This window comes from Schistocerca cancellata, chromosome 8 (assembly GCF_023864275.1).
Source record: "Schistocerca cancellata isolate TAMUIC-IGC-003103 chromosome 8, iqSchCanc2.1, whole genome shotgun sequence".
In the NCBI taxonomy this organism is placed as follows: domain Eukaryota; kingdom Metazoa; phylum Arthropoda; class Insecta; order Orthoptera; family Acrididae; genus Schistocerca; species Schistocerca cancellata.
In genome coordinates this window covers 163,667,526-163,739,614 of record NC_064633.1, presented here as the reverse complement: position 1 = coordinate 163,739,614, position 72,089 = coordinate 163,667,526, and the positions used below count along the sequence as shown (strand labels likewise).

General features: G+C 42.9%; 1 pseudogene; it reads left to right on the top strand.

The window, feature by feature from the left end:
• Positions 1–36,582: 36,582 nt before the first annotated feature.
• Positions 36,583–36,700, top strand: LOC126095851 (5S ribosomal RNA; annotated as a pseudogene).
• Positions 36,701–72,089: the final 35,389 nt, after the last annotated feature.

The following is a 72,089-nucleotide window of genomic DNA, read 5'->3' as shown; positions in this document are numbered from 1 at the left end:
CAGACCTTTTTTAAAAAACGTGAGAAGAAAAGAAACAAGAAAAACAGGCGATAAAACGGTGACTTAAAGTGTAAAATGGCGGAAAAATGCGGGAAGTTAAAACAGAAAGCAAAAGGGGTTGGTAATGTTAATAAAATACACAGGAATCAGACAAGTAACATAGTAGACACACAATTAAAAAACATGGCGACAGTCTGGTTTCTGTTCGCAAGAGATAAAAAAATCACACCCAGCGACAGTATGATGGCCGTTTGCAACACTTCCCAAAAGACATACACGGAACACTCACTGTAAAAACACTCACTGTAAAACACTCCTCGGACCATTTTGACCGTCTTCTTCTCCCTCCTGCCTTGAAATCCATCCATTTTTAACACTTTCCTCTTGAAACTCTCTCTTTCTGTTGCATCTTTTTCGCTTATGTTGTTTCTTTACAAATCTTTCCTAACTTCTTGAATCCAGGCTATTTTTGACTTCTTGTCCCAGAGATATTTAAAAATCTGTTTGGTTAACCTGTTGCTGTTCATTCTGTATAAGTGTCCAAAAAGTAGTAGTCTCCTCTTTCGTAGTGTTTCATTTATGTTTTCTATGTTACGATGAACTTCTTCATTGCTTCTTAATTTTCATACCTCTGTATTTTCTGGTGGTCCAAGTATTTGTCAAATGATTTTTCTTTCTAGGACTTAAAATTTGTGTAATTGGTAGTTCAGTACTAAACATTCACTTGCATAAAGACGTTCTGGTTTTACTACTGTGTTGCAGTGCTATATCTTCAAATTTTTAGACAGACGCCTTTTGTAATAGACATTCCTAGTTATTCCATAAGCTCTCTCCATTTTATTTAGTCTTTCGGTTTTTATTGTTTTTTATATTCTCTTTCTGTTTTTTTAACTCTTCTGTCGGCTGTGGAGCGGCCTATTAAGCTGCTGCCAGCCCCCCCCCCCCCCCCCCCCCGAACTGGTCAGCTAGAGATGAGGCGGTATCTGGAGTGAAACGCAGTAACAGTAGCCGCAACTCCAGAGAAGATAGGAGCTCGACCAGAATCTATGTCCGGCCTGGTGATGTAACGGTAAAGTGCGTGACTAGAACTCTAAAGTTTGCGGTATAGATCCCGGTCGAATATGAAGTTTTCAGGCTGCCTTTTAGCGTAGCATTTAGTTCTCAATGAAGAGGAGGTTCGTCAGATACGACACGTGCTTCTGAGTCCAAGTTCAATTGTATGTCTCTGGACACACGAGTCACAGAGGTGGCGTCCAATTGAAAGATTTGGCAGCGGGCCACTGAGTCACACGAAGTTATTACCATGCACAAATTGAAGGTTGAGAGGGGAAGAAAGAAAGGGAAAGGGGAGGGATCACTGCTGTCAGCTGCATTGGGGTATTACGCAGAATGGGCGACGACTAGTGAAAATGTGTACCCGACGGTGATACGAAGCCTGGACCTCCTGCTTACTGGGCATATGCGGTAACCACTGCGCCATACGGGGAACAGTATTATCGGAACTGCACGGACACTCTGAGCTCGCCTCACGGCCGATTCACACTCCCACCGAGCGCTATCTATCCACAACCTCTGTTCGTCCTCCATATTCGCTCTTCCAAGATTCCCCAGGAGGTCTACATCTACATCTACATCTACATCCATACTCCGCAAGCCACCTGACGGTGTGTGGCGGAGGGTACCTTCAGTACCTCTATCGGTTCTCCCTTCTATTCCAGTCTCGTATTGTTCGTGGAAAGAAGGATTGTCGGTATGCGTCTGTGTGGGCTCTAATCTCTCTGATTTTATCCTCATGGTCTCTTCGCGAGATATACGTAGGAGGGAGCAATATACCGATTGACTCTTCGGTGAAGGTATGTTCTCGAAACTTTGACAAAAGCCCGTACCGAGCTACTGAGCGTCTCTCCTATAGAGTCTTCCACTGGAGTTTATCTATCATCTCCGTAACGCTTTCGCGATTACTAAATAATCCTGTAACGAAGCGCGCTGCTCTCCGTTGGATCTTCTCTATATCTTCTATCAATCCTATCTGGTACGGATCCCACACTGCTGAGCAGTATTCAAGCAGTGGGCGAACAAGCGTACTGTAACCTACTTCCTTTGTTTTCGGATTGCATTTCCTTAGGATTCTTCCAATGATCCTCAGTCTGGCATCTGCTTTACCGACGATCAACATTATATGATCATTCCATTTTAAATCACTCCTAATGCGTACTCCCAGATAATTTATGGTATTAACTCCTTCCAGTTGCTGACCTGCTATTTTGTAGCTAAATGATAAAGGATCTATATTTCTGTGTATTCGCAGCACATTAAACTTGTCGACATTGAGATTGAATTGCCATTCCCTGCACCATGCGTCAATTCGCTGCAGATCCTCCTGCATTTCAGTACAATTTTCCATTGTTACAACCTCTCGATACACCACAGCATCATCTGCAAAAAGCCTCACTGAACTTCCGATGTCATCCACCAGGTCATATATGTATTTTGTGAATAGCAACGGTCCTATGACACTCCCCTGCGGCACAGCTGAAATCACTCTTACTTCGGAAGACTTCTCTCCATTGAGAATGACATGCTGCGTCCTGTTATCTAGGAACTCCTCAATCCAATCACACAATTGGTCTGATAGTCCATATGCTCTTACTTTGTTCATTAAACGACTGTGGGGAACTGTATCGAACGCCTTGCGGAAGTCAAGAAACACGGCATCTACCTGGGAACCCGTGTCTATGGCCCTCTGAGTCTCGTGGACGAATAGCGCGAGCTGGGTTTCACATGACCGTCTTTTTCGAAACCCATGCTGATTCCTACAGACTAGATTTCTAGTCTACAGAAAAGTCATTATACTCGAACACAATACGTGTTCCAAAATTCTACAACTGATCGACGTTAGAGATATAGGTCTATAGTTCTGCACATCTGTTCGACGTCCCTTCTTGAAAACGGGGATGACCTGTGCCCTTTTCCAATCCTTTGGAACGCTACGCTCTTCTAGAGACCTACGGTACACCGCTGCAAGAATGGGGGCAAGTTCATTCGCGTACTCTGTGTAAAATTGAACTGGTATCCCATCAGGTCCAGAGGCCTTTCCTCTTTTGAGCGATTTTAATTGTTTCTCTATCCCTCTGTCGTCTATTTCGACATCTACCATTTTGTCATCTGTGCGACAATCTAGAGAAGGAACTACAGTGCAATCTTCCTCTGTGAAACAACTTTGAAAAAAGACATTTAGTATTTCGGCCTTTAGTCTGTCATCCTCTGTTTCAGTACCATTTTGGTCACAGAGTGTCTGGACATTTTGTTTTGATCCACCTACCGCTTTGACATAAGACCAAAATTTCTTAGGATTTTCTGCCAAGTCAGTACATAGAACTTTACTTTCGAATTCATTGAAAGTTTCTCGCATAGCCCTCCTCACACTACATTTCGCTTCGCGTAATTTTTGTTTGTCAGCAAGGCTTTGGCTATGTTTATGTTTGCTGTGAAGTTCCCTTTGCTTCCGCAGCAGTTTTCTAACTCGGTTGTTGTACCACGGTGGCTCTTTTCCATCTCTTACGATCTTGCTTGGCACATACTCATCTAACGCATAATGTACGACGGTTTTGAACTTTGTCTACTGATCGTCAACACTATCTGTACTTGAGACAAAACTTTTGTGTTGAGCCAACAGGTACTCTGAAATCTGCTTTTTGTCACTTTTTCTAAACAGAAAAATCTTCCTACCCTTTTTAATATTCCTATTTACGGCTGAAATCATCGATGCCGTAACCGCTTTATGATCGCTGATTCCCTGTTCTGCGTTAACTTTTTCAAATAATTCGGGTCTGTTTGTCACCAGAAGGTCTAATATGTTATCGCCACGGTTCTCTGTTTAACTGCTCAAGGTAGTTTTCAGATAAAGCACTTAAAAAAATTTCACTGGATTCTTTGTCCCTGCCACCCGTTATGAACGTCTGAGTCTCCCAGTCTATATCCGGCAAATTAAAATCTCCACCCAGAACTATAACATGGTGGGGAAATCTACTCGAAATATTTTCCAAATTATCCTTCAGGTGCTCAGCCACAACAGCTGCTGAGCCAGGGGGCCTATAGAGACATCCAATTACCATGTCTGAGCCTGCTTTAACCGCGACCTTCACCCAAATCATTTCACATTTCGGATCTCCGTCAGTTTCCTTCGATACTATTGCACTTCTTATCGTTATAATCACGCCTCCCCCTTCACTGTCCAGCCTGTCTCTGCGGTATACATGCCAATCTGAGTTTAGGATTTCATTACTGTTTACATCTGGTTTCAGCCAACTTTCTGTCCCTAGTACTATATGGGCGTTGTGACCGTTTATTAATGAGAGCAGTTCTGGGACCTTTCTATAGACGCTCCTGCAGTTTACTATTAGCACATTAATATTGTTATTCCCTGTTGCATTTTGCCTACTCCTACCTTGCCGCGTCTCAGGAGACGTCTTGTCGGGCCTAGGGAGGGGATTCTCTAACCTAAAAAACCCCCATGTGCCCTCCACTCGTACTCCGCTACCCTTGTAGCCGCTTCCGGCGTGTAGTGCAGGCCTGACCTATTCAGGGGGACCCCACATTTCTCCACCCGATAGCGGAGGTCGAGAAATTTGCACCCCAGATCTCCGCAGAATCGTCTGAGCCTCTGGTTTAAGCCTTCCACTCGGCTCCAAACCAGAGGACCGCGATCGGTTCTGGGAACGATACTACGAATAGTTAGCTCTGATTCTACCCCGCGAGCGAGGCTTTCCGCCTTCACCAATTCCGCCAACCGCCTGTACGAACTGAGGATGACCTCTGTACCCAGACGGCAGGAGTCATTGGTGCCGACATGAGCAACAATTTGCAGTCGGGTGCACCCAGTGCTCTCTATCGCCGCCGGTAGGGCCTCCTCCACATCTCGGATGAGACCCCCCGGCAAGCAGACAGAGTTAACACTGGCCTTCTTCCCCGACCTTCCCGCTATTTCCCTAAGGGGCTCCATCACCCGCCTAACGTTGGAGCTCCCAATAACCAATAAACCCCTCCCCCCGTGTGCCTGCTCGGACCTTGCTGAAGGAGCAGCCACATGTCCACTCAACAGGCAGAGCGGGCGATGCCACACGGCCAGCCTCCACATTGACCCTCTGCCTCGTGCGTCGCAAACGCCGCTGAACCCGCCACTCCCCTTGGGGAGAGGGTGACCCAACCGCGCCCGGTACCCGCGAAGATGTCTCGACAGCAGGGACAGTGGGTGAAGCATGTAACACCTGGGGTGTACCTTGCGACGCACCAGACTCCCCACTGCCGCTACACTCCGAGGCAGCAGCCTGAAGACGGCTGACCGCGGCCATCAACACGCTCAGCTGTTCGCGAACAGTGGCCAGCTCCTCCTGCGTCCGTACACAGCAGTCACACATCCTATCCATCCTAAGGAATCAGTTTACTGAAGAGAGTTAATCAACCTTTAACTAGACTGCTAATTCACTAAAGGCGGCTGTTTATTCACTAAACTGTGGTTGCTAGCCACTTCTTGTAGAAAACAATGAAAATAGCACTACCTGTCTCTGGACAGTATTGAAAACAAACACTAGCACTACTGGCACTATGGTTGACTAAAGGATTCTGTATTCAAAACAAACACGAAATCTATGGAACACTATTAATAGCACCCGACAATTAAAGCTTCCTAAAAGCAAATACACACGGAAGAAGAAGTGACAAGTAAGAAAAATACAGTTAATACTTAAATTAAGGTAGCTCGCTGCACAGCAGACGTGGTCGGACGTGTTTGTCTGTTCTTTCGGACATGTCCGAAAGAAAAGACGCGACACGCTCATATAATGAAGTTATTATTGCATCTAAGACAGACAGATGATGAGGCCGTAAATAGTGAGTGCTACGTGTGCCAAACGCGAATGGTTCTCCATTTGGATGTAAACGTGCAAGTTTTTTTCCGGAAGATATAAGAGTACATAAAAGATCATTGGGTTGTAGGAGGAGGACAAACAAAATAAACATTTTGAGACGCCATTTTCAATATGGTCAGTTATAAAATCTACAAATTTTCGGAGCCACCATCTGGTAGTGTTCCTGGAGGAGCTTAGCAGGCATCAAATAGACGAGCTACGACTGCCACTTGAAAAGTCTCTCGCAGAGCCACGTCTAAAATGTTCAAATGGCTCTGAGCATCATGGGTCTTAACATCTGAGGTTATCAGTCCTCTAGACTTAGAACTAATTAAACCTAACTAACCTAAGGACATCACACACATCCATGCCCGAGGCAGGATTCCAACCTGCTACCGTAGCAGCAGCGCGGTCCCGGACTCAAGCGCCTAGAACCGCTCGGCCATAATGACCGGCGCCACGTCTAAAACATTTCGTTAAACATCCATGCAGCACCCATATACTTAGGCTCACATTTATTTGTTAAGCCTGCATACATCAAGTTCTTCACTGTTGAGTCTCGTGTGTATACCGGTTAGTATTCCTTGTGCGCACGTTTTCACTGTAACTGGGAAGTTGTTAAAACTGCAGATAGTATGTTTGTCTCTAAGAACATTGGGTGAAACTTCCTGGCAGTTTGAACTATGTGCCGGACCGAGACTCGAACTCGAGACGTGTGCCCGTCGCCGGCAAGTGCTCTCGCGATTGAGTTACCCAAGCACAACTCACGATCCGTGCTCAAAGGTTTACCTCACCTCCTCCCTTCCAAACTTCAAAGACTTTCAGGACTAGACTGGACGAAAAGATATTGCGGAGACATTACATAGCCACAGCATGGCGGATGTTTCCAGAATGTAATTTTTACTCTGTAGGCGAGAGTATATTGGTATGAAACTTCTTGGCAGATTAAAACTGTGCATATTAAAGCTATGCGTCGTGCTTCGGTTGCTTAGTCGGTAGAGTATTTGCCTACGCACGGCAAAGATCCCTAGTTGGAGTCTCGGTCCGGCACACAATTTTAATCTTCCAGAAAGTATAATATCAGCGCGCAATCCGCTGCATAGTGAAGATTTCATTCTTAGAGCATTTGGTGGTGGAATTTCCACATTAACCATTGCGGTAACTTTAATCTATTTCACGCATAGATGACACCATTTACAGTTTTTGATGTTGTGTCGAAGGTTTGCAGAAAGTACCACTGATGCTAACTGATACTCCAAAGACATATCTAGCGCAACGCAGTAACTCTGTATGGCACTCAGTTTGGCAATTGCAGTATGTCCATCATCTTCAGCGCTGATAAAATGATTAATAGAAAGTGTCAATGCATGTACAGCAATGCTGTTTCTGAGATATGAGGACCAGTCGGCTTCCACTGGGGCGGGTAAGTACCAACTCCGGAGCTCGAACTCATGGTCTGTGATCTAACATCTCTCACAAATAAAACGTAAAAAGCAGCACTACTGAAGCACTTTTGTAAGTGAAAATTTTGCAGGGAATTTCTGTATGTACAAAAAATGAATGAAAACTGAAAACAAGTGCCAAATATCCTACTTGTAACTAGAACCACTCAACTGGAAATTCCAATGTGAATGTTTAGAGAAGTGGTCTATTTTGATTTCTCGCCCGGGATAAGAGGGGAAGTTTTGCGTGTTGCGGGACCAGGGGGGGGGGGGGGGGGGAGTGTATGAGGGCTAGAGGCTATGATGATCTTGAAATTTCTGTAATATGTCCAAGGCTTATGAATTCCAAGAGGTGGCTTTTCGGCCAGCATACATACCATCAGCCTCATGAGAACCGAAACAGTGTGTTGCGAAATGCACGCTGTAGTCTCACTACGAGACAATTGGGGAATACGAATTTAGACGCCGTGAACCGAATCCTGAAAATGAGCTTCGGCTGAAACACAGCATGCCCTTAATCTATGCGCTATTGTCTGCATTCCGTTCACACACAGCAGCAGGAGCGACGGCTGTGCAGGCGCAATTTAAGCTGCACAAAGGCGGAACAGACAGATAAGACACCTTCAAATGACGGCGTCTGGTGCGCTAGCAGTCAGCTAACCTCAACTGGAGCAATGTTTCTGCTCTCGTAACACAGCACCTAAACTATTTCCTCGCTCCAGTAGCAGTGTTATTTCGAGATCTTATTGTTATGCGCATAAATTCAAGTCGTCTGCTGACAAGCGTCTCGCAATAACGCACTGAAAGCTCGTTCAGCGCACTTGGAGGAAACATTAAGATAAATCCTCGCATTCAAGAGAGTCACTGCACAATGATAAAACGTAATTTATTCACAGCAACCAATACAGAACCTGCTCACAGCAACACAACATATCGCACCCCGTTGAAACGTTTCTTTTTATGTGTAAATAAATTTAAGCCCCGAAACTAAAATAATTTCTGTAAATCTATGTAAGAAACGCTGTATTTTTGTATTAATTCAGTGTATTGTCTTTAAATTGTCCTATAATGTAAAACTGTAATTAACTGTTAAATCTGAGGGAGCAACTATATTTTTAATGGCAAATAATCCAACAAACGCACCGCAAGCGGCGTCAACAAACAAATTTTATGCGATCAGCTGCGCCGGAAGGAGCGCAGCGAAGCCTCTCGAACATTTTTCCACGCTAGAGGTTTCCGTAACAGGAAGAGACTGAGGAGAAATTACAGTAAAGTTCCCTTCAGTTGTCTACTTGTATATAAACACCAGTGGCGTCTGGCTCTCTCTCTCTCGATTTCTCTCTTTTTAACGATCGCTCTCTCGAATGATTTTGTAAAAGGCAGCAGTACTTGAAAGATATTTTCAAGGTGTGTAAAGCATTTATCTATGTAAAAGTATCGTCAGGATGGGAATAATTGTTATTGTGTACCAATGTTTCATTTCAACAGCATAAACATTGCCCGCCAACTTTTCTATGTTTCAGCTGGGAAAACTACAAGGCTGCCGACATTTCGTTTACTGGCAGCTGCCGAACGTCATTGACACTCGAATTTGTAGCAGCCACTCGTTATTCCCTGAAATCTGCAAAGCCGATCTGTAAAAGCAGTTTCCGGGCAGCACTTCTGTGCGTTACGCGTAATATTAATGATCGGCATTGTAATTCTTGAAGTTTTCCCGGCGGACATAATGTTCCATCATCTTTCGGGCGTGCACTCGGGACAACGACAACTCTTCTTGCGATATTTCGGCTAGAAACCTCCCAGCCATCTTCAAGGCGAGTAAGATGTATATAGCAAAGATAAACATATAAGCGCAGAGTGCAAACAAAATAGTGCTGCTGCGAATCCACCGTGCTTGTAAATAAGTAATTAATCTTTAAAAGTGGTAAAATCTGTCGGAAGTGAAGATGCAGAAATTCTTTCCGAACGAATGTGTGAAATAGGCGGTTTTCAAGCATTGTCGAGATGAAATCCTTCGTCACGGTTTAGCAGGTTGTCGGCTAGTTGTATTTCTACAGCTTCCTTAACAACTGAGTCCCAGAAAGATGAAGCAGTAGTTAAAATCTTAACATCTTTATAATCCATGGCATGGCCAGTAGAAATGCAATGTTCGGCAACTGCTGATTTGTTGGACTGAAAAAGACGTGTGTACCGCTGGTGTTCGACGCGTCGTTCATGTACAGTGCGCGTAGTTTGCCACACTCACAAGGGATTTCATAAACTCCCGCCTTTCGCAAGAGCAGATCATCCTTAACGGATCCCAACAAGGCTGCAGTCTTAGTTGTTTGGGCGGAATATCACATACACTTTATGTTTCTTCAAGATTCTAGCGATTTTAGAAGAAACACTACCCTCGTATGTGAGAAAGGCCGTAGATTTCACTTCCCTTTCCACTTCCTCATCCTTTTCCTGTGATTTTTCTGCAGTTTTTATTTACAGGGATTTCTTAATCTGCTGTTGCGAATAGCCATTTCTCCTAAAAACGACAACCTTCTGAACCGTGACGAAGGATTTCATCTTGACAATGCTTGGAAACCTCTTATTTCACACCTTCGTTCGGAAAGAATTTCTGCATCTTCACTTCCGACAGATGTTACCACTTTTAAAGATTAATTACTTATTTACAAGCACGGTGGATTCGCAGCAGCACTATTTTGTTTACACTCTGCGCTTATATATTTATCTTTGCTATATACATCTTATCTATGACTAGCGCAGTAGTGGCGACTTTGATATCTTTGACGCATGCGCTTTCAATCCTCAGCAGCTTTGTATCACGTAACTCTCCGTATAAATAGGCACGCGCAAACGCTATGAACTCAGTCTCCGACTCGCCTTGAAGATGGCTGGGAGGTTTCTAGCCGAAATATAGCAAGAAGAATTGTCGCTGTCCCGAGTGCACGCCCGAAAGATGATGGAACAAAACTCCATTGTAGTCTATACGATAGTAATATGGATATATAGTTCTATACTTATGGGATGTGAACGGTTTTCAGGTAATTATTAAATAATTCTTTGAGCTGTGTCACTTTTTTTATGTTCTAAAAACTTCTTTGTTTTGTGACGTTCCATGTAACGCTCTTCGCACGGTTCCATAGCAAATAGTATTTTTTTTTTCCTATAATGATAATGAGCGTATGGCATTGGTGGTCGGGAGACCCCTCGCGGGGCGGTTCGGCCGCCGCTCCACAAGTTCTTCAACGCCACTACGGCGACTTGCGAGTGAATGAGGATGAAATGATGATGAAAGACACACAACACCCAGTCATCTAGAGAAAATCCCTGACCCAGCCGGGAATCAAATCCGGGACCTGTGCGCGGGAAGCGAGAACGCTACCGCAAGACCACGAGCCGCGGACTTTTTTCCTGTAATATAATACGATATTCGAGCCTCCGTCGGGCAAGACAAGAACTCAATTTAAAATTAAAAAATGGAAAACCAGTTGAAATTGTTGTATTAGAAAAATGCAAAATGCAAAATTGTAGTGTATGAAAACTAATACAATTTGATAACAAACATCAGTTAGTTGCAATTTAAGAAACATAACTTACGACAACACAGAATAGTAATGGGCTTGTGAAATACAGGAATACTTTTCACCGAGAATATGGATTCAATATGAGCTTTCCTTATACGCTACTGGACATTGAAATTGCTACACCAAGAAGAAATGCAGATGATAAACGGGTATTCATTGGACAAATATATTATACTACAACTAACATTTGATTACATTTTCACGCAGTTTGGATGCATAAGTCCTGAGAAATCAGTACCCAGAACGACCACCTCTGGCCGTAATAACGGCCTTGATACGCCCGGGTATTGAGTCAAACAGAGCTTGGATGGTGTGTACAGGTACAGCTGCCCATGCAGCTTCAACACGATTCCACATTTCAAGAGTAGTGACTGGCGTATTCTGACGAGCCAGTTGTCCGGCCACCACTGACGAGATGTTTTCAATTCGTGAGACATCTGGAGAATGTGCTGGCCAGGGAAGCAGTCGAACATTTTCTGTATTCGGAAAGGCCCCTATAGGACCTGCAATATGCGGTCGTGCATTATCCTGCTGAAATGTAGGGTTTCGTAGGGATCGAATGAAGGGTAGAGCCACCGGTAGTAACACATCTGAAATCTAATGTCCACTGTTCAAAGTGCCGTCAATGCGAACAAGAGGTGACCGAGACGTGTAACCAATGGCACCCCATACCATCACGCCGGGTGATATGGCAGTATGGCGATGACGAATACACGCTTCCAATGTGCGTTCATCGCGATGTCGCCAAACACGTATGCGACCATCATGATGCTGTAAACAGACCTGGATTCATCCGAAAAAAATGACGTTTCGCCATTCGTGCAACCAGGTTCGTCGTTGAGTACATCATCGCAGGCGCTCCTGTCTGTGATGCAGCGTCAAGGGTAACCGCAGCCGTGGTCTCCGAGCTGATAGTCTATGCTGCTGCAAACGTCGTCGAACTATTCGTGCAGATGGTTGTTGTCATGCAAACGTCCCCATCTGTTGACTCAGGGATCGAGACGTGGCTGCACGATCCGTTACAGCCATGTGGATAAGATGCCTGTCATCTCGACTGCTAGTGATACGAGGCAGTTGGGATCCAGAATGGCGTTCCGTATTACCCTCCTGAACCCACTGATTCCATATTCTGCTAACAGTCATTGGATCTCGACCAACGCGAGCAGCAATGTCGCGATACGATAAACCGCAATCGCGACTGGCTACAACCCGACCTTTGCAAAGTCGGAAACGTGATGATACGCATTTCTCCTCCTTACACGAGGCATCACAACAACGTTTCACCAGGCAACACCGTTCAACTGCTGTTTTTGTATGAGAAATCGGTTGGAAACTTTCCTCATGTCAGCACGTTGTAGGTGTCGCCACCGGCGCCAACCTTGTGTAAATGCTTTGAACAGCCAATCATTTGCATGTCACAGCGTCTTCTTCCTGTCGATTAAATTTCGCGTCTGTAGCACGTCATCTTCGTGGTGTAGCAGTTTTAATGGTCAGTAGTGTAGAAGAAATATCCATTATTTCCTGTACTCTGCAACGGACAGAACTGTGTAATATTTACAACGGCTCTAATTGTCAAAACAGTGTTTGTTGTAATGTAACCTAGACATTGTATAAACACAGAAATTCTAATAATCAATTATATTAAAAATTACATTCAACCTAACTCACACACGAAAACTTTCGCAACTCAGAATGTGCTGCTCCTCTTGAAGGACACAAGCACACCTGCCAGTAGCGATGCTGAAGAGACACTGTTGTCGTGGCCAGTCGTGAAGTAGCCTACAAAAAAACTGACACAACTACACTGATGTGGACAAACTGCGAGACTGAGGTGTGACGTTTCTCGTGCAGGTTGATGCTCTTCACATGTAATCTTCAGAGAAAAAGCTAAAAATTGCCTTTCTTGATTTGTGTCACTTCTGTTGCCGGGATGCGATATGTGTTCCATGTGGACTCCGAAATTTAACCGCTCAAAACAAAGTTTGACGCTCCATATACACTCCTGGAAATGGAAAAAAAGAACACATTGACACCGGTGTGTCAGACCCACCATACTTGCTCCGGACACTGCGAGAGGGCTGTACAAGCAATGATCACACGCAAGACACAGCGGACACACCGGGAACCGCGGTGTTGGCCGTCGAATGGCGCTAGCTGCGCAGCATTTGTGCACCGCCGCCGTCAGTGTCAGCCAGTTTGCCGTGGCATACGGAGCTCCATCGCAGTCTTTAACACTGGTAGCATGCCGCGACAGCGTGGACGTGAACCGTATGTGCAGTTGACGGACTTTGAGCGTGGGCGTATAGTGGGCATGCGGGAGGCCGGGTGGACGTACCGCCGAATTGCTCAACACGTGGGGCGTGAGGTCTCCACAGTACATCGATGTTGTCGCCAGTGATCGGCGGAAGGTGCACGTGCCCGTCGACCTGGGACCGGACCGCAGCGACGCACGGATGCACGCCAAGACCGTAGGATCCTACGCAGTGCCGTAGGGGACCGCACCGCCACTTCCCAGCAAATTAGGGACACTGTTGCTCCTGGGGTATCGGCGAGGACCATTCGCAACCGTCTCCATGAAGCTGGGCTACGATCCCCCACACACCTAAGGCAGTCTTCCGCTCACGCCCCAACATGGTGCAGCCCTCCTCCAGTGGTGTCGCGACAGGCGTGAATGGAGGGACGAATGGAGACGTGTCGTCTTCAGCGATGAGAGTCGCTTCTGCCTTGGTGCCAATGATGGTCGTATGCGTGTTTGGCACCGTGCAGGTGAGCGCCACAATCAGGACTGCATACGACCGAGGCACACAGGGCCAACACCCGGCATCATGGTGTGGGGAGCGATCTCCTACACTGGCCGTACACCACTGGTGATCGTCGAGGGGACACTGAATAGTGCACGGTACATCCAAACCGTCATCGAACCCATCGTTCTACCATTCCTAGACCGGCAAGGGAACTTGCTGTTCCAACAGGACAATGCACGTCCGCATGTATCCTGTGCCACCCAACGTGCTCTAGAAGGTGTAAGTCAACTACCCTGGCCAGCAAGATCTCCGGATCTGTCCCCCATTGAGCATGTTTGGGACAGGATGAAGCGTCGTCTCACGCGCTCTGCACGTCCAGCACGAACGCTCGTCCAACTGAGGCGCCAGGTGGAAATGGCATGGCAAGCCGTTCCACAGGACTACATCCAGCATCTCTACGATCGTCTCCATGGGAGAATAGCAGCCTGCATTGCTGCGAAAGATGGATATACACTGTACTAGTGCCGACATTGTGCATGCTCTGTTGCCTGTGTATATGTGCCTGTGGTTCTGTCAGTGTGATCATGTGATGTATCTGACCCCAGGAATGTGTCAATAAAGTTTCCCCTTCCTGGGACAATGAATTCACGGTGTTCTTATTTCAATTTCCAGGAGTGTACATCTGCGAATGTGCATGGACTTAGATTCGAGGTTGAAAGACGTCTGCCGCTGTAAGAAAAAACTATCACGCAGCTTATTCGTACGCGCGACGTTAGGTACTTGGCTCCCTCAAAGATGTTAAGTCATGTTCTGTAGTGCTGGAAACTGTAAGTTTTGTCTTGTGGCGGGTCATTCGACCTCTGACGCGAGCCAACCAACAGGGATGTTAGGCAGCAGAATTCATTTCACTTGGCTTCGCGCTCGGAATATAAGGACATCCTCTTCCTCCTGTTTCCATAATGACGACACGCCGATCTGATCTGTAGTGTAGATGCTTTGTCTTGCAACAGTGAAACAGTGAAATGTGTACATTAATCCCACTTTGCTCACTTTGCACATTTACGTGATTGTACATTACGTGACTTTTCAGATTATAGAGCTTTAGATTTCTTTCTGCGATATACTTTACAGTCGTGTTCGCGTGCGAAATATTAGACATTATGTGTGCATTCGACTTCTTTGGAACACTAGGGGATCAAAATCGAATTTCCACTGTCATCAAATACTTCAACTGCCTTATCTCATTGCTCCTCCACTAATAAAATAATGTTTCAGTCATCACTGCTAATATGTGGTGATTTTCTACTACAAAGACATATGGTCTGCCGACTTGTATTTTCACATGAAATATGTTACCTTTGCACTCAAAAACTCGTCACATATTGCACTGAGCATAAGTGAGGTTTTTAGGAGCTTATTATCACTTTCCCATGATCTTTATTCAAGTTATTCTTCCACTCGAGCAATATCTCCTCATTAATTCACTCGAAAATCACGATTCAAAACGAACCACTTCATTTAATCGTATTTAATGTGGGAGGAAATACCCTGTTTCATGAAGACGCTGCAGTTTTATTACGTAAAATTTTCAGCTGTACAGTTAAATTTGTCCTGCTGTTGAACTCCGACACAAGAGCCAATGAAGGGGAAGACATTGAGATAATTTCTCGTACGACACTAGCTCATGATTTACAGTTACTATTAGGTGATGTAGGGCACATATTGCAAAAATTTTTGCATTGCTTAAGCGTATCCATACGATGAAGTTCCTTTGCATACATAGCCCTTAACAGCAGAAGATCTACAGTGACGTCTCAAGTTTCAGTTTCGTTTCAGCTAACACTCCTTTATTTTATTCCGTTCCCTTTACGAAAGTACCTGGTACTCATAGATAAAGTGCAGCTGATCACAGAGATCCAGTGTGGGCTGTAATTATCGTATGGCATCGAAGTTTGGTAGTTATTCTACTGCCTTAATGCAGAACTGATTTACCCTAGAAAAAAGTAGTTCCAATTTTGGCCACGAGTTGCAAATCTAGCGCTGTGAATGCAAAAACAGACGTATGGAAATGTTTCCATGTGGAATGGATTAGGGATGGGATGTGGATAGATATGGTCAATCAAGTGAAGAAGCCATAATTGTGGTTTTATTATTAATCCTCACTTACAGTATTTCTTCAATATGAGCACTAGAGATGTCGACGAGATGCTATACAGCACCAGTTATGCACCTGTTAGCCAAAACTGAAACTAATTTTTTACCAGCATATATCAGCCGCATCAGTAAACGTATCAAGTTTCGCTGCCTTTACGATAATTCACAGATTGGACTTCCATGAACAGCTCCACTTTCATTGTAGCCACATGGTACTTGCCACCCTAAAACTCAACTATTGTCAGTCAGGCCTATTCTAGCAATGATTAAAAAGATATTTGGTAGAAAACAAAGAAAAGAAGTATATTAATAAAGAATGGCAGAAGATAAGGAATTGTATGAAAGATCAGCGGATGATGTATTGGGCAAACAAGTGAACCTGGAAACGAAGAAAGGTCAGAGTATGTGGAATGACGAAATAGAAAATGGTCTCAGAGATAAACAAATACCGTATAAAACATACGTTCAACTAAAAACAGAAAAAGATAGTCAGTGTTGTATAGCTACTAGAAATAGTGTCGGAACTCTAAAAAGAAAAGCACATAGAGACAGTTGGAAAAATTCGTGAGTGATGTGGAACACCATGCATACGGGTGACAAGTCTTTGCCCATAGATTATCAAAGAATTTAATGAACTAGAAAGAGATAATGCGCGAACAGACGTAATAGCACATAAAGAATGGAGTGAACATCATAAAACTATTTGGTTTAATCCTGAGCAGACAGTTCTACTAATTCTGAAGATACGACCGGAGGATCAGTAAAATATATTGACTTCCATACCTTAAGAGAGTCAGAAGCAGTATCAGAAAACAACAGAACAGAAAATCACGAGGACAAGAGGTCATACATATAAAATTCATAAAGAACGGTGGGCATTTCCACCAACTCTGCCTTCTTCATCTGTTAACACCTGCTGGATTACAAAGAGATGGATGGTTAACGGCAACAGTGTCTTCTATTTTTAAGGAAGGAGAAAGAAATAAACTCACATTCTACAGAAATATAAGTACATTAAATTTAAGGTGTAAGCTATGCACAGGATACCAAATAACCAATTAAAGTTAATAGCAAAGTAACTCTTGCAAGAAGAACGGAATGTTTCCGAAAATGGAGAACTTGCGTTGACAATGTATTTACTACGAATCAGCTAGCAGTGACAAGAATGGAATACAATTTGTGCACCCATAAAGCGTTTGTAGATTTACAAAAGGCCTTCGATAAGATCGATAAGCATGAACTATAGCATATAATAGCTAAACGTGGGTACCCTCAACACATAACAATGCATACAAAATTTTAATACCGAGTCTTGCTTCAGACTCAGTTTATCTAATTACAGTGAGGGAAATATAGTTATTAATCATAAATAACACAAGGATGTTGTAACGTTCTTTACACGATGATTTTTGTTTCCCTATGCAAATAAACAATTAAATAAATTTTCCTTAGCTGGAAAGCCGCAACGGATGTAATCTTCGTATTCTGGTCTCTCCACGGTAGGGATAGAAAATATTCAGTCTTGGCATAGCGAATGCAATGCCTGCCGTAAAATAGCTTCATACAAATCTCAGTAGATTAGCTGATAAATGAATAACCTTGCAAATTTTCAGTAAAAATACTGGATATTGGCTCTGCAATGCTGCCCGCACTGAAACATAAAAATGACATGGAAGAGGACGAGGTACAGATAAGGCGATATCCTAAGACCCAATGCTTCAGTTTGAAAATTGTATTCAAAATAAAGTTTCCCCTTGACAAAATCTGATCTGAAACATTTTACGTTAACTTCAAAATCAGTGAACTTCTCAACTGTTCTACAGTTCTCGCTTCCTGTCGTAATTAAAAACAGTTGGATTGTTACATGACAAAAAGTCTGACATCGTTTGACAAAATAGATTCCAAAATTTAACTTCTCTGTATCAAGATTACAAAACACTCAAAATATACCTAATCAACTTATACATTAAATCTGATGGAAAATACTTGGTTCCTACATTCAAGGGTTAACACTGTAAAAATTAGCGAAATCCACATTGCGCAGCTGCAGACTTAAAACTAAATATACAAAAATATCATTATCTTACAAATTTATTCCAGTTGCTTTCCCTATGAGTTACAGTATCAATTCATTACTCTTCTCTAATTGCCATGGACAATTGTCCATATTGTTAACGATCAGTATCACTACAATTCTTGATAATCTTATAGCCTTACAGATTAATAAAACGCTTTACACTTTTATAGTAATAACTACGATGTAACATTTACGCGCTTTGTTTGAGCACAGCCAATACCATTCATCACTTCATTTTATAAAAACTGTATTACGCTGCGTCGATAGACCAACAACTAAATTCTCACAGCTAGCCGTTAACTTTGTAAGTCTTACATCCCACCTGTAACAGAGTGCAGCGGAAATTGCTACTGCTCTCCACGCGCCCCTACTTGCAATCGATTCTGCCACTCCACTCAGGCAGCATCTTTGGTTCAGAGTTGTCAAAAATACAATCTCTTCTACATATGACAATCGTTTCAGCTCATTTTTCATGAATTATATTACAAAATCGGACTGCACGTACAAGTGGACCCCTCACAATGTGTGTTATCATCCACGCTTTTTAACATTTACAGGACTGTATCCTACACAGATAGAAGGCTTAGGTTCCACCTGGAATTAAGGTAGGATCACTTTGAATGTGCTAGCATATACTGATGACTTAGTGATTATGCTCTTCAAAGAGCTATTTACTTACAATATAAGATTTGTAAAGAATATAACTTTTAAGTTCTACATCAAAATCAGTAACCACAGAATTCCAGAGGAAACACCGTATAAAAGCAAAGATTATTTTGGATGGAGTAATTTTAGAACAGGTTCAGCACATTAATTATTTAGGCTGTGGTACATGTGTGTCATACGATTACGAGAAAGGCATAAATATTTAGTCAGGAAGGTAAACAACCAATGTGCGGAATTAATCGAAGAACACTGAAAACAATGCTGACTGGAACACAACTGCAGCAGTACAAGACGATGGCAGTGACGGTTATTCCATATGCCAGTGAAAGGTAGACATTAAGACAGAAAGATCACAGCCATATATAAACCACAGAAATGTAATTCCTAAGGGCACTATTGGCACACGCGCGCCTCGACAATATAAGGAACCAGGGCGTACGGAATCAGGTACAACTTTTTGCAATATGGGATAAAATGGATGAATATAGAACCAAGTGGGAAGAGCATTTAGAAAGAATGGACAATACAAGAATTCCAAAAACGGCACTGCCATGCAGACCTATTGGGCGAAGAGATATGGGAAGATAGAGACAAATATGGTATGGACTGAGGCTTGAACCAGCCGAAGGGCTTAACCTCTGAAACGTTGATGATCATGACGATGATGATGGTATTTATTCACGTACGGCTCAAATTTAATATAAAGTAGTAACATTTCAGAGCACAAAAAATGAGTCATATTCTCTTATGAACTGGCCGTTAAAAATAGAAATAGGTGGGCGAATTTCCAAGGGGAACAAGAAATGATGTTGTTGTTGTGGTCTTCAGTCCTGAGACTGGTTTGATGCAGCTCTCCATGCTACTCTATCCTGTGCAAACTTCTTCATCTCCCAGTACTTACTGCAACCTACATCCTTCTGAATCTGTTTAGTGTTTTCATCTATTGGTCTCCCTCTACGATTTTTACCCTCCACGCTTCCCTCCAATACTAAATTGGTGATCCCTTGATGCCTCAGAACATGTCCTACCAATCGATCCCTTCTTCTAGTCAAGTTGTGCCACAAACTCCTCTTCTCCCCAGTTCTATTCAGTACCTCCTCATTAGTTATATGATCTAAATAAGCTACGTGAAAATAAAAAGAAAAAAATAACTTAATCATGACACTAAGAAGGGACAATAACGAATACCGAGGGAGTCTGCTCGAAAGTGGCCGTTTCTGCACATCAACGAAAGCAAAGCCTACTGCTGGACTACATTTAATACCATGTTGTTACATTGTCATACTTTGTAAAAGCTTTGATCATCTATAGCTAGTTGCCCACAAGTTGCATAGACATTGCTGTCGAAGCCGTCCCACTTTACGACGGCAGCCTTCTTCATGTCGTTCAGGCTATGAGACGGGTTCCTTCAACGACTAACTGCAAGTTTTAACTGGTAACAAGTGTATCCAGTTGCATTCATGTCAGCAGATACCGGATACCATTCCATTCTATTGACTCAAGGTGTTCACAAGATGTGCACAGTGTGCTCGTGTTGACTGTAGGACTGGACAGTAGTTTGCAGGATTCTGACATGATACTTCGCAGCCCCAAATGATCCTCGATAGCTATGAGAGACGTCCAACATGCGCGCATAATACCGGACCTAGAAATGCCTGAACTATCAACCCCGGTTCTGCTTGCCTGAGATATTCTTTGGAGCCTGGCCTCAGCCACTCACTTCTACAGCAGACACTGGGTGTGAAGTAAATCCTACGTTCATAAGTGACGAGGACTTGACATTGTTGACCTAGGTTCCATCTCAGGTGTTCCCTATCCCATCTTCTTCGGATATCGTTGTACAGTTCTCAATGGGTTTATCCGATATGCGATACTACATTCGATGTGACTCATGATACTGGAACAGGCAACAAGGGCGTGTACCTAGATCGAGGAGGCAAGTGCGGTGGAAAACCATTGAAAGTTATTTGCTGTTAAGTACCTCCTCGGAAATTTTATTAACCAACAAGAAATTAATTAATACCTGTGCTTGAAAACTGATAAATCACCTTTACTTTCAGAGAACATGATTATTTTCTGTTCAAAAAGAAAAAAATATGAAATATTAGCTTTAAGAAAATTTATTAAATTCCAAATACCAGATGTTAAACAATTTAAACAGTCTTCACAATTTTAAAAGGATTGCAAAAGATCAAATACATTAAGTATTAATGCATTACAACCGACCACACCGACGTCAGGTCGCGGCATAAACCCGCTGGCGGTACAGTAAGACCCAAGCGTAGATCTCAGGCGCAGACCCCAGTGACAACAAGGCAAGCGAGACCATGTTGGCCGCTGCAATATGTACAGCAAACACTCTCTTAAACAGTGAGAGGGTAAAACAGAGCTAAGGCTTTTGGCACAACCCTGAAAGATATCACATTTAGAACTGGTATAGACATGGGGAAAACCAAAATTATATTTTTAAATGTAAAATAAGCATTTGAATATCATATTAAACAGTCCACTTATTCCTCTAATAAAGAGTAAGGAGGGAGATATACTGCTGGCTGCAAGAACCAAGTCACTGCCACTGATTAAAGTAGATCCCCTTTTTTAAGTTCAACACAGTGGCAAGATGAAATGTAAACTTAAAATTGAGCACAGGCCGCAAGGCCAATCATAAGAAAACTACTGTTTCAACTTAAAATCAGGCACCCGAAATTTCTGAAAAAACATCATCTAAACAGATAAACCAAATTCCGTATGTGAGGGAGTTGAGTACAGGCCAGAAACCCCTTCAAGTAATCACCATTTAAACGCAAAATGCGGGGACTCAGCGCAGCTGAAGTTGAAGCAGAAGGCAAGCACTAATCTGCTTCATACAATGGTAGACAACTGAGACGAGTTTCTGGCGGACATTTTAAATGACGCTCACCATAAACAGAAGGAGGCAGGAGGTGGCTCTGTCCTCTGCTGGAAAACCATTGACCAGGTGTCGAGCAAACTCCTACAATGAAGACATTGCGAGCGACTTGGACAGTCTGGGGCACTATCTGTTGTACACTTCGCCGTATCACGCTGACTTTTGCAGGAGGAACCCCGAAACCACCCGAACTAGCACAGCCAGAACAGGGGGTAGCCTCGCCAACTACATCACGTCAACCACCTCCTGTATGGTAAACACTGACTCTCGATGCTCGTACCGAAAGGTCCGTGGGCCAGCAATACTTACCAATTCGTCCACCAAGAGGCATGTACTCTCTGCGGACACCACTACCAACAACCGTTCGCTTGGACCACCTCCCTCTCGCTCGCATGACCCTTCTGTTCCACCACTGAGAGAGACCAAGGATTCTCGAACCGGCAAAGAAAGTGCCCAACTCGCCGGGTGCGAGCTGTCGACCTTGTAGCATGGCTCACATGCGATACAGAAGCAGCCTGCATTGGTGGAGTGTGGACGAACGTAGTTGAAGCGAATGAACTGGTTCACACTGGCATGACAGCGATGCAACACCACTAGTGAGGCAAAGCCGGTACCACACCAATTATAATATCAAATAGCTATACAAATTAATTAACGAACAAATAATTATCCGCACCCCATTCACACCCACGGATATCATTACAGGCATACCCCAGCTGGCACGTGGGTCCCCGTCCCCTCCTCCTCCCCTCCCCTCCTTATCCTGTCCAACTCCCCTACCTGCCCTATTGGCGGGAATCTCGAACTTGGGGGAATTTCGAATTTTGGCGGGAAATTAAAAAATGGTGAGAATACCAAAATTGGCAGAAATTTCTTAGTCCCGAGACTGTACTGACGTCCCACCTCCATGCCCTCCCCCAGAAATTGATGGGAAATTCTAATTTTAGTGTATTTTCTGGTATCAAACCCAAGTCATTCTAGGCGGTAAGCCCAACTGCACCCTCCTACACAGAGAAACGGTCAGTATTCGTCTAGCTCCATGAAAGGAAGGTCAGTTTAGTATACTTTATTTATTTTATATGGGAAACTAAAGTACAGATCGGTCATAATTAGTCATAAGATAGCGCCTGCTTACTCGACTATATGCATAGCGCTACACGAGGAGCGCCTAAAATCGCAATACAGCTCAAAAACTGATGAAGTAATATAACTGGTGTTATTTGGCTATGAAAAAACTTCACAATATCAATTGAAACTGGTAGCTGACGTACTAAAAAAAAAAACTCCATATAGGATAATCCCTCTGCCTACAAGTCGAAATAAATCTGTCTGCTCCACTTTAAACTGAGAGAAAACAGGCTGGAGCGGAAGGTACTATATTTTTGGTGGGAAATAGACTTGGCCACTGTTTCTATGTTTCGATACAGTGTATCGATACATGGAACTGTTTCAGTGTTTCGGAACGGCTGTGGTTCACGGTTTCGAAACAGCGGTGTTTCATTCCGCCCTTGTCTCGATCTCGAGCCAGACACAGAAACTGTATCGTTGTTTCAAAATAAGGCTGTTTCAGTCCACCTGTGCTTGGAACGGACTGATTGTATCGAAACAGTGATGTTTCATTCCGCTCTGTGTCGGGCGAGATTAGGGCTCGGCACAGGTACTGAAACAAAACATACCACTTCGTGAAACACTATCAAGAGTGTCGAAATCTTTTTGACAAGCAATAGCATGAAGCTTAAGATGTCCGAAAATAAAGCTTCGTTTCTAGCTGACTGTCCTATTCCGAAATGGCGTAACATCTGCTTTATAAACACTAACTAAACAATAAAACAACGCATACTACTCATTCAAAATAATAAATATGTGAAAATCATTCAGTTAAATTACACTTTTTTATATCATATTCTTCTCTGTTCATGTACTGTAATCATATTAAGAAACGCAAGTAAGCCTACAACATTTTGAATAAAAAAGGCGTAGAATGACAGTTATTAGACATATACATGATGTAGGTATAATTGCAAGCATCTGTTTGACATATCACTGATAGTGTAATGGTGAACGGGAAGGACTAGGAAGCATGGTGAATGTATAGTAACGGTTCGAAACACCTTGACAAAATTTTTTTGTTATATTTTGTTATTTATTCGAATTATTTGGCGTTATTTGTGAGTCTATAGTGACTGTGCCTATTATCCTCAATGATTCCCTTTGTGTGCATGGAAATAAGCAGGATGGGTATATTACCCATACTAATGGAATGTGGGAACCCCAGTAGCATATCCGTTGTTTCTGCAGTTTGCTCCCACCTCCAGTTCCGTTCGTGGTGGTTCTTCTGTCTTCAGCTATGGTTGTCCTCAGCCAATTGAAAATTATGAAAGTCACACGACACGAAAGCAGTGCATTTGCTGCAGGAAATACGGAACTGCCAAGACGCCTAAGTGAGAGTTTCATACTTTCTGCAATATGATTAGCGCTTTCGCACCTCATTTGTGTTTATGTGGACATACTTATACAGTAGACAGTCAAGATGATAAAATGTGTAGGTTTATTAGATTACAAAACACAAATTTTTTCACTGTTTCGAAACAGCGTATCGAAACATTACATTGTACTGTTTCATTTGTTTCGAAACAGTTACGTGTTTCAGTTTGCCCATCTCTAGTGGGAAATGTTCTCAACTGATAAGATTTTCGTGTGTACCACCTATAAGCATACAGCTGTGTATAGCCTCCAACACAAGAAGTGGAAGGATGTGATAAAGGACGAGCATACGAGGAATATCCCTACGTAATGAGAACCGACAGATCTATGGTGTATACTAACGTGCATATGTCTTTTCGCCAAAGGGATGCTTTGCTAACTAAACTTCCATATACAACACAAACTCAAATTATTTAATTTTTCTGATAGTAAATATAATGCAGCGGAGCGCGTAATTAGTATTATTGTAATATTCCGGCTGCGAGTGCCAGCGATGATGCGCTACCGTAATTAGACGACAACGCTCTTTGCTGTAAAAAAAAGGAAAGAAAAGAAAGAAAGAACATCTATGCCCTTTGTAATTTTGAAAGTAAGGAATGCCTACTGGACATTGTTTTTTGGGAGTCAGATACGTAGTTTGCATATAGACGAAGTTTGAAGTGCAGAGGAGATAGACTTGTAATGGCAATTAACAAGAACAAAAAAATTATTTTGTGAAAAAAAAGGTAAATATCGTCTACGAACTTTCACTCGCTGTGGATCCCCTGACCTTCATAAAACGATTAGTTTGTTTTAGCAATCCACTGCATAGTTATTTCTTCACAAATTAACAATACTGGGCTAATCTGCTACTATCACGGTCCGAAGGACGCGAAATATATCGCCGTCAGTTTGTATGTTAAAGACGTTTCCTAAGCGACCAGTTTGTTAGTAAGAAGATATCACACTGCCACTGTTATTTCAACCTTCTCATTCTGAAAGTGCTTCCAGAAAAATCTTACGGCGCCTTTGAGTACTTTAACTGCCACGATAGACGGAGTTTTCATAGCGAGCTGGAGCAGTTTTCTCCTACTTTGCCTGGCGTTCTCTGAGAACCGGAGAAGTGAATCCTCCGACCGCCAAATCATCCTGTACCTAACCCGTCCCCCCCTTACAGCAATCAGGAAGAGAACATATTCATCTACAGGCAAATTTTTTCACAGACTTTTATATTAGACAGGTCATAATTTTAAAATCTTTGTATCTAGGTAAAAAGATCAAAAGAGAGTTTAAACTCAGTATCTATCTTACCTGTGTCAAAGTCAAAGGTCGAGGTAATTTTTTTTTTTACTATGTAGCAATCCATGATAAACGGGATGGACTGAAGATGTATTTCACAGCTAATAAAGGTCCTAGCCTGTGTTTGTGAAACCGACGCTCAATCCATAGTGCAGGAGACGACTTCACGTGCCCTCATGCATCCCTCTTCACCGACCGCATCTGTGACGCCATTTGACGTCAGACTTCGTTACAGATGCCTCCTGCTGCATTGTTCGACAATTGTCCTGCATCTCTGGTTGTCGAAATTCAAATAAACGGTGTTCTACTTATTTCTCGACAACTTCGTCTGATTCCACTGTCCCTGAGAGGTCACCTTAGGATAGTTGCTATGCAACTTGTACCCTGATGCATAGTAAGATGGGATGGGACAGCGTACCATTACTGAAGTGTTGGGAAGGCCAATACATGCTCCTAGAACTGATGGAAAATGCTTCACTGTCCAAATTACACTTCGAAATTATCATGAAAAAACTCGTAAACATCGGTTCATAATGCAACACATGTAATGGGAACAGAAAATTCATTGAAATAACACACTCAAAAACCGACCCAAAAGATGGCACCAGGAGAGAGGGGCAGTAGCAGCACGTGTGTTCTCCTCAACGTATTCTATCCTGTCACTGATGATCCACATAGAGATCCACCTGGTGGCAGTGATGTACAGTCTCTGGTCTGCAGAACTCACTCACAGATGGACAAAAGACTCATGAACAGGACACTTACCGCATGCCATTAAACGTATTTCTCAGAGATGCTGCCCCTCCCCTCCTGGAACAACAACGAGTTCTCCAGAATACTTTTTCTAATGTCCACAGATTGGGAAATTGGCAGCTGCCACTGTCTCTTCTGGCCGGAGGCTCTGCCGTAGCTGACAGCACAATCTTCAGCCATCTGTGGCCAGAGGCTCTGTCATCCGAACTGTGTGTTGTTTATCTAAAAGTGAGCTGCGGCAGCACTTCCCGTGCCACAACAGATTGCTTCTGCCAGTGCTCACCGTTTTGTGAGAAACGTTTCAGTGTAACACTTATATTTAACATCAACACAACTCTTGTAAGCCAACATCTATTAAAAAAACACAATCGCGATGAGAATGAAGAACAGTCTCGTGTCCCGTAAATAGACGCGGTCCACTTTCTTTTAGTTTTACAAGCAAAATGGGTATAGATTGAGAGCTTTCCTCCTGTGTAAATTATAAATTGTAGTGCGTGAGGGCATTACATTCTATTTAGACAATATAGAACAGCACCTACACAGTATTCTTTTACTTTCGACTCCTAGACACAATTCACGTCTCTCTCGATCTCTGTCTCTCTCTTTCTCTCTCCCCCCCCCCTCCCCCCACCTCCCGCTATTTTGTAACATCCAATGACACGAAAAAAATTACTACTCTTCCGCCGATTAGAGATTACCAAACTGCAGAAGTCGGATCTCTATAGCGATACATCTGACAGATGTATTAACTTCACCCATCTCCTATACATATCCACCAAGCATAAAATCGAAAAGATATCCACTATTTTCCTGCAAAAACTACCGACCACTGGAGAATGTCCTCGTTATATCGAAACATTCATCGGAGTAAAGAAAAAGTGAGAATTTAAACTCCGAAGATGGAGTGGCCGAGCCGTTAAAGGCGCTACAGTCTGTAACCGCACGACCGCTACGGTCGCAGGTTCGAATCCTGCCTCGGGCATGGATGTGTGTGATGTCCTTAGGTTGGTTAGGTTTAAGTAGTTCTAAGTTCTAGGGGACTTATGACCAGAGCAGTTGAGTCCCATAGTGCGCAGTGCCATTTGAACCATTTTGAACCAAACTCCGAAGAAAAAAAAAAACATTCAGTCTAACGAAACATCTGAGTTAACCGATGTCTTTCAGTTTGATGGACAAAATAACATGGTTTGAGAGCGTCCTTGGCGTTCAAATCATTGTCTGTGGATACATTGTCATGCACGTGGATATAACAAACATTTCTAACACGTGAAATAACATTGCAGAATACAGTCTTCCACGCTATCTGTTCACATGCAGGACATTACACAATCGTTTTGCGTTCGGTAACAACAAGCTATTATTCAAGAGGATCCCAAGTAGCCACTGCATCCCATTTAGCCCGTACATAAGAATAATACTCACGAAGGACCGTCTCGCTCCATTCAACGGACATCTAGGACACAAGACCGCGAAAATGGGATGATCATGTGCCATCGTCGTGAATCTTTAAGAGTTTAAAAGGAGGTTGGTTGTCATTAATGCAGAATATAGACAATCTTGTTACAAAATACCTATAATATATAACGTGCATCGACGATGTTATACTCGTCAGCAGAAGGAACCTCCCTTTCATGTTCCACTCGGGTATGGTTCGCGGGAAGAACGACTGCCGGAAAGCCTTCGTGCGCGCTCGAATCTCTCTAATTTTACGTTCGTGATCTCCTGGGGAGGTATAAGTAGGGGGAAGCAATATATTCGATACGTCATCCAGAAACGCACCCTCTCGAAACCTGGACAGCAAGCTACATCGCGATGCAGAGCACCTCTCTTGCAGAGTCTGCCACTTGAGTTTGCTAAACATCTCCGTAACGCTATCACGCTTACCAAATATCCCTGTGACGAAACGCGCCGCTCTTCTTTGGATCTTCTCTATCTCCTCTGTCAACCCGACCTGGTACGGATCCCACACTGATGAGCAATACTCAAGCATAGGCCGAACGAGTGTTTTGTAAGCCACCTCTCCCAATAAATCTCAACCTGGAACCCGCCTTACCAACAATTAATTTTATATGATCATTCCACTTCAAATCGTTCCGTACGCATACTTACAGATATTTTACAGAAGAACTGCTACCAGTGTTTGTTCCGCTATCATTTATTCATACAATAAAGGATCCTTCTTTCTATGTATTCGCAATACGTTACATTTGTCTATGTTAAGGGTCAGTTGCCACTCCCTGCACCAAGTGCCTATCCGCTGCAGATCTTCCTGCATTTCGCTGCAATTTTCTAATGCTGCAACTTCTCTGTATACTACAGTGTCATCCGCTAAAAGCCGCATGGAACTTCCGACACTATCTACTAGGTCATTTATATATATTGTGAAAAGCAATGGTCCCATAACACTCCCCTGTGGTACGCCAGAGATTACTCTAACGTCTGTAGACGTCTCTCCATTGAGAACAACATGCTGTGTTCTTTTTGCTAAAAACTTGCAATGCAGCCACACAGCTGGTCTGATATTCCGTAGCTTCTTACTTTGTTTATCAGGCGACTGTGCGGAAGTGTATCGAACGCCTTCCGGAAGTCAAGGAGAATGGCATCTACCTGGGAGCCTGTATCTAATATTTTCTGGGTCTCATGAACAAATAAAGCGAGCTGGGTCTCACACGATCGCTGTTTCCGGAATCCATGTTGATTCCTACAGAGTAGATTCTGGGTTTCCACAAATGACATGATACGCGAGCAAAAAACATGTTCTAAAATTCTACAACAGATCGATGTCAGAGATATAGGCCTATAGTTTTGCGCATCTGCTCGACGACCCTTCTTGAAAACTGGGACTACCTGTGCTCTTTTCCAATCATTTTGAACCTTCCGTTCCTCTAGAGACTTGCGGTACACTGCTGTTAGAAGGAGGCCAAGTTCTTTCGCGTACTCTGTGTAGAATCGAATTGGTATCCCGTCGGGTCCAGTGGACTTTCCTCTTTTGAGTGATTTCAGTTGCTTCCCTATTCCTTGGACACTTATTTCGATGTCAGCCATTTTTTCGTTCGTGCGAGGATTTACAGAAGGACTTGCAATGCGGTCTTCCTCTGTGAAACAGCTGTGGAAAAAGGTGTTAAGTATTTCAGCTTTACGCGTGTCATCCTCTGTCTCAATCCCATCATCATCCCAGAGTGTCTGGATATGCTGTTTCGATCCACTTACTGATTCAACGTAAGACCAGAACTTCCTAGGATTTTCTGTCAAGTCGGTACATAGAATTTTCCTTTCGAATATCATATTTCGAAGAGTATTTCGCTATTTTCGGGGCTGTAGCTCTGTCGAAAATAACATACGAGTGGTTGAAATAATAAAAATGACATTTTGCGACTGATAATTGCATGCGGAGTTTCTATGCATATGTGTGTAGAACTGTCATGGTGGACATTTGCGATTCGAATGCATAATTTGCTAACTGTTCGGCTATACATTATGTTTCCAGGGAGACGCACTCTGTAGGTAGGGAGAAGGGAAACTCTTAGGGTGCAGGATGCTAAGTGCAGTGGACACGCTGTCAACTAACGAATAACTTGTTACTAGAGGAAAAATACCCGAAATCTGCAGTTCGTATATGTCCTGACAGGGTTCTGGGAATGTATCAGAGTTGGAAGGTATAAGCAGAAGTAGCGAAGCTCACCTTGGTAAGCGATAAGAGCATGTATTTATGGGAAAAATATCCGACCAGCAACAGAAATCAACTCTGTACACATGTCAGCTCCCTGATGCACATACCTGCACCACAGAGTGGAAGTGCCGGCCGGGGTGACCGAGCGGTTCTAGGCGCTACAGTCTGGAACAGCGCGACCGCTACGGTCGCAGGTTCGAATCCTGCCTCGGGCATGGATGTGTGTGATGTCCTTAGGTTAGTTATTTTATAGTAGTTCTAAGTTCTAGGGGACTGATGACCTCAGAAATTAAGTCTCTTAGTGCTCAGAGCCATTTGAACCATTTGAAGAGAGTGGAAGTCAAATGAACATGCAGAGCGGATTCCAGACTTTGAATTTCCGTCAGGTGCATCACTACATGAGTCTGCATACAAGCTCCCTGATGTGGTGTAGCAGCACAAGGAGTTGTTTCCTTACTTCGAGTATCCAAGATATGCATCATCTCCACCACTCGTAGAGCCTCATCTAGGTATGAAGCGCATGTTACTATAATTTTCATGGCCGTGCTATCCAAAAGGCACGCATGTAGATCATCGGGATGAGGGGAATTCTTTGGATTCTTCAGTACGCTGGTGTATAACACACGAAAATATTCTCGTATGAAACAAAACAACGCATTGGTATGTAAGAAGTGTAACCATATATATATATATATATATATATATATATATATATATATATATATATATATATATATATATATACAGAGTGTTACAAACGGCCAAACTTTCAGGAAACATTCCTCGCACACAAATAAAGAAAAGATGTTATGTGGACAAGTGTCCGGAAACGCTTAATTTCCATGTTAGAGCTCATTTTAGTTTCGTCAGTATGTACTGTACTTTCTCGATTCACCGCCAGTTGGCCCAATTGAAGGAAGGTAATGTTGACTTCGGTGCTTGTGTTGACATGCGACTCATTGCTCTACAGTACTAGCATCAATCACATCAGTACGTAGCATGAACAGGTTAGTGTTCATCACGAACGTGGTTTTGCAGTCAGTGCAATGTTTACAAATGCAGAGTTGGCAGATGCCCATTTGATGTATGGATTAGCACGGGGCAATAGCCGTGGCGCGGTATCGAGACAGATTTCCAGAACGAAGGTGTCCCGACAGGAAGACGTTCGAAGCAAATGATCGGCGTCTTAGGGAGCACGGAACATTCCAGCCTATGACTGGCGACTGGGGAAGATCTAGAACGACGAGGACACCTGCAATGGACGAGGCAATTCTTCGTGCAGTTGACGATAACCCTAATGCCAGCGTCAGAGAAGTTGCTGCTGTACAAGGTAACGTTGACCACGTCCCTGTATGGAGAGTGCTACGGGAGAACCAGTTGTTTCCGTACCATGTACAGCGTGTGCAGACACTATCAGCAGCTGATTGGCCTCCACGGGTACACTTCTCCGAATGGTTCATCCAACAATGTGTCAATCCTCATTTCAGTGCAAATGTTCTCTTTACGGATGAGGCTTCATTCCAATGTGATCAAATTGTAAATTTTCACAATCAACATGTGTGGGCTGACGAGAATCCGCACGCAATTGTGCAATCACGTCATCAACACAGATTTTCTGTGAATGTTTGGGCAGTCACTGATGGTGATGTCTTGATTGGGCCCCATGCTCTTCCACCTACGCTCAATGGAGCACGTTATCATGATTTCATACGGGATACTCTACCTGTGCTGCTAGAACATGTGCCTTTACAAGTACGACACAACATGTGGTTCATTCACGATGGAGCTCCTGCACATTTCAGTCGAAGTGTTTGTACGCTTCTCAACAACAGATTCGGTGATCGATGGATTAGTAGAGGCGGACCAATTCCATGGCCTCCATGCTCTCCTGACCTCAACCTTCTTGACTTTCGTTTATGTGGGTTTTTGAAAGCTCTTGTCTGCGCAACCCCGGTACCAAATGTAGAGACTCTTCGTGCTCGTATTGTGGACGGCTGTGATACAATACGCCATTCTCCAGGGCTGCATCAGCGCATCAGGGATTCCATGCGACGGAGGGTGGATGCATGTATCCTCGCTAACGGAGGACATTTATATATATATATATATATATATATATATATATATATATATATATATGAAATTCTTTTATTTTGAAAGTGATAAGTACAGTAACCACTGAGAAAGTGTTCCTCGTATGATTGTATATGTTCTGAAAGTATCCGGTAATGTCCCTACAAAATTATTTAACAAAAAATTTGGGAGATTAAGATTATAGCCCATAATATAATGTCAACATCTGCAAAACGTGGTTCAATTAACTCTCAAACATTGTATTTTATCATACATGCCCCCTTAAAGGAACAGGAAGGTCTAAAAAACGAACTGTGGAAGAAATTTCTGCTGGTTGTAGACAAAAACAGCAAATTCACTGAGTGAGTTTCGTTTATCAACTGTTCTACGCCGGCCGCGGTGGTCTAGCGGTTCTGGCGCTGCAGTCCGGAACCGCGGGACTGCTACGGTCGCAGGTTCGAATCCTGCCTCGGGCATGGGTGTGTATGATGTCCTTAGGTTAGTTAGGTTTAAGTAGTTCTAAGTTCTAGGGGACTTATGACCTAAGATGTTGAGTCCCATAGTGCTCAGAGCCATTTGAACCATTTGAACTGTTCTACATTAATGTGTTACCAGTCGAGAACGACTCATTTAAAGAAACTCCCATGCTAACACAGCTCCCTCAGGCATACCATCAGTAACAAAAGGTGGTATACTAGCAGACTGTGTTGCAGTGAGTGCAAATGCTATGAGACTCTTTAATGCTACACTCCTGGAAATGGAAAAAAGAACACATTGACACCGGTGTGTCAGACCCACCATACTTGCTTCGGACACTGCGAGAGGGCTGTACAAGCAATGATCACACGCACGGCACAGCGGACACACCAGGAACCGCGGTGTTGGCCGTCGATTGGCGCTAGCTGCGCAGCATTTGTGCACCGCCGCCGTCAGTGTCAGCCAGTTTGCCGTGGCATACGGAGCTCCATCGCAGTCTTTAACACTGGTAGCATGCCGCGACAGCGTGGACGTGAACCGTATGTGCAGTTGACGGACTTTGAGCGAGGGCGTATAGTGGGCATGCGGGAGGCCGGGTGGACGTACCGCCGAATTGCTCAACACGTGGGGCGTGAGGTCTCCACAGTACATCGATGTTGTTGCCAGTGGTCGGCGGAAGGTGCACGTGCCCGTCGACCTGGGACCGGACCGCAGCGACGCACGGATGCACGCCAAGACCGTAGGATCCTACGCAGTGCCGTAGGGGACCGCACCGCCACTTCCTAGCAAATTAGGGACACTGTTGCTCCTGGGGTATCGGCGAGGACCATTCGCAACCGTCTCCATGAAGCTGGGCTAAGGTCCCGCACACCGTTAGGCCGTCTTCCGCTCACGCCCCAACATCGTGCAGCCCGCCTCCAGTGGTGTCGCGACAGGCGTGAATGGAGGGACGAATGGAGACGTGTCATCTTCAGCGATGAGAGTCGCTTCTGCCTTGGTGCCAATGATGGTCGTATGCGTGTTTGGCGCCGTGCAGGTGAGCGCCACAATCAGGACTGCATACGACCGAGGCACACAGGGATAAACACCCGGCATCATGGCGTGGGGAGCGATCTCCTGCACTGGCCGTACACCACTGATGATCGTCGAGGGGACACTGAATAGTGCACGGTACATCCAAACCGTCATCGAACCCATCGTTCTACCATTCCTAGACCGGCAAGGGAACTTGCTGTTCCAACAGGACAATGCACGTCCGCATGTATCCCGTGCCACCCAACGTGCTCTAGAAGGTGTAAGTCAACTACCCTGGCCAGCAAGATCTCCGGATCTGTCCCCCATTGAGCATGTTTGGGACTGGATGAAGCGTCGTCTCACGCGGTCTGCACGTCCAGCACGAACGCTGGTCCAACTGAGGCGCCAGGTGGAAATGGCATGGCAAGCCGTTCCACAGGACTACATCCAGCATCTCTAAGATCGTCTCCATGGGAGAATAGCAGCCTGCATTGCTGCGAAAGGTGGATATACACTGTACTAGTGCCGACATTGTGCATGCTCTGTTGCCTGTGTCTATGTTCCTGTGGTTCTGTCAGTGTGATCATGTGATGTATCTGACCCCAGGAATGTGTCAATAAAGTTTCCCCTTCCTGGGACAATGAATTCACGGTGTTCTTATTTCAATTTCCAGGAGTGTATTTGCGGTCAAGGTTTCAAAGAACTATGTCAACAATGTTTCCAGAATGAGATTTTCACTCTGCAGCGGAGTGTGCGCTGATATGAAACTTCCTGGCAGATTAAAACTGTGTGCCCGACCGAGACTCGAACTCGGGACCTTTGCCTTTCGCGGGCAAGCGCTCTACCATCTGAGCTACCGAAGCACGACTCACGCCCGGTACCCACAGCCTTACTTCTGCCAGTATCTCGTCTCCTACCTTCCAAACTTTACAGAAGCTCTCCTGCGAACCTTGCAGAACTAGCACTCCTGAAAGAAAGGATATAGCGGAGACATGGCTTAGCCACAGCCTGGGGTATGTTTCCAGAATGAGATTTTCACTCTGCAGCGGAGTGTGCGCTGATATGAAACTTCCTGGAAGATTAAAACTGTGTGCCCGACCGAGACTCGAACTCGGGACCTTTGCCTTTCGCGGGCAAGCGCTCTACCATCTGAGCTACCGAAGCACGACTCACGCCGGGTACTCACAGCCTTACTTCTGCCAGTATGGTAGAGCGCTTGCCCGCGAAAGGCAAAGGTCCCGAGTTCGAGTCTCGGTCGGGCACACAGTTTTAATCTGTCAGGAAGTTTTATGTCAACAATATCTAGGTGCACATAAGGGAGAAGTCACTGTTTCAGATGTTGTGCTACATCCGTCTACTCTTAGCAAGCATTTCAAAGAACGGGTTGAATGAATTTGAAACAGTATAATGCCTTCTGTTATTGTGGTAACATTTCGTCGGATATGTTACATAATTTCGTTTTTGTCCCCGACCAGTGTGGCAACGTAAAAACAGCTTTCTATAATCGCGAAAGGCTTCTCTGAGGCACACATCGTCTTAACACAGCACATAGCCACACATTCGAGAATTCTGCTTACAGATTAAAGTAACATCATAATGAGCTACCAGGAAGAATTGCAGATTTCTCAAAACTACTTAAAGAGACCACAGGTGAATTAGAAGTGAAAAAGAACCTAAGTACTAATTTATACTGACAGATATATATTTATTAACAGGTCGTACAAGGCATTAAAAACCGAACTCTGTTACCTTTCCGTGATGTCAGTATGCCTGACATAAGTGAAAAGCAGGAAACTCTTAGCCGTGTGCGATAAAAGTGTGCTAGTTTTGCAGTTGCAGTCATTAATGTAACCGTTTTTGTGTCGTTAGTGCATGTTGCCTTATAGCAAAACGGAAATATTTTAATTTGTATAAAATTTTCCTAGCATTCAGTTCTCTAGTACTGCCCTCTCTGTTGTTTATGAACTTAGAGCCATCAAGTACAGTGTCATCCCCAAGAGAGATCCTTTCAAGGACTGGAAGAATAATGTACTCTCCGCCGCAGATGAAGTAGAATTTTACATTTTAATGCATGTTGCTGATGATGACATGTGAAAGTGATTTTGCAGACATGAAAAGGACCTACCAGTGCTAGTTCAGTTTCATGACATGTTTTATGTATCCCTTCAGTATGCGCACCTGGTGTACGGTGCTTTATATTTTGGAAAAGCTGACATGTTATTAACAGATCGGCCCAACCATTTGTATCCAGACTGCTCATCAACAGTAACTATGAATTTTCTTGAGGTGAAAAGTATGAGAAGTTGCAGCTGTCAATATGTAATGTTCTTCGTATGTTTTCTTTAAACAAATAGCTGTCTCCTTAATTTCAGGGTAGTGTTTATACAAAGTGTATGAAGTTTCCTATTACTGACAACCAGAATACATCTTCCGTTTGGAATGAGTCCCTTTTTCTGTGCTTGTTCTCCTTCTTCTTCTTCACTACATGAATCAGGCAAACTGTTTGTTACGGTACCCGTCTCTCGTATGGTCTTCCTACATTTCTTCTTCCTGTTCATTTATAATTAAGAGCCTTTACCGGGAATCTTTCACCAGCCGTACGGTCTACATGTTCCTTCCAGTTTCTCCTATTTTCCTATATTTTTTCGTTTAGGTTATGTTCGCCTAAACCTTTCCTTATAACTTCATTTCATTTTCCATCTTCCCTTGTTATAACTTTCCACTCTTCTTAGTATTCTCATTTGTTGAGCCCGTATTCTACTTTCCTGTCGTCTTGATGTTGCCCATGCTTCACTTCCATAAGTAAGGATTGGTCCTGCTATTGATTTATAAAAATTCAGCTGGGTTTCTTTCTTGGCTTCATTCTGCAAAAATTTTGTCATGGTTCCACATATGGAATTTACTTAACTTTTGGTTCACGTCATGGTCATATTCGTACGTGAGGTCGGATCCTTGATATTTAAAATATTTTACTTGCTCCAAGATCCTTTTATTCAAGACTTAGATCTTGCTGGTTCTGGTCTGAAATGCCGTTACTTTCGTATTTTGTATCAACAGTGTTAGGTTGTAATCTGAGGCTATCTGCTGCAACTTATGGACACCAATCTGAGGTCATCTTCATTCTCTCTAATCAGAGTCAGGTCATCTGCATATAAGATTACATTCAGTCTAGTGTCACAATCGAAAGGGACTCCACGTATGTTCCACATTTTCCATTTGCTGTTAACTTCATCTGTAGAAATATTGAAGAATGCTGGAGAAATACAGTCTCCTTATATTACTCCTTTGTTGCTGGTCATTGGCTTTGTTGTTATACTTCCATATCTATAACTATTTCGACGTTTGTGTATAGAATCTTGCCAACGGCCTTGCCGCAGTGGTAACACCGGTTCCCGTCAGATCACCGAAGTTAAGCACTGCCGGGCTCGGCTAGCACTACGACAGGTGACCATTCGGTCTGCCAAGCGCTGTTGGCAAGCGAGGTGCACTCAGCCCTTGTGAGGCAAACTGAGGAGCTACTTGATTGAGAAGCAGGGGCTCCGGTCTCGTAAATTGACATACGGCCGGGAGAGCCGTTTGCTAACCACATGCCCCTCCATATCCGCATCCAGTAACGCCTTTGGGCTGATGATGACACGGCGGCCGGTCGTCGCCGTTGGGCCTTCCTAGGCCTCTTCGGATGGAGAGAGAGTATAGACTCGTAATGGAGCTTCTGAGGTGAAATGGATAACTTCGCTCAGCCATAATATTTCATAGCTTTTGTCTATTCATACAGTCGAACGCTTTCTCAAATCCACGAAAGCAAGATAGGTTTCCCTGTTGAACTTTCGTTTCTTTTTTATAACTAGTTGCAGCGTAAAATCACTATCAATAGTCGATCGTCCTTTTGTAAAACCTGACTGTTCTTCAGATAATACCTTTTCCATGATATTTTTAAGTCTCGCATTCAGGATTTTTTAATATAATTTGTAGACTGAATCCAGCAGGCTTGTACCTCGATAATTACTACAGTTTTTTATCGCCACATTAAAAGATAGATATTATTTTGGCTCTCAGCAAGACTTTTCGCACCTTATAATTACTCTAACATTGATGAAATAGGTGAAAAATTCTTAGATGTAGGAATAACACTCCCGGAGTCCCATATTAATACCATCTAAACCAGTAATTTTCCTACATTTTTACTGTATATTCGAGCCATTATCCCATAAGAACCTATTGTACTGAATATCAGCTTATTTTCCTCGTACTGTACGAAGTTCACTGTGTCACTTACCCATTCTTGGAAACATCACTTTTTCTTTTGCATGGAGCCACAGTCATATAAATTTTTTGAAAGATATAACTGCCATTTGACTGTAGAACAGGTTTATTTCACAATCTAGATTTCGGCCTTAGGTAACTGTCAAACGTTACGAGTATTATAAATCGTTAGATTTGAGTAGAACCCAAGTCATCGTCGAAACATACTTATGTTTACGTCAGTGGCTGCTTAGACACAGTGTAGCAAAGTTTGAAAACCTGCGATTTGGTCATCTATTTTTCCACAAAAATATCAACTGAGTCATGCTAATTGCCAGTAAATTAGAGTATTACACAAATGTTCCTGCATTTATTGTTGACAAAATTCGTTTATGTAACCGTAGACACATGTTTTGACGATGACTTGAGTTCTACTCAAATCTAATTATTTAAAGTACTTGCCACACTTGACGACGGCCTAAGGCCGAAATCTAGATTGTGAAATAGTAGCTGTTCTACAGTGAAATGGTGGTTACGTCTTTAAAAACATTACTTTTACTGTTAAAAAAGAGAGAGAGAAAGGAAGAAAGAACGGAAAAAAAGAAAGAAGGAAGGAGACAGAAAGCGACGTTTGGTTTGTGCAGTCTGACGATGAGAGAGGCGGCGAGACGAAGCGACATGTGAGCGATGACCTGTCATGCTCGGTTATTCGTGTGTCTGGGGGTCCTGACAACAGACGTGATGCGAGTACATGACCGAGCCAGGTCACGTGGGACCAGATATTGGCGGCTCGGTCTTCCCTTCAGCAGGCGGGACGTAACCGGCCAAACATAGAGTACTGACGCACTCGGTCTGTTGACCGCGGGCGGCCAGTATGAGACCAAGCTTCAGTTGTTTTGTGTCTCACAGTCACGGTTGGATTTTCTGATGTTATCGCGGTGGTGTGCGCCAGTTTGACGAGCAGTGTTTTCGTCCTGAGAACCTTTGTTGCTGTGAAGTTAAAAGAACACGCGGTTTGAGCTCGAAATGATCCATCGAGGCATGCTGACAGACCAAACACTGTTCGCGAGCCGCAATGTCCGGCTCGCGACTGGAGAGACACTGTGATCTAGTTAGTTACACTGAGAATTATTCATGTTTAATTTTACCACCGTTACACAGTTGGCTGCGCATAGAGATATACTGTGGTTAAAAAAATATCTGTGTCATTGAAAATAAGAAAGAAATGGACGAAATTAACAAAGTAGACCACGTTGACATCGCTGTTGCTTTTAATGCTAGAGCGGGAAACTTACATAAAGAATAGGTGGATCATTTGGAGAAAGGGCTCTCGGTAATAATGGGTAAAAGTTATGTCAGTTTATATTTTTTAATAATTTTAAAATTACAAACACATTTTACAGGAAGAAAGACATTCACAAGTTTACATGGAGTGCTCGAGGATTAAGGCCTCTGACTGATTACGTACTAATCAATGATACAATGAAAAATCTCGTGAAAGATTAAAGTGTTTATAGAGATAACGAAATAGATAGTCAATATCTCCTTTTAGGCAGTAAGGTGGGGCTACTATCAAAGTGGAAGAAACCAAAGAAACTTCAAAAAAAGCCACAACATAAGTGGTTCGAGGTACATCTCCTATCGGAATATAGTATTAGAAAACTTCACCAGCAAAGACTTCAACGAATGCTTGCTTCACTATCACTCAATAAAGACATCAATATAGAATTGCCACTATCGGCCTCGTAACGCGGAAGCAATTCCGCACAGATGCCCTTCGTTGCTATTATGGTCTTGTGTTAAGCTGTGAGGAACCCAGCAGAGACACACCTTTGTGAACCCCAACTGGTGGCAGAGTGTGTCAGTACTACCACCATAAAAAAAAAAACAATGACGGCCCCCTGCTTGGAACGCACCTCCATTACAGACGCCAGCTGTTGGAACTTCTTGAAACTACAAGGACTAAAGCGGGAATGTTCCAAGATATCTCACAAAAAATTTCGCATTTTTTCAATGGGAACTGACCGACTAAAATTGTTGCATTTCTTACTGAACGACCTTCGCACTTCCTTGATTAACATTCAGAGGTACAAGTTTACACAGAGAGTAGTTTTGAATCTCAGTCCACGTTTCCAGTCAGCGACACCGACACGAGAGCTTGCGTCTGCACCACGGCACCACTAACAGAATGGGTTCTAACATTACTTCAAGAGTCCATATGCTCCTCATCGACGTGTATTTATTCTGATGTTCTCCAATTCTCCACTTGATCGAGTTTAACGGTGACTCTTTTTGTTCCTTACGGCAGAATGTTCTGCTAATGTTGCCACAGACAGCTTGGAATTTATGTAATTTATTTTCAATATCGTAGTCAAATTCAAAAGTTACATCATTGCCTGAGTAAGATGTAACCGCGACCGGAACGGTCGCTGGGTTCCCGTGAGGGAAAGCTGCGGCGGGACCCACGCAGCGGCCCGCGAACAACACATTCGGGAGAGGATAGACACAACAACGGACAACTGAGCGAGACCTTACGAACGACAAACAAGAAACAACGGAGTTACAAGAAAACCAGACGAATCAACCACGTCCGCTCGTACACGGAACAAAGTAACGTAAACACGCTGTCTGAGGCGATATGTCCTCAGACGTACGCGAGGTTAGACTGACTGGCGGAGCGAGAGGCAGGCGCTTAAATACGTGATCGAGGACGACGCTACTAGTCGCTGGGACCTCGTGTTCCACCGTGGCGCCCTCACATTAAACGTGGGCCAGGAGGTGCGCGCCGCCTCGGCTTACGGCGTCATGGTGCAGAGTCCTCTAAGGGTCTTCGACGTCCATGCCGTCTGGCGCGGATTCCAAACCCGCGGCGCGTGGTACCAGATAAGAGATTCGAGATACCTGCTTTAAACTGAATTATTGAAAACAATTTTGAATCCGACTGGATATTTGTTCAGAATGCCATTATTTCCGTTTTATTACTAGCAACTTTTAAATTGTATTCACTGTGTATTTCGTTCAGTGCTGATCTTTGGAGGTCATCTTCAGTATTTTGAATAATAATGATATCATCTGCGGAGAGTAACACGTTCAGGTACTCATCGTTTGCTATCGTAATTCTTTGTCTAGTTTAGATGTCCATTTACGAAGAATGAAAGCAATGCAAATTTTGAAAAGAGCAGACGACAGTCTTTATCTTATGCCTTGGTTAATAATTACTTCTTCTAACTGATTCTTGAATATGATTAATACAAACATTGTCACCTCTATTACGGGTAGGGGATATCCGCGTTCAGACATAATCTTCCACGGGCTACTACGGCTCACTGCTCACACGGTCTAAACCCTTCTCAAGGTCCATAAAGAGTATATGGGTTTCTAGATTAAACTCTCTGTGTTTCTTTACAATGTTCTTAATTCCAAATATGTTGTCCATACATGAACGAACTGACCTAAACACACTTTGTTCCTCAGAAACTCGGCTTCTGTGTTATTCTTCACGCGGTTAGTGACTTCTTTGAGTACAGATTTTAGCCACTATTTAGAAGACTGATGCCATGATAGTTTAGAGTCACTGCGCCTTATCTTTTCTTGAAGAGCGAGATTACATCGGCTGTATACGTACCAGGGACCTGAGGTCTTGTAAGTTCTCCAGCATTCATTTGTTAATTGTACAAATCTTTTATCTAGTAATAAGCTTTTTATATTTAATTAATTCGATGTTTATTCTGTCCATTCCGGTAGCTTCTCTGTTTTTAATATCTTCCAAAGCCTCCTGTAGTTCCTCCGTAGTAAATGCATCTGCTGTTTCGTTGAACGTACTTTCTCCGGTGTAATCTTCGGCCGGCTGTCGGCACCATAAGGCTGTATAATAATTTATGCATCGATCACTGGGCATAATTTTCAGTGATGCAGTGTCTTTGTCGTCCTTGTCTAGGCTTTCATAACTCTGTATGCGCTTTGCTGCCCGCCGCCTACGTCGGGTTCTAAGCCACTTATCAATGTGCCGCATGGCTCTTGGTGTGCCATGTGGACTATTGCTTTTGTAGCGTTTATTTTTATTTGGTATGTTTTCGAACTCTCTGTTTTTACCCGTAGAAGCTTCAAATAAGCTACCTGTTTTCGTGTACCGTAACTGCTTCTTTAACTTCTGTATTCCATATTCTGTATAGTCGTTACCCATCTATTTTCTTCCTTTTTGCTGGACGCGGCGGCCGAGTGGTTCTAGGTGCTTCAGTCCAGAACCGCGCGCCTGCTACGGTCACAGGTTGGAATCCTGCCTCGGGCATGGATGTGTGTGATGTCCTTAGATTATTTAGGCTTAAGTAGTTCTGTTGAGTGGTACTTAAGATAAGTACATAAATTAGAGAAATTAGAAAATAAATGAAAAACTTAGTTTAGTTTAGAAGAATTACACACTGGCAAACAACGGACAAAGCAGCAGTGAGAACGGCAGGCGCTTGCAAGTCAGCATAGCACGTTCAGGAGAAGCCGTCGATTCAGCCGTCAAGAAGATTCTTCGAGAAGCTTTTCACGTGACAGAAGAAGCCATCGCCCTCCCCACATAAGCGGGCGCTGTCGATTCAGCCGTCAGGGCATCGCCCGACCGGCTCACATGTGAGCAAAGGCCCTCGCCTACATTCCAAGAGCCAATGACCGACGTTAAGAAGATTCTTCGAGAAGCTTTTCAACGTGACAGACGAGACAATGACCGTGAAGTCGTTCACCCCCAGTGAACTGAAGTGAATAAATACGTGAGACGCAGTGGGCCCGACAAGAGGAAGAGTAGCAGTAGTTTTCAGTCAGTTTTGGTGCTGAAGACGGTCATGCAAGAAGAGACTACATCATACACAGACGCACCAAGTCCGCCGCTGTAATGGAATAGCAAGCAGCAGCCTCGGCGCCAGAAGACAGAAGTTAAAAGGTATTTGAAGTCTGATTTTTACGTACCCGGGTGACTCGTGAGGACGGGAAGGAGACGGCCTCACATCAGCAGTCACCTGTGAGAGGGGATGAAGATCTGACAGCCGAAGACTGGCAAGCGGGAGTCCGTTGCTCGAGTCCGGGACGCTAGCCTTCCCCCGCCGCGCCGCTCCGCTGGCCGATGCACAACACACGCGGTCGCTTACAGAAGAGAAACACTGGGACGCCGCATCCAAGGTATCACCGTCCGATGCACGACTTCGCTCTCAATAATTAAACGGGCCAGAGCACGATGCGCGTCTCCAGTCAACTGGGCGAGACGGCGACACGAGATACACACCGCCAGGCGTCATCAGACGCCGCCGCTGCCGCAGCAGAAGGCTTCGCAAACGACACAGCTGCCGCTCTCCGAGCCAGAACAGTCCAGTAAGACAACCGTTGTGCAAACTTTCAATGAAAGTTATCTTATGTAAAAATGCTGTTTCATTCTACCTCATACCCGAGCCAAGGAAGAACCCACTCTGCCCACACGTTGTTAAGAGAGAAAAATTAATTTATTTAGTATTTTCACCGTGACATAATGCTTTAGAATCAAATGCAATTTGCAGTAATGCTCATCCTGACAATTGACTAGCATCAAAAGAGATTTCCCAGTTACATTTAGTGACAGAACTGTTACAGTTCTAAGTTCTAGGGGGACTGATGGCCTCAGATGTTAAGTCCCATAGTGCTCAGACCCATTTGAACCATTTTATGGAACATCGTCACAAGCGACGAAACATGCGTTCGATACTTCCAATCGGAAAATAATCTTCAATCCATGGAGTGGCGCCACCCAATCTCTCCACCGAAAAAGGTTGAAAGCCGCACACTCAGCCAGTAAAGTCATGGTGATAATCTTCTGGGACTCTGAAGGGGTGTTCTGTTTGATGTCCTCCGTCATGGTGCAACGGTCAACTCGAAAGTGTATTGTGACCCTCGGGAGATTGAAGCAACGACATTTTAGTCGCGTCAAAAATGCAATCGAAATTCTTCTCCATAAGAACGCAAGACCTGACACAATTCTGCGCACCCGAGAAGAGCTCAGAAAACATCAGATTGTTCTTCCTCATCCACGCTACAGCCCAGATCTCGCACCTTCCGATTTCCATTGTTTGTCCCAATCAAGGCTGCTCTTCGCGGGAAGTAGTACGTGGATGATAGGATGGTTGATGCAGCAAGACACTGTCTCCAACGTTGACCAGTAGAGTGATAACCTGTGTGCGTACAGGCCCTCCCGGTAAGGTGGCGTGAGGTTGTCACATTGAACAGAGATTATGTTGAAAAATAGGTTTTTGTATCCAAAAGTGTGGGGAATCAAATTGCGTATTGTATTACTGAATACACTTTGCTTTCAGAAAAAATATGTTGTGTTATTTATTGACCGCTCCTCATACTTCCAACACAAGGGGTCGGCACCTTATTTCAGCATTAATGTGAGAAATCATCTGAGACCCATGGATCGGCGCACGTGACTCTGTGGTGTAGGCACCCAGTCACCTGACCTTACTTGTCTATACTTCTTGCTCTGGGGCATGTGAAGCAGCTGGTGTTTCAAACTGTTGTGGAAACACAAGAAGATCTCGTCCCTAGAACTGCCATCGTCGCTGATACCACTGTGGACAAGCCAGAAATCTTCAAACAGACACAACAGTCCGACGATGTACTGCTTGCATTCAGGCAGTGGTCGCGCGTTCGAAAACTTAAATAATTTCAACACGAATGAATAAATTCAGAAATTGAAGACAAAGCTGATGAGAATGCTAGACTGTAGAATCCCCTAAAAGATCCTGGACCACAAGCCACATGGAGAAAGAGTTACTGGAAGATCTCGGTAGACATGGGAATGATTTTGTTTGCCAGCTCAGGGCAGGCAATATCCAAATACTCTAAAATAAAACGCCTACGAATTAATGGCTAATAAGGTCACAAAGTCACCCAATATCAGTTGCGGGTTGTCTATCTAGCTGCTTCCAGGTGCAATAAAAATTCGATTTTTAATATTTCATATAATCACTAACCACATTTTAAAAATTAGAATGGTTATGTAATTTACTGATTACGAGCTGTAACTTACGTTAGGGGTTTAACACCATAAGTCAAGTGTTAAAAATGTGTACTTGTCTTGAGGCATAGCAATTCAAGGACCCCCGGCCGGTGTGGCCGTGCGGTTCTAGACGCTTCAATCTGGAACCGCGTGACCGCTACGGTCGCAGGTTCGAATCCTGCCTCGGGCATGGATGTGTGTGATGTCCTTAGGTTAGTTAGGTTCAATTAGTTCTAAGTTCTAGGCGACTGATGACCTCAGAAGTTAAGTCGCATAGTGCTCAGAGCCATTTGAACCATTTGAGCCAATTCAAGGTGCCCAAGTTACCCCGACTACACACACCCATTATTTTAGAATAAGAGCAGTCTGAACAGGAATCCTGTCGTATTGTAACACAGCACTACCACTGGGGAGCAAAAGTTGTACCATAGGATGTACCCGATCAGCCAATGGTCACACAAACCTTGACAATAATGCGACGTTGTAGAATAACCATGGATCCCATGGTACAACGCTGTATGGTTCCCCAAGTCAACACTGAAACCCTGCCATGTTTCACTCTCGGAGCCTGACTCATACGACCGAATGACTTTCTTCTGTTGCTCCATAGTCCAAGTTTTATGGCTTCAGCGCAATTTTCTCACGCTGCGGACTTTGCATCACTGACGAGTGTTTTTGGAATTCCATGCTCGTACTGCAGTTCCCTCCTTAAGGAGATCCCTTTTTTGTGCTGACAGGGTTCGCGAGGGCAAGGTTCAGTTCTGCAATGACTCCTGCAGCTATCGCCCTCTTATTTTCTGTCACAATGCTCTTCCATGACCTTCGGTCACGATCTCTCAACATTTAGCACATACTTTCGTTCGTGTTGTGACTTATCGGATGGTGTTATTCCACTTTTCCTGTACACAGTATAAATCTTCGACACGGTGCCTCTTGAAATACCAGACACTTCGGCTCCCTTCGAGGCCGATCATACGAGTACCAACAATTTGCCCCTTTCCGAAGTCCCTTAGCTCAGACGTAACGCTTCCACACCAGCACATAACATTGTTCTAACTACGATTGACACTTGCAACGTCTTGAGGACAATGCACAAATGCCGTTCATGGCCGAATGCAACAGCGCAACACGTAGGCATTGTTAGCATCTGCGTTTATGTTCATGCCTGCGTTTCTCGCGGTGTTTCCGTATTTTCGTCCAACTCCTGTAGGTTTAAATGTGAAACTGAAGTACTAGTGTGTGAAATACTACACTTGTTGCACATCGAAGGTTGTAAAATGTAACTAGATATGTGTGCATTGTAACGTAGCCGGTAACGTATTTTTCTGCACAATATATTTACTTTCCACATCAGTAAATGACTGAATAACTGTTTAAGGACTGTTGTTGTTGTTGTTGTGGTCTTTAGTCCTGAGACTGGATTGATGCAGCTCTAGATGCAGGACTAGATTAAAATAATTTCAATTAATGTACACCATCTTACCTTTGCAATAAAATGGAATACAAGCAAACGCTAAAATTTGGCAACATTTCTTTTTTTTACATACCACTACGGAACGTTTTACGCTCAATTCTACACCTCCAACGATGCATCAGCTTAATTAGTCACATGTTAATAGCATCTGGAACAAATTAATCCACACCAATATATTAATAACTTATATAACTAATATTAATAACTTATATAATGAAAGGGAACAGCAGTTTATTTAGTGTATAATTAAATAAGTATTTGTAAAGCTTATTTAACTTTGGCGTGTCCCCTGAGATATCTACATGTACGCCCTGGGTGAGTGCTACCGCCTAAAGGTATGTATACCTCAAGTGTCTAGCACCGCTTTAGTTCACCTAATGAAAATACACCAGACTTCACTCAGAAGAATGAGTGGACAACTCAGTCAACTAACATACTGGTGGTGTGTTGGGGCTTATGGGCGCTCAACATCGAGGTCATCAGCGCCCTGACACACATTAAAAGGAACGAATGTGGACAGACCTAAGAAAACTAAAGCACACACTCAAACAAAACAGGAAAAGAAGGAAAATGCTACATAAGAAAGTAAAACCTAAGGAAAGGGGAAACATAGCAACAAGAATGTCACAGGAAATTGTTATTGGCTGGCCACTTTCATAAAATATGGGCGAGCTTGTCACAGAGTGAGCAAATTAAAATCCTACATACTAATGAGCGGTTTCAGTTGAAAGAAAAATACATGGTTCAATCGACGGAACAACTACAAACTGGTTTCACTCGAAAAGAAAGAATGAGTAATTCAATCAAAATACGAAACAGCAACGGACTATGTCGACTGTTTTTCATTTGGTTACACTCATACTCTGGTTTCACTCGATTGAAATGAATGAGTAGTCCAACCAATACGGTTTTTCCATAGAGTGCTTTGACTCAAAAGAATGGACGAATGGCCTGCAGTGCGAATTATGCTGCAATGAACGATTAATTTAGTTCAACTGATTTGTAAACCTACAACCGAGTGAGTAGATTGATTTCCAGTCATCCGACTGAACCGATTGTTATCATTCGGTTGTATGATAATACAGTATGATTCAAGTTTTAGATAATGGTACTGATTTCTAAGTTCCAACCTAATCGTACGCTAGCTGTACAGCATAGTGAGTCAGATACTACTCAGATCCCCACACCAGGTTAACGACCATTGTTCTTGCTCGCCGGCTACAGGATGTCCGCTTTTAGACTATTTGCCACACCCGTACAGCAGAATTCAGATTAGAGGGACGACAAATACGCAACGAATTACATAAGGAACAAACACAAGACATAGCGTAAAAGATTCTCAGAACAACGACACATGTAAAATGCCCTTCCACTTTGGGACAAAAGAAAATACTACGATAGCGATGGTGTCTAGCTGCAGCTAAGAATGATTGATGAAGCCAGCACGGTAATGTGCTCATCGTTTTCAAACACTGCGATTCATTTGCCTCTTCTCATCATGACTTAAAGCTGTTTTAGAGTGAAATGAATTCATGCCACAAAACTATTCGTGATATTAGCAGTTGATGAGTATAACCGCCATATCAGTGCAAAATCAAAACATTGCCCGAAAAATAACATGCATGACTGTCAACGAGCTTCCACTACCTTCAACACTTCACGTCACGGCAACAATATTTCTCGAATTGCGATCGGTTATCTACTTCCCACGAACCCATGAAGAGTAGACACTTCAATGCGTTCGGTAACCTAGATGATGAAACAGTTGTGTCTTATCTTCAAGAGAAACTCCGAAAATTTATACTGAGATGACAAAAATCATCGGATAGCGATATGCAAATATACAGATAGTGACAGTATCGCGTACACAAGGTATAAATGGGCAGTGCATTGGCGGAGCTGCCATTTGCACTTAGGTAATTCATGTGAACAGGGTTGCGACGTGATTATGGCGGCGCATTGACAATTAATAGACGTTGAACGAGGACTGATTGTTGGGAGCTAGACGCTTGGGACATTCCATTTCGGAAATCGTTAGGGAATTCAACATTCAGAAATCCACAGCGGTATTTGCGTAAAATTGTCAGTGCTAACAGACAAGCGACACTGCGTGAAATAACCACAGAAATCATTGTGGGATGTACGACGAACGTATCCGTTAACGCACTGTGGAAAATTGTGGCATTAATCGGTTATGGCAGTAGACGACCGACGCGAGTGCCTTTGCTAACAGCACGATATCGTTTGCAGGACCTTTCTTGGACTCGTGGCCATATCAGATTGACCCTAGACGACTGGACTGTGCAATCTGGTGGTGGCTCGATAATAGTGTGGGCTGAGTTTACATGGAATGGACTGGGTTCTGTGGTACATCTGATCCGATCATTGAATAGAAATAATTATGTTCTACTGCTTGGAGACCATTTGTAGCCATTTATGGGCTTCATGTTCTCCAACAACGAAAGAATTTTTATCGATGACAATGCGCCATGTTAGCGAACCACAGTTGATTGCGGCCTATTTAGATGAGTCCCCACTTCATTTGCTAATAGCTGATGGTTGGTGGCACATGCCTCATGAAGCTATGAACCCACGTTGTCAACATGGTACTGTGCAATGTGGTGGTGGCTCGATAATAGTGTGGGCTGAGTTTACATGGAATGGACTGGGTTCTGTGGTACATCTGATCCGATCATTGAATAGAAATAATTATGTTCTACTGCTTGGAGACCATTTGTAGCCATTTATGGGCTTCATGTTCTCCAACAACGAAAGAATTTTTATCGATGACAATGCGCCATGTTAGCGAACCACAGTTGATTGCGGCCTATTTAGATGAGTCCCCACTTCATTTGCTAATAGCTGATGGTTGGTGGCACATGCCTCATGAAGCTATGGACCCACGTTGTCAACATGGTACTGTGCAATGTGGTGGTGGCTCGATAATAGTGTGGGCTGAGTTTACATGGAATGGACTGGGTTCTGTGGTACATCTGATCCGATCATTGAATAGAAATAATTATGTTCTACTGCTTGGAGACCATTTGTAGCCATTTATGGGCTTCATGTTCTCCAACAACGAAAGAATTTTTATCGATGACAATGCGCCATGTTAGCGAACCACAGTTGATTGCGGCCTATTTAGATGAGTCCCCACTTCATTTGCTAATAGCTGATGGTTGGTGGCACATGCCTCATGAAGCTATGGACCCACGTTGTCAACATAGTACTGTGCAATGTGGTGGTGGCTCGATAATAGTGTGGGCTGAGTTTACATGGAATGGACTGGGTTCTGTGGTACATCTGATCCGATCATTGAATAGAAATAATTATGTTCTACTGCTTGGAGACCATTTGTAGCCATTTATGGGCTTCATGTTCTCCAACAACGAAAGAATTTTTATCGATGACAATGCGCCATGTTAGCGAACAACAGTTGATTGCGGCCTATTTAGATGAGTCCCCACTTCATTTGCTAATAGCTGATGGTTGGTGGCACATGCCTCATGAAGCTATGGACCCACGTTGTCAACATGGTACTGTGCAATGTGGTGGTGGCTCGATAATAGTGTGGGCTGAGTTTACATAGAATGGACTGGGTTCTGTGGTACATCTGATCCGATCATTGAATATAAATAATTATGTTCTACTGCTTGGAGACCATTTGTAGCCATTTATGGGCTTCATGTTCTCCAACAACGAAAGAATTTTTATCGATGACAATGCGCCATGTTAGCGAACCACAGTTGATTGCGGCCTATTTAGATGAGTCCCCACTTCATTTGCTAATAGCTGATGGTTGGTGGCACATGCCTCATGAAGCTATGGACCCACGTTGTCAACATAGTACTGTGCAATGTGGTGGTGGCTCGATAATAGTGTGGGCTGAGTTTACATGGAATGGACTGGGTTCTGTGGTACATCTGATCCGATCATTGAATAGAAATAATTATGTTCTACTGCTTGGAGACCATTTGTAGCCATTTATGGGCTTCATGTTCTCCAACAACGAAAGAATTTTTATCGATGACAATGCGCCATGTTAGCGAACCACAGTTGATTGCGGCCTATTTAGATGAGTCCCCACTTCATTTGCTAATAGCCGATGGTTGGTGGCACATGCCTCATGAAGCTATGGACCCACGTTGTCAACATAGTACTGTGCAATGTGGTGGTGGCTCGATAATAGTGTGGGCTGAGTTTACATGGAATGGACTGGGTTCTGTGGTACATCTGATCCGATCATTGAATAGAAATAATTATGTTCTACTGCTTGGAGACCATTTGTAGCCATTTATGGGCTTCATGTTCTCCAACAACGAAAGAATTTTTATCGATGACAATGCGCCATGTTAGCGAACCACAGTTGATTGCGGCCTATTTAGATGAGTCCCCACTTCATTTGCTAATAGCTGATGGTTGGTGGCACATGCCTCATGAAGCTATGGACCCACGTTGTCAACATGGTACTGTGCAATGTGGTGGTGGCTCGATAATAGTGTGGGCTGAGTTTACATGGAATGGACTGGGTTCTGTGGTACATCTGATCCGATCATTGAATAGAAATAATTATGTTCTACTGCTTGGAGACCATTTGTAGCCATTTATGGGCTTCATGTTCTCCAACAACGAAAGAATTTTTATCGATGACAATGCGCCATGTTAGCGAACCACAGTTGATTGCGGCCTATTTAGATGAGTCCCCACTTCATTTGCTAATAGCTGATGGTTGGTGGCACATGCCTCATGAAGCTATGGACCCACGTTGTCAACATAGTACTGTGGAATGTGGTGGTGGCTCGATAATAGTGTGGGCTGAGTTTACATGGAATGGACTGGGTTCTGTGGTACATCTGATCCGATCATTGAATAGAAATAATTATGTTCTACTGCTTGGAGACCATTTGTAGCCATTTATGGGCTTCATGTTCTCCAACAACGAAAGAATTTTTATCGATGACAATGCGCCATGTTAGCGAACCACAGTTGATTGCGGCCTATTTAGATGAGTCCCCACTTCATTTGCTAATAGCTGATGGTTGGTGGCACATGCCTCATGAAGCTATGGACCCACGTTGTCAACATAGTACTGTGCAATGTGGTGGTGGCTCGATAATAGTGTGGGCTGAGTTTACATGGAATGGACTGGGTTCTGTGGTACATCTGATCCGATCATTGAATAGAAATAATTATGTTCTACTGCTTGGAGACCATTTGTAGCCATTTATGGGCTTCATGTTCTCCAACAACGAAAGAATTTTTATCGATGACAATGCGCCATGTTAGCGAACCACAGTTGATTGCGGCCTATTTAGATGAGTCCCCACTTCATTTGCTAATAGCCGATGGTTGGTGGCACATGCCTCATGAAGCTATGGACCCACGTTGTCAACATAGTACTGTGCAATGTGGTGGTGGCTCGATAATAGTGTGGGCTGAGTTTACATGGAATGGACTGGGTTCTGTGGTACATCTGATCCGATCATTGAATAGAAATAATTATGTTCTACTGCTTGGAGACCATTTGTAGCCATTTATGGGCTTCATGTTCTCCAACAACGAAAGAATTTTTATCGATGACAATGCGCCATGTTAGCGAACCACAGTTGATTGCGGCCTATTTAGATGAGTCCCCACTTCATTTGCTAATAGCCGATGGTTGGTGGCACATGCCTCATGAAGCTATGGACCCACGTTGTCAACATAGTACTGTGCAATGTGGTGGTGGCTCGATAATAGTGTGGGCTGAGTTTACATGGAATGGACTGGGTTCTGTGGTACATCTGATCCGATCATTGAATAGAAATAATTATGTTCTACTGCTTGGAGACCATTTGTAGCCACTTATGGATTTCATGTTCTCCAACAACGAAAGAATTTTTATCGATGACAATGCGCCATGTTAGCGAACCACAGTTGATTGCGGCCTATTTAGATGAGTCCCCACTTCATTTGCTAATAGCTGATGGTTGGTGGCACATGCCTCATGAAGCTATGGACCCACGTTGTCAACATAGTACTGTGCAATGTGGTGGTGGCTCGATAATAGTGTGGGCTGAGTTTACATGGAATGGACTGGGTTCTGTGGTACATCTGATCCGATCATTGAATAGAAATAATTATGTTCTACTGCTTGGAGACCATTTGTAGCCATTTATGGGCTTCATGTTCTCCAACAACGAAAGAATTTTTATCGATGACAATGCGCCATGTTAGCGAACCACAGTTGATTGCGGCCTATTTAGATGAGTCCCCACTTCATTTGCTAATAGCTGATGGTTGGTGGCACATGCCTCATGAAGCTATGGACCCACGTTGTCAACATGGTACTGTGCAATGTGGTGGTGGCTCGATAATAGTGTGGGCTGAGTTTACATGGAATGGACTGGGTTCTGTGGTACATCTGATCCGATCATTGAATAGAAATAATTATGTTCTACTGCTTGGAGACCATTTGTAGCCATTTATGGGCTTCATGTTCTCCAACAACGAAAGAATTTTTATCGATGACAATGCGCCATGTTAGCGAACCACAGTTGATTGCGGCCTATTTAGATGAGTCCCCACTTCATTTGCTAATAGCTGATGGTTGGTGGCACATGCCTCATGAAGCTATGGACCCACGTTGTCAACATGGTACTGTGCAATGTGGTGGTGGCTCGATAATAGTGTGGGCTGAGTTTACATGGAATGGACTGGGTTCTGTGGTACATCTGATCCGATCATTGAATAGAAATAATTATGTTCTACTGCTTGGAGACCATTTGTAGCCATTTATGGGCTTCATGTTCTCCAACAACGAAAGAATTTTTATCGATGACAATGCGCCATGTTAGCGAACCACAGTTGATTGCGGCCTATTTAGATGAGTCCCCACTTCATTTGCTAATAGCTGATGGTTGGTGGCACATGCCTCATGAAGCTATGGACCCACGTTGTCAACATAGTACTGTGCAATGTGGTGGTGGCTCGATAATAGTGTGGGCTGAGTTTACATGGAATGGACTGGGTTCTGTGGTACATCTGATCCGATCATTGAATAGAAATAATTATGTTCTACTGCTTGGAGACCATTTGTAGCCATTTATGGGCTTCATGTTCTCCAACAACGAAAGAATTTTTATCGATGACAATGCGCCATGTTAGCGAACCACAGTTGATTGCGGCCTATTTAGATGAGTCCCCACTTCATTTGCTAATAGCTGATGGTTGGTGGCACATGCCTCATGAAGCTATGGACCCACGTTGTCAACATGGTACTGTGCAATGTGGTGGTGGCTCGATAATAGTGTGGGCTGAGTTTACATGGAATGGACTGGGTTCTGTGGTACATCTGATCCGATCATTGAATAGAAATAATTATGTTCTACTGCTTGGAGACCATTTGTAGCCACTCATGTTCTCCAACAACGAAAGAAATTTTATCGATGACAATGCGCCATGTTAGCGAACCACAGTTGATTGCGGCTTATTTAGATGAGTCCCCACTTCATTTGCTAATAGCTGACGGTTGGTGGCACATGCCTCATGAAGCTATGGACCCACGTTGTCAACATGGTACTGTGCAATGTGGTGGTGGCTCGATAATAGTGTGGGCTGAGTTTACATGGAATGGTCTGGGTTCTGTGGTACATCTGATCCGATCATTGAATAGAAATAATTATGTTCTACTGCTTGGAGACCATTTGTAGCCACTTATGGACTTCACGTTCTCCAACAACGAAAGAATTTTTATCGATGACAATGCGCCATGTTAGCGAACCACAGTTGATTGCGGCCTATTTAGATGAGTCCCCACTTCATTTGCTAATAGCTGATGGTTGGTGGCACATGCCTCATGAAGCTATGGACCCACGTTGTCAACATGGTACTGTGCAATGTGGTGGTGGCTCGATAATAGTGTGGGCTGAGTTTACATGGAATGGACTGGGTTCTGTGGTACATCTGATCCGATCATTGAATAGAAATAATTATGTTCTACTGCTTGGAGACCATTTGTAGCCATTCATGTTCTCCAACAACGAAAGAATTTTTGTCGATGACAATGCGCCATGTTAGCGAACCACAGTTGATTGCGGCCTATTTAGATGAGTCCCCACTTCATTTGCTAATAGCTGATGGTTGGTGGCACATGCCTCATGAAGCTATGGACCCACGTTGTCAACATGGTACTGTGCAATGTGGTGGTGGCTCGATAATAGTGTGGGCTGAGTTTACATGGAATGGACTGGGTTCTGTGGTACATCTGATCCGATCATTGAATAGAAATAATTATGTTCTACTGCTTGGAGACCATTTGTAGCCATTCATGTTCTCCAACAACGAAAGAATTTTTGTCGATGACAATGCGCCATGTTAGCGAACCACAGTTGATTGCGGCCTATTTAGATGAGTCCCCACTTCATTTGCTAATAGCTGATGGTTGGTGGCACATGCCTTATGAAGCTATGGACCCACGTTGTCAACATGGTACTGTGCAATCTGGTGGTGGCTCGATAATAGTGTGGGCTGAGTTTACATGGAATGGACTGGGTTCTGTGCTACATCTGATCCGATCATTGGATAGAAATAATTATGTTCTACTGCTTGGAGACCATTTGTAGCCATTTATGGGCTTCGTGTTCCCCAACAACGAAAGAATTTTTATCGATGACAATGCGCCATGTTAGCGAACCACAGTTGATTGCGGCCTAGTTAGATGAATCCTCACTTCATTTGCTAAGAGCTGATGGTAGGTGGCACATGCCTCATGAAGCTATGGACCCACGTTGTCAACATGGTACTGTGCAATCTGGTGGTGGCTCGATAATGATGTGGGCTGAGTTTACGTGGAATGGACTGGGTTCTGTGGTACATCTGATCCGATCATTGAATAGAAATAATTATGTTCTATTGCTTGGAGACCATTTGTAGCCACTTATGGATTTCATGTTCTCCAACAACGAAAGAATTTTTATCGATGACAATGCGCCATGTTAGCGGAACACAGTTGATTGCGGCCGGTTTGAAGAACATTCTGGACAATTAGAGCGAATGGTTTGGCCATCTAGATCTCCCGACATGAATCCCAGTGAACATTTATGGGACATAATCTGGAGGTCAGTTCGTGCACAAAATGCTACTCTGGCAACACTTTGGAATTATGGACGGCTATTGAGACAGCATGGCTCAGTATGTCTGCAGGGGACTTTCAACGACTTATTGAGTCCATGCCACGGCGAGCTCCTGTTCTACGCCGGGAAAAAGGAGGCCCGACACGACCCTAGGAGGTATCCCATGACTTTTGTCACCTCAGTGTATTTCTGGAATGGATCATTTGGTTGTACAGTCGCTCAAGTTTAAATTAACAGTTAACATATCACTGGAAAGATATACACCCAGCAGAAAGTTTATGATACCAGTTTCCGTCCATGTTATTCTGTCACTATAAACAAACTTTTAAAGAGACAGTGACTACTCCATATCTGCTGCAAAGGAAGTAAAAGGCAATAGATGTAGAGACGCTGTGAAAAGGACATTTCGTGCGGACTTAATGATTACAGTAGCAGAATCATATCGAAATACCTCTCACAAAATCTAAAGAAATTTCTGGCCATCTGTAAAGGCTCTCAGTGACCCCAAAGTAAGTTACCACACACATAAGAACTGAAATTGACGACACTAAAGCAATATAAGAAAAAGCTTTTCACCATTTTGAATACTTACTTTTCTAAGAAACGTACAAAAATCTGAACCAGTTTGATTTTCGCAGTACTGGATAGATAAGTGTTGTAAATGTATGTGTCAGTGCCGTTGAGAAACAGCTGAAGTATCGAATATTAAACAAGGTCCCAGTGACCTACGTCATATGTATACAGAATCTGCATCTCAGTTAGCTACCATATGAATCACATTACACAGACGATTCCTCGAACAAAATACTGGAGGCAATTGTTGGACGGAAGCATAGGTCACACCTGCCTACGAGAAGGTGGCAGAAGCAATCTACAAAACTACCGCCTGATCTCAGCGACCTCTATCAATTATAGAATCTTAGAAAACATTTTGTACTCAAATATAATAAGGCATCTGGTAAAGAATGACCTTCAACAGGTCAATCAGCAGGATCTCTAAAAATTCGCGGTTTTCTCACACAGCAATGGAAAGTCATTGATCAGTGAAAGCACGTGAATAAAGTACTTCTTGAAGTCCGAAAGGCATTTGATCTGGCACCACACCAATATATTTCATTAACTAAAGTACGATGAAATGAGGTGCCAACATTAAGTTTGTGACTGGATTGAGGTTCCCTTCGCCGCGCGGTATTAGCCGAGCGGTCTGAGGCGCTGCACTCATGGACTGGGCGGCTGGTCCCGGTGGTGGTTGGAGTCCTCCCGAGGGTATGGGTGAGTGTGTTTGTACTTAGGATAATTTAGGTTAAGTAGTGTATAAGCTTAGGGACTGATGACCTTAGCAGTTAAATCCCATAAGATTTCACACACTTTTGAACATTTTTGAGGTTCACTTCAAAAATGGCTCTGAGCACTATGGGCTAGAACCAGGCCGAGGTTCCCTTGATGGAGAAGAGGCAACATATTATCTTGGACAGAAAGTTATTGACAGAAGTAGAAATAAGTTTCGGCGTGCCCTAGGGAAACGTAATGGAATTCTTAAATTAAGTGCAACCTCAACCTTTTCCCCGGCGAGACATTTCCCTATGATGAAGCATTATCTAGAAAAAAATCTGCATAAAAATTCAGGTAGATCTTGATAATACTTCAAAGAGGGCCAAAGATCGTCAACTTTCTTTAAATGTACAGGAATGTTAAACTGTGCACTTCACAAAATACATAAAAGCTGCTTCCTATAACTAATAGATCAGTGAGTAATGATTTGAATCAGTCAACTCAAAGAAAGACATGTATATAATAATTTGCATGAATGTGAGATGGAATGCTCACATAGGCTAAGTCGCAGGTAAAGCAGGTGGCATACTTCGATTCCTTGGCATGGTAGTGGGAAAACGCAATCACTGTATACAGGAGACTAATTACAAAACATCAGTAGATCTAATCTTACAACACTGATCAGATTTTTGGGACCCATACCAAGTAGGACTAACAAGAGATGTTGAACGTACACGTTCACGTGTTTGCGTGACTGACGGGAAAGTGTCATAGAAATGGTGAGAACTTGAGTTATCAGTCACTTGAAGATAAACTCCATCTGTACTGCAAAAGCCTGGTTATGAAGTTTCAGTAGCCAGTGTCACATAAAGGATCTAGTAATATACTTCATAAGTCTATGTAGCTTTCCATTAGCGACCGTACAAAAAAAGAAAAAAAAACATGAAACTTCTTTATTTAAATTGTGAAACTGCTAAGTAAAACTGAGCCTACCTTCTCTTTAATTATTCTTATCGTTTCATCACTGGCCCACAGTATACTAGCACACCGCAATCTGATTGCTCAAAAATGATAACCTGACATCAAATAATTAACACAAAAGAATGGCCATGAATTAGTAGAAACCCTAACAATAATCTATACATTTCACAAGTCGCTTAACTCACAGAAAACCTTCATTACACGAACTACAGTAATGTCGCAAGCATCAATACTGATAGCTAAGTAAAAGATTCTAACTACTGTAGGCTCCAACTACTAATAGGAATGTGGTTAGCAAAGGAAAGATTTTTTTGCACATTTACCTTAATAATGTGACAACCAGTTCAACGTGATGACTGGGTGTTGTGCGATGTTCTTAGGTTAGTTAGGTTTAAGTAGTTCTAAGTTCTAGGGGACTGATGACCATAGACATTAAGTCCAATAGTGCTCAGAGCCAGCCAGTTCAAAATTCTATAATCATCCGTGACATCCAGTTCAAAAAATTATATAATCATGAAAAATATTCAGTCTCCAAGTTGGACACGTCCAGATCGTCCGCTCGCGCTAATACTGCAAACCACCAACACTGCTAACTATTAACCTCTAACCTCCATCACTGCTGACTTCTCACTCCCAACTTCCATCACCACTGGCTGTTCACCTCCAACTGCCAGTCCGACCAGCCACAGAGTCTCTTACAGAGTGCGCACAGCACAGTCAGAGTTATTAATGCAGAACGCTACATAGCGCTGCCAACATAAAAACACATAAACAACCTACTTACAAACATTCTTCTGGGATCCTGTCCATTTGTGTAATATAGGATGCCTAGGAAGCTGCCTTTTCGGATAGCTGAACAATGTTCAAGCAAATCCTATTAATGGAGTTTACTACAGTAAATTATATTGACAATACTTAAACTTTGCCTTTTTACATGGATGTGTCGCTAGCAATTGGTGACATGTGAATAACCAATGTCCTTCGATGTACACAGTTTTTGTGCAAGCAATTAATAGATTAGATTAGATTTACTTTCATTCCAATTGATCCGTAGTGAGGAGGTCCTCCAGGATGTAGAACATGTCAGAAAAACAACAATACACGACAAATATTTACAACTAAAACAAGTAAGCTAATGTACCATTCCACAGGTCCCAAGTGGAATGATCGTCATTTTTAATGAACACTAAGAGTCATTTTACAAATACTAATGCACTGAATTTAAAATAAAAAAGATTTTTATTTATTTATAAGGTAATAAACATGTAATACAACTACTGTAATACTTATTTACAATGAACACATTACTGCACTGAAATGGTGCAGAAGTTATATACAAATGAGTTGGTTTTACTAAGAAATTCATCAATGGAGTAGAAGGAGTTGGCCAACAATAAATCCTTTAGGCTTCTCTTAAACTGAATTTCATTGGTTGTTGTGCTTTTTATGGCTGCTGGCAAGTTATTGAAAATGTGTGTTTCTGAATAATGCACACCTTTTTGTACAAGACTAAGTGACCTTAAATCCTTGTGAAGATTATTCTTATTTCTAGTATTGATTCCATGAATTGAGCTGTTGGTTTGAAAAAGTGATATATTTTTAATGACAAATTTCATTAAGGAATAAATATATTGGGAAGCTGTAGTTAGTATCCCTAGTTCCCTAAACAGGCTTCTGCAGGATGTTCTTGAGTTCACACCACATATAATTCTTACTGCACGTTTTTGTGCCCAGAAAACTTTAGCTTGGCTTGATGAATTACCCCAAAAAATAATCCCATATGACATTATGGAATGAAAGTAAGCATAGTATGCCAGCTTTTTCATTTTTATATCCCCTATGTCTGACAAAATTCGCATTGCAAACAGAGATTTGTTAAGACGCTTCAGCAGTTCTGTGGTGTGCTCCTCCCAGTTGAATTTATTATCAAGCTGTAATCCCAAGAATTTAACACTGTCCACTTCTTCTATCTTCTTGTCATCATATGTTAGACATATACTCTTGGGACACCCCTTACAAGTTCTGAACTGCATGTAGTGTGTTTTTTCAAAGTTTAGTGACAAAGAATTGGCTAGGAACCAGTGATTAATGTCCACAAATATTTTATTGGCTGATCTTTCTAAGACTACACTTGATTTGCTATTTATTGCAATGTTTGTATCATCGGCAAACAAAACAAACTTGGCATCTGGTAATGTTACTGATGAAAGGTCATTGATATACACAAGGAAAAGTAAGGGCCCCAAAATGGAACCTTGTGGGACCCCACATGTAATTAACTCCCAGTTGGATGATGCCTGATAGCTTGATACATGTCTCTTTCCTAATAACACCCTTTGTTTCCTGCCAGAGATATAAGATTTGAACCATTTTGCAGCATTTCCTGTTACACTATAATATTCTAGTTTACTTAAAAGGATATTGTGATTTACACAGTCAAATGCCTTTGACAGATCACAAAATATACCAGTTGCCTGCAATTTTTTGTCTAATGAATTAAGTACATTTTCACTGTAAGTGTAGATAGCCTTCTCAATATCAGAACCTTTTAGAAATCCAAACTGTGACTTTGACAGTATGTTATTTGAGATAAGATGGTTATAAAGACGACTGTACATTACTTTTTCGAAAATTTTTGGAATGCTGGCAACAGTGAAATTGGACGGAAATTTGATGCTATTTCTTTATCTCCCTTCTTAAACAGTGGCTTAACTTCAGCATATTTCAGCCATTCAGGAAATATTCCACTGATAAACGGCTGGTTACACAGATAGCTTAATATGTTACTTAGCTCAGAATCACATTCTTTAATTAACTTTGTTGATATTTCATCATACCCACTAGATGTTTTTGATTTTAAAGATTTTATGATGGACATTATTTCTGTTGGGGTAGTGAGGGTCAAATTCATATTATGGAAGTTACTTGAAATGTCTGGTCTAAGGTAATCCATAGCAGCATCTACCGAACCTGACAACCCCATCTTTTCAGTAACAGTTATAAAATGTTTGTTAAAAAGTTCTGCAACACTATACACATCTGTCACCAATGCATCATTTACTCTTAATGCTATTAGTTCCTCTTCATGTCTGGTTCTACCGGTCTCCTCCTTCACTATATCCCATATTGTCTTTATTTTGTTATCTGATATGACTATCTTTTCCTTGTAATATATTTGCTTTGACATCCGTATTACAGTCTTTAATATTTTGCAGTATTTCTTATAATGTGCTATAGCATCAACATTGGAACTGTTTCGGATTGACAGATACAGTTTTCTTTTTGTTTTACAAGATACCCCTATTCCTCGAGTAATTCATGGCTTCTTTGTAGACTTTGCTCTAACCTTGGTAAGTTTTGGGGGGAAAGCAGTGTTCGAATAAGGTAAGCACTTTATTAGCAAAAATGTTATATTTTTCATTCATACCATGAGCACTGTAAACATCAGTCCAGTGAATGTCTCTGAGGAGTGTCCTAAAATAATCAATTTTTGGCTTACTGATTACCCTCTTCAGCTCAGATTTAACAGATTTTATATCCTGTTCAGTATTAACATTTAACAGAAGGAACTGCATGTCATGGTCTGAGAGGCCATTGACTATTGGTTTTGTAATATAATTTTGTTCATTGGTCTTTTCTATAAAGATATTATCAATGACTGTTTGTGAGCAAGTGGCTATCCTAGTGGGGAACTTTACAGTGGGAATTAAGTTGAATGATAGTGTTACTAACTCAAATAAGTTCTTATTGGGAGAGTCTTTAAGGAAATCTACATTTAAATCTCCACCAACCACTATTTCTTTGTTTTTGGTTGTTAAATGGGCCAGTACAGCTTCTAGGTGGTTTACAAACAGATAAAAGTTACCTGCAGGTGCTCGATATACACTTAATATTATGAAGGATTTTTTGTGAAATTCTAATTCTGTTGCACATGCTACCATATGCTGTTCTAGGCAAAATTTATGAATGTCTATGATCTTAAATTTATGACAGTTCCTGACGAATGTGGCAACTCCTCCTTTCTCCATTTCTGATCTACAAAAGTGAGATGCTAACCTAAACACTGTAACACTTAAGAGTTCTATACCAGTGGTCACATGATGTTCAGAGAGGCAGATTATGTCAGCTGGGTTTGAAGACTTTAATTCATCTATGCAGATAGTTAATTCATTAATTTTATTTCTCAGTCTTCGAATATTTTGATGCAATAAAGATAGCAGACATTTCACATTGACTGAGTTAAAATTGGTTGGAGTTAAAATATCTGCTGACAGTTGAAAATTCTTAACCAATGGCTGTTTATGCTGATGTAATAAGCTGGAATTATGTTTTTTTAATTTCTTTCTCAAACTGAAGGTTTGTCTCAGTTCTAACCTCTCTTAAAATTTGCTTTGTTTCTGTCCTCCCTACCCTAAAAAAGGGTCTTTTCTGAATCCTATAACCACTGGTATTTTACCACTCATGACAGTGCCTCCCCCCTTTAACTTTCCTGCTATTTCCCCAGCCAATTTACCCTTCCCCTTCCTGTTGAGGTGAAGGCCATGCCTAGTATAATCCCACCTTGTGAGAGAATCAACATGAACCATACCAATGTGTGACCCCACACCCGACATGAGCAGCCGTTCCAGCTCCAAATTAACTCTCTTGACAGAAGAGTTCAAATGAGGTCGGTCATGGCGCCCAAGAACAGATACAAACTCAACACTTGTATGTTTCGATGCTGATGCAATGTTCACCAGGTCACACTCTATACTGTACCCAGGATCTCTGTCAATACTGTTACCTGCCCCACCCACTATAACCACGGTGTCTTCCTTACAAGGGAACATCCCCATCGCACCCCCCTCAGATTTAGTTATAAGTTGGCACAATGGATAGGCCTTGAAAAACTGAACACAGATCAATCGAGAAAACAGGAAGAAATTGTGTGGAACTATGAAAAAATAAGCAAAATATACAAACTGGGTCGTCCATGCGTAAGATAGGCAACATTAAGGGCAATGTCAGGCGAGGAGCGCCGTGGTCCTGTGGTTAGCGTGGACAGCTGCGGAACGAGAGGTCCTTGGTTCAAATCTGCCCTCCACTGAAAATTTTGCTTTCTTTATTTTCGCAAAGTTATGATCTGTCGTCTCTGTTCACTGTAATAAGTTTAGTGTCTGTGTTTTGCGACCACACCACAAAACCGTGTGATTAGTTGACGAAAGGACGTGCCTCTCCAATGGGAACCGAAAACATTTGATCGCAAGGTCATAGGTCAACCGATTCCTCCACAGGAAAACACGTCTGATATTTTGTATACGACACTGGTGACAGCATGTGCGTCACATGACAGGAATATGTTGTCGACCCACCTAACTAGTACACTTGGCGAATGGGTGAAAAGTTTCTTCTACCTTGCCCGATTTAGGTTTTCTTGTGGATGTAATAATCACTCCAAAAAAAGTGATGAAAATATAAGAGTTTTTCACATAAACTGCAAATAAAAAGTTAAAATTTTCGGTCGAGGGAAGATTTGAACCAAGGACCTGTCACTCCGCAGCTGTTCACGCTAACCACGTGGCCACGGAGCTCCTCGCTTCATATTGCCCTTAATGTTGCCTATCTTACGCATGGACTTCTCAGTTTGTATATTTTGCTTATTTTTTCATAGTTCCACACAACTTCTTCCTGTTTTCTCGATCGATCTGTGTTCAGTTTTTCAAGGCCTATCCACTATGCCAACTTATAACTAAATCTGAGGGGGGTGCGATGGGGATGTTCCCTTGTTAGTGAAATCTTTGCAAAGTGATCCTAAATCCTCTGTCACCTGCTCCAGACCAGCACTAGGTTTAAAAAAATTGGTGACCTGGTATTCTGATCCTAGTTCATCCTGCAAAAGTTGACCAACACCTCTTCCATGGGAACTATCTAACAACAACACTTTCTTTCTCTTTACTGATTTCCCTACATTCTTACTTTTCAATTTGCTGCTGAATGTTTGTTGTGCCCTGTCTACACCTGCAACTGCTTGAGGCTCACCAGCTTCTAACTGAAGCAACAGGTCAAATCTATTTTCCACATTCACCATAAAGCTGTCAGACAAAGTTCTAGGCCTGTTCCTCCTGTTGCCTGTTGCCACTTCCCACCTCTCTTTACCCTTCTCCCTCCTTAACCTGTCACGATCACCCCTGGCCTTGTCTAACTCAGCCTGAAGGGCGGCAATTTTCCCCTCCTGTTCTAGTATCTTCCTATCTCTACTACAAATCCTACAAAACCACTGATGAGTCTCATTTACTTCCCCTATTCCCACGCCACTACAGTCACCCACATGGAATAAACTACAGCACCCATCACACTAAAGCCCCGACCTAACAATTCTACGGCAAGTCAAAGCACTTTTCACTCATGATAAACGTAATAGTTTATTAAGATTAAGTCAGTTAAATTACAGATAAACACGAAAATATGGTTACACAAATTTGGCCTATACGCAACTGTGTGTAAACAAAAACAAAAGTGCAAAGTTTCTGAAACAACTTAAACTTACTTTCCGGAATGCTAGTTAAATAATGAAGAGGTACGCTAAGTTAAATTGCTGGAGAGAGCAAGGAACAACTAAACTAAATTCTATAGATTTGCTGCAGCAGAACGTAAACAGAAAATACGACTGTACGGTCTTTTCGCGTTTTCTGCTATATTACGTAAAGAAAAATGAAACCTTTAATGGTACACTTAAACGGCACACTAATACACCTATTTAACACGTAATCAGTACTAATCTATATGTTTTTAATCTAAAATGACTTATCTTTACGAGAACACCAAAACTCGCGCTAGTCGCCTGGCTGCAGGGCTGCCAACCTGCCAATATAGATTACATGTCGCGGCTAAAGAGCTACGATGACGACTTGTCTTCTAGTGCCCGCCTTCTAGTGCGGCTCTTCTATTGCGACAGAGGCTAGCTGGAGCGGCGCTTATATTCTCTTCGTATAGGTGCCGCTCCTGTCGTGGTGTCGTCCTAGTCAGCGTTCTACTGGCTGAGGTCGTCTCACAGCCTTCTCTGCATTTACGTTTTAGGCCGGCGCGCCGGCGCTTGATACGCCGGAACAATTCCTCCTGCGTTCCATATGCGCTGGAACGGGAGGAAACCCCAACATGTAGTGCTAGTCCATGTACTCTCTGGGGAATCCTCAACACTACGGTTTGCTGAATATGTAAGCAGGTGAACAGGGAGTGGAAAAAAAGTGGAAAGACCAAAAACAACGGTGTAGCAAACCTGTTCGCGTTCAGCACAGTTTTCAGTCGTCTCGGAATGGATAAATGAAGGTCCTGTACGGTTTCCAAGGGAATTTACACTTTTCTTCCCGAAAAATAGTGACACGTTCAGGTAATGATGATGGAGGTGGGTAGCCATCACGTACCATTCTCAACAACATTTAGACGTGGTTACTTTGGTGAATAGGAAGATGTGACAGTGGAGGTGGGTAGCCATCACGTACCATTCTCAACATCATTTAGACGTGGTTATTTTGGTGAACAGCAAGATACGACAGTTCATACTCGTGCTCACAAAACCAATCGTGGACAGTTCTAGGTGTGTGAACAGGGGCCCTGTAATCTTGTAAAACAGAATCGTCATTGGGAAACAATCAGTGCACCATGGGATGTAGCTGATTAGCCAAAATGGTCACACAATCTTTGGTAGTAATGCGAACTTGCAGAGTAAACATAGGATCCATGGAATACCACGATATCGCTGCCCAATTCATCACAGAATCCCAGCCATGTTTCACCCACGAGACTAAACTCAGCCGAAGTTGGAAATAGTGTGAAACAAGAATCATCTGACCAAGTGACATTTTCCCATTCCTCCATGGTCCAGGTTTCACGGCATCAGCACCACGGTTTCCTGTGCATGAGTGGTTTTGTAATTCCAGATCGCTCTGCATTTCCCTACTTCTGGAGCTCCCTTCGTGTGGTTCACAGGTGTGACTTCCACTTCTGCACTGACTTTTGCAACTGTCGCCCTCTTACTTTACTTTTTTTTTATTATTTACCCGTCAAGTTCCGTTGGACGAAATTGAGGAGCACATCTCAAAGGTCATGGAACGTCTCAGTTCATGAAATTACAACATAAAAGTAATAACGGATGAAATGAAATGTTTATGAACCCATACAAAGACAAGCCATAAGTTTATGTAAACGCAATCAACAATATGACATAGGAATTTTTCAAGGAACTCCTCGACAGACTAGAAGGATTGACCCATGAGGAAATTCTTCAGTTTCAATTTGAAAGCGCGTGGATTACTACTAAGATTTTTGAATTCTTGTGGTAGCTTATTGAAAATGGATGTAACAGTATACTGCACACGTTTCTGCACAAGAGTTAAGGAAGTGCGATCCAAATGCAGATTGGATTTCTACCGAGTATTAACTGAAAGAAAGCTTCTAATTCTTGGGAATAAGCTGATATTGTTAACAAGGATCGACAGTTAAGAAAATATATATTGAGAGCGCAGTGTCAAAATACCCAGACTAGAGACCAGGGGTCGACAAGAGGTTCGGGAACTTACACCACTTTTTTCCCGAGCCGCCCGTTTCTGAACCAAAAATATCCTTTTAGAATGGTAAGAGTTACCCAAAAACATAATAACATACGGCATAAGGGAATGAAAATAAGCAAAGTAGGCTGATTTTCGTGTTGAACAATCACTTACTTCAGATACCGTTCGAATAGTAAAAATGGCAGCATTAAGTCTTTGAAAAAGATCCTGAACGTGAGCTTTCCACGACAGTTTACTATTTACCTGAACACCTAGAAACTTGAACTGTTCATTTCACTAATCGTATGCCCATTCTGTGAAATTAAAATTTCTGGATTTGTCGAATAATGTCACAGAAACTGTAAAAACTGAGTCTTACTGTCATTTAGCGTTAGTTTATTTTCTACAAGCCATGAACTTATGTCATGAACTGCACTGTTTAAAACCGAGCCAATGTTCCACACGTCATTCTTTACTTCCAAGCTAATATCATCAGCAAACAGAAATATTTTAGAGTTACCCGTAACACTAGAGAGCATATCATTTATGTACATAAGGAAGAGGAATGGCCCATCTCCCATCCCTGGGGCACCCCCCATTTGACCGTACCCCTCTCAGACCCCAGATCACAGACATTATCAACATTGTGAATAATGACATTTTGCTGTCTGTTGCTAAACTAAGAGGTGAACCAATTGTGAGCTACTGCCTGTATTCCACAATGGTCCAACTTCTGGAGCAATATTTTGTGTTCAACACATTCAAACGCCTTAGTTAAATCAAAAAATATGCATAGCGTTCGAAACCTTTTGTTTAACCCAGCCAGTACCTCACAGAGAAAAGAGAATAGAGCATTTTTAGTTGTTAAACGGCTTCTAAAGCCGAAGTGTACATTTGATAGCAAATTATGTAGTATAAAATGATCAATTATCCATACATACACAGCATTTTCAATAGCTTTAGCAAACACTGATGGCACAGAAATAGGTCTACAATTGTCTACATTATCCATTCTAGCTTTTTACAAAGAGGCTTTACTACTGAGTACTTTAATCGTTGAGGAAACTGACCATTCCTAAAGGAAAAATTAAAAATATGGCCAAGTACAGGGCTGACATGTGTAGCATAATACTTTAATATTCTGATGGGCACTACGTCATATCCATGAGAGTCCTTAGTCTTCCGTGATTTAATTATTGGCTCAACCTCTCCCTTGTCATTATCACAGTGGAGTATTTCAGACACCAGCCTCGGAAAGACATTATCCAAGAGAGTTATATGATTCCCTGTAGAAACTAACTTTTTATTTAATTCACCAGCATTGCTTAGAAAATGATTGTTTTTCGTCATAATCCTATTCAATGACCGTGCGTCACGATCACTCAGCGCACACTTCGTCTGCGTTCTGCCTGAGCGGATGACGTTTCTTTCGCTTTCCCTGTGTGTGATATACATCTTCGATACGGGAGGCCTACCTCTTGAAAAAACAAACACTTTAGCTATTTTATTTGCGAAACCACCCACCATGCGAGCGCGAACGTCTTCCCCACGTCCGAATGTACTGGGCTCCGACATAACGCACTGACAACAACACAGAATACTGTTCTGGTAACAACTGACTCTCGCAAAATACTGCGAACATTGCGCAGGTACCGTTAGTGGTCGAACAGTGCAACCTGGATGGATCCTTGCTAGCATGTGCAGTTATGATCAAGCATGTATTTCTTATGGTGTTTCCCTATATTCGTCCATCCCCTTCAGATGTAAAACCCTTACTCAGTTTTTAATTCTAATGTGAGCATCATGACCTGTTTTCATGGTTGTTCATGGGACTTACTGAGGTAATGTTTATCACGTGTCTGTACTGTGTCGATGATTGTGATGAGTGCTTGTTAACAGTAAAGTGCAATAATACTTCTTATTGCTATTGTGGACTCGGAAAGACGGGGAAATATAAAACCTTGCATCGCTCTTACCTTCCTCCGCTGGAATAGCAGAGAGATTTAAAGTTGCTATATGGCGAACGGATCACTTTTCCCTCCCTCCATGTAACACATCTGAGATGTTTTGCAGCAACCCACGGAACTGAAACATCTTCTATCTCATGTCTCTCCTTCTTAACGATCCGCTAATGGCGATAAAACTTTCTTCCAGTGTTAGGATTTGGTACGGCAACCTGTCGGACGAGCTGACTGTGAAATTTTAGATACCCCAGCAACAGGGGCAGAAGTCATCTACATCTACATGACTACTTTGCAGTTCACAATTACGGACCTCGCAGAGGGTTCACCGGACAATCTTAAAGCTACTTCTCTACCGTTCCACTCTCGAACAGCTCTCTGGAAAAACGAACTTAAATATTTCCGTGCGAACTCTGATTCCTCTTATTTTGTTATAATTTTCATTTCTTCCTATGTAGTTGAGCTCCAACAAAATATTTCCGCTTTCGAAGGAGAAAATGGGTGTTTCAAAGTTCCCGAAAAGTAATGATTGCCTCCCCACGTACCCTACGTATCCTATACGTGGCACTCTCTCCTATATGTGGTGATAATACACAATAAGCTGCCCTTCTTTGAACTTTTTCAGTAACCTCAGCAAATCCTATTCGGTATCTCCGTAGCAATACTCCAAAAGGGGACGCACAAGCGTAGCTTAAGCAGTCTCTTTAGTAGAGCCATTACGTCTTCTACATGTTCTACCAACGAAATGCAGTCTTTGATTTGCCTTACCCGGAGCATTATCCATCTGATCGCTCCAATTTGTTGTTCGTAATTGTAATTACTAAGTAATTAGTTGACTTCAAGGCCTTTACATTTGTATGGGTTTTCGTGTGACTGAAATTTAGAGGATTGCTTTTAGTACTCATGTGAATGACTTATACCTGTCATTATATTGAGTCAGTCGTCACTTTTTCCACCATTGTATTGTGTGGGTGTGTATTGTGTATTAAACTTGGGACCTAGAAACGACGGAGAGGCTTCATCCCACAGTAGTCATCTGTGGCGCACAACACAACAACAGGACAAAGCAGTCCACCCACCCCACCGCCACCCCACACCAAACCCAGGGTCATTGTGCGGTTCAGCCTCCAGCAGTGGACACCTGCCCCTCTCCCTCCCCCCTCCCCGCCCACATACACACCCCGAAAACGTCTCAAGCCAAACGAGTGTAACCCCAAATGTTTGCGTGGTAGAGTAATGATGGTGTACGCATACGTGGAGACAGTGTTTGCGCAGCAGTCGCCGACGTAGTGTAACCGAGGCGCAATAAGGGGAACCAGCCCGCATTCGCCGAGGCAAATGAAAAACCGCCTTAAAAACCATCCACAGGCTGGCCGGCACACCGGACCTTGACACTAATCCTCCAGGCGGATTCCTGTCGGGGAACGGCACGCTTTCACGGTCTGGAAGCAGCGCGTTAGACCGTGCGGCTAGTCGGGCGGGATTTTCCACCATACAAATATCTTGTCTAAATCATTTTGCAATTGGTTTTGATCTTCTTGTGAGTTTAATAGACGGTAAATACAGCATAATCTACAGTCAATCTAAGAGGGCTAATCACATATTTGCCGCGCGGGGTAGCCGTGCGGTCTTGGGGGGCCTTGCCACGGTTCGCGCGGCCTTCCCCATCGGAGATTCGAGTCCTCCCTCGGGCATGGGTGTGTGTGTTGTCCTTAGCGTAAGTTAGATTAAGTAGTGTGTAAGCCTAGGAACCGATGACCTAAGCAGTTTAGTCCCATAGAGACACATATCGTTCATATAGATTAGAAACAGCAAAGGGCCTATAACACTTCCTTGGAGAACGCCAGATATCACTTCTGTTTTACTTAATGACTTTCCGACTGTTCTTAGATACCGTAACCTTTCTGACAAGAAACTGAGACAACACTCGGTACGCACGCAACTTTATTGGAAGTCTCTTTTGAGAAACTGTGTCAAAAGCCTCCTATAATCGCAAATATATGGAATCAACTTGAGAACCCCAGTCCATAGCACTCATCACTTCGTGTGAATAAAAAGCTTTTCGTGTTTTACAAGAATGATATTTTCCGAATTTCGTTGTGGAAACTATTGAAAGCCTCTAGCATTGACAACCTGTCAACAGATCGTTTCATGATGTTCGAACAGGGTATACATTCCAAAATCCTTCTACACAAAGACATCAACAGTACGAGTCTGTAATTCAGCGGACTACATCTATTTCCTTTCCTGAGTATTGGTTTGACCTGTGCAACTTTCCAGTCTTTAGGAAAGCATAATTTGTCGAGTGATCGGTTGTATATGGTTGCCAAGTAGCGATCTATCGTAACAGCATACTATGAAAGGAATCTGAATGGTATGCGTTCTGGGCTGAAAGGATTGTCTTTATTAAGTGATTTCAGATGCTTCGTTACACCAATGATATCTACTTCTAAATTACTCTTGTTGCCAGCTGTTTTTGATTCGAATACTAGAACATTTACTATGTCTTCATTGGCGAACGAACTTCGGAAACAGTGTTTACTAACTCCTCTTTAGTGGTAATGTCATCGGTAATATTAACACTGACGTCGCGCAGTGAAGGTATTGAATATGATTTGCCGCTAGTTTACTTTACATACGCCCAGAATCTCTTTGGGCTTTGTGCCAGTTTTCGAGAGATAATTTCGTTGTGGAAACTATTGAAAGCCTCTCGCAATGAAGTCCCCGCTACATTTCGAGCTTCAGCAAAACATCGCCAATCTTGTCGTGTATTTTTCGTTGCTTCTGCAACAGTGTTCTGACCTATTTTGTGTCTACAAACACAACTAACAAAGCAGGCGAATAGCATATTGATATGCCGGTCACGGGTCAACTTACGATCTTTTGTTGATTAATATTCAAATAGATTCCATACTATTTGCGAGATGCCTCATCGGTTCAGCGTACTTGTGGCTGGGAGAGTGAAGGTTAATCCATATGTATGGGAGGATGGCATGTAAACACTCCCTTTTGGAAACAAACAGTTCTCTCCGCCCTTCCGTTTTCATTTCGATCAATATGACAGCCAGCCACTTCACTATTTACTTCTCGCGTGACAGTCACTTTCTCATAACGGCATACCAATCGGTACCTCATTACTGAATAGTCTAGTAACAAAGATGATTATGTTGCTATCTACTAAAGTTTTAATGTCGCAGTTGACCAAAAGTTCTGTACATATTTGTAAGTTCCAGAGTGAATTTTCACTCTGCACAGGTGTGCGCGCTGGCAACGGTCCCAGGTTCGAGTCCTGGGTCGGTACACGGTGTTTGTAAGTTATTCACCATCTAGAAAATCATAATGTCATTTATTGGGTTCAGTTATGTACTTACTGAAAGAATGGAAGATCCAAATATTTGTATCATATATTGCTATATTTAAGGTGACGTTTTCACAGAAGAAATATTTACAGAGATGTAGCTGTCTTTGCGTAATTGAACAAACTAAGAATAATTTGTTTCTTTGAAATATAGTAGCAACCTATGCAGGAAAATTGATTCATTCAACGAAATCTGATGAGTTGTAAGAATAACAACATTAGCATCATTAGCTATCGAAGAAGAATTCTGCAGATCGTGGGACCAATATTTCTGACTAGTCATAGCACTCAAGGCTGTTTTAAATACACTCCTGGAAATGGAAAAAAGAACACATTGACACCGGTGTGTCAGACCCACCATACTTGCTCCGGACACTGCGAGAGGGCTGTACAAGCAATGATCACACGCACGGCACAGCGGACACACCAGGAACCGCGGTGTTGGCCGTCGAATGGCGCTAGCTGCGCAGCATTTGTGCACCGCCGCCGTCAGTGTCAGCCAGTTTGCTGTGGCATACGGAGCTCCATCGCAGTCTTTAACACTGGTAGCATGCCGCGACAGCGTGGACGTGAACCGTATGTGCAGTTGACGGACTTTGAGCGAGGGCGTATAGTGGGCATGCGGGAGGCCGGCTGGACGTACCGCCAAATTGCTCAACACGTGGGGCGTGAGGTCTCCACAGTACATCGATGTTGTCGCCAGTGGTCGGCGGAAGGTGCAAGTGCCCGTCGACCTGGGACTAGACCGCAGCGACACACGGATGCACGCCAAGACCGTAGGATCCTACGCAGTGCCGTAGGGGACCGCACCGCCACTTCCCAGCAAATTAGGGACACTGTTGCTCCTGGGGTATCGGCGAGGACCATTCGCAACCGTCTCCATGAAGCTGGGCTACGGTCCCGCACACCGTTAGGCCGTCTTCCGCTCAC